We start from the raw sequence: 72,089 nt of genomic DNA, 5'->3' as shown, positions 1-72,089 counted from the left end.
TGGAGTTATCCATGATGAAGGGGTTGTATGCATTACCAGGACAGACTTCGCTACCACCGACGGGTTGCTCATTACTTCTACCCTGACATCTTTGCCAAAGTGATCAAAACTGGTTGATGCCATCTTACTCAGCGCGTCTGCAGATTTGTTTTCACTGCGCGGAATATGAATAATTCTGAAGCAGTCAAATTGCTCGATGAGCTTTTTCGCCTGCTCTAGATATAGAGGCATGGTGTTATCCTTGGCATCATAAAGGCCATTGACCTGTGCTGCTACCAAGTATGAATCAACATGGGCCTCTAGCTTTTTAACTCCGAACTTTTGCGCGATACGCAGGCCAGCCAGCAGGGCTTCATACTCAGCCTCATTGTTGGTGCTTTTGAAGTCCAACCTGATGGCGTAAGTATATTCATGATTATCTGGATCCACCAGTTTTAGGCCTGCGCCGGACCCTTCGTTGTTTGAAGCTCCGTCAGTGAACAATCTCCACACATTTTCTTCGTCATTGGCTCGCGGAGGATCTACCTCGCGCTGAGCCTCTTCAATTTTTCCTTCGGGGACCTCGGCAATGAAATCAGCCAAGACTTGTCCCTTTATTGCTGGACGGGGCTTATAGGCGATTGTGTGCTCGCCTAATTCCAGCGCCCACTTTGTCAGCCTTCCTGAGAGCGCGGGGCGCCGCAAAACTTGCTGGATGTTGTAACCAGTCAGAACTTCAATGGGATGACCATTGAAATATCTATGAAGCTTGCGCGACGCGTGTGTTAGTGATAAAACTAACTTTTCCATGATGGAGTAGCGCGTCTCAGGATCTGTCAGCACCCGACTCACATAGTATATTGGCGTTTGGATTCCCTTGCGATCCACCAATAATACTGCGCCGATGGCGCGCTCTCCTGCTGATAGGTATAATGTCAAAGTTTCACCAGGAAGTGGAGCTGTGAGCGCGGGCAGATTTATCAAACATTCTTTTATCTCCCTGAAAGCTTGCTCGGCCTCAGGAGTCCATTTGAATTGGCTTTTCTTTAAGCAATTCCTCAAGGTGTTGACAAATGGGGTAGATTTGCTTGCATGGTTCGCTAGGAACCTGTTGATTGAAACCAATCTACCATTCAGCTTCTGGACCTCTTTCATGGTGGATGGCGAGGGCATGTCAAGGATGGCCTCCACCTTCTCAGGGTTCACCTTGAAACCATCCTTGGTGACCATTACACCTAGAAATTTTCCCTCTAGTACGCCGAAAGTGCATTTGCTCGGATTGAGCTTCATGTTAACTTCCTTTAGGCGCCCAAGGGTTTCTTCTATGTCTTTGAGCATTTGCTTTTCCTCCCTGCTCTTGATCACCAAATCATCCACATAGACTTCTAGGTTTCTTCCGATTTGCTCGCTGAAAACGGCATCCATAAGTCTTTGGTATGTGGCGCCCGCATTCTTCAAACCAAAGGGCATTTTTGTGTAGCAAAAAACACCCTTGTCGGTTCTAAATGCGGTCTTGTCCTCATCTTGTGGTGCCATTTGAATCTGGTGATAGCCCTTGTAGGCATCCAGGAAACATTTGAGTTTGAATGGCGCCACGGAATCCACCTTTGCATCGATGTTTGGGAGGGGGTAACAATCTTTTGGGCATGCTTTGTTGAGGTCCTTGAAGTCAATGCACATCCTCCACGACCCGTTACTTTTCTTTACCATCACAGGATTGGCTACCCACGTCTGGTATCGTATCGGGCGGATGATGTTTGCGCGGAGTAAATCCTCAACCTGTTCATTCATGGCCCTCGCTTTCTCATCCCCCATGACTCTCTTCTTTTGAGCAATTGGCTCTACAGACTTGAAGGTGTTGAGAGAATGCTGCGCCAGGTCTCGCGGAACCCCAGTCATATCAGAGTGTTGCCACGCGAAGACCGACATATATGCTGTGAGCAATCTTTTCATTCTCAACCTCGTGTCGTCTGATATCGTAGCGCCAATTGTGATTTTTTGCTCCGGGAATTTCGGGTTGAGAATCCATTCCTCTGGCGCGTTTTCTGCCATTGGAATTTTCATTCTCCCCTCCCGCGGAGTACTTGTCACTGCGCACAAATGATCTCTGTATACAAAAGTTACACCTGTTGGTGTTGGGAACCCCAACACGCCGTGCGCTGGCGACGGTATGGCGTTGAATTGGGCAATCGTTCCCCTACCCAAGATCATATTGTGGCAAGAAGTGGTGGGCAAGACCAAGAAGTTGACAATTTCGGCTCGCTTGTGTTTCTCATCCCCCATAGTTAGCTCAAACTGTATTTGACCTAGGGGATGAATGATTTCATTTGAAACACCAGAGATTGGTGCATTCACAATTTCAAGCCTTGCTTGGTCTGCCGGATCCAGTTTTCTGAAACATTGCTCATAAATGATGTCCGATTCGCTGCCAGTGTCCACCAGGACTTTTGACACCTCGTAATGAGCAATGTGTGTAGTGATGATAAGAGGACTGCTGATAGAAGGGCCTCCCCTGATTCTTGGGAAGATTACTTGTTGCTCGCGCCAATCTCCTTGGATTTGCGCGCTTCTCTTTCTTGATGTTTGCCCTTGCCTTCCTCCCTCGGCTACACAGATTCTTTTGTACTTTTTGCTGGCTGAGGCTCCTGATTGTTCATTTTCTGGTGTTGAGTTTTTCACCAGGTGAGCCAGCTTGCCTGATTTCACGTCCTTTTCAATTGCATCCTTCAAGTGGTGGCATGCATCAGTGTTGTGCCCTGTGGACTTGTGAAATTCACAGTACTTGCCACTGTCTGATGGTCCCTTGTAGTGTAGTGGCTTGGGGCTTTTGAATTGTACATTCTCAGTGTTTAACACCTGTGAAGGCGTTTTAGTGAGGGGAGTCCATATTCTTGGCAGAGGTCTGCTTGTATCTCTGCCGCCCTCCCTCCTGTCACCCTCCCCGCGATTACGAACGTCTTTTTGGGGCTGGGGTGAGCTTGGTTGCGCCTGCTTTTCTGTGGAAGAAAAACTGGTTGATTGCAACCTGGACCATACAGAGTTCGGTTTGCCCCTTTTTTCTTTGCTGCGCGGTGACTCAGCTTGATGCACTCTTTCCCTTGCCCTATCTTGGGCAATTTGTTTTTCATTTCTCGCGAAAACTCGCGATGCTTCCATTAACTTGGCCCACGTGGTGGGCATGCCATCTCTGCTTACGAGAGCTCGGCGGAGTTGATCACTGCGCGCGCCTTGTATAAAGGCCACGCGCAGGAGTTGCTCAGTTATACCTCCGATTGCCAGAGACTCCTGATTGAAACGTGTGATGTAGTCTTCAATCGTTTCATCATTCCTGCGCACGCAGTGCATGATGTCATTAGGGTCGCGCGTGTGTCTGCGCTGCTGTACGAAGTGGGCTTGGAATTTTTCCAATAGTTCCTCGAACCCATCAATTTGCCCAGTCGGCAAGCTCTCGAACCAGACACGCGCCGCGCCCGTGAGGCAGCGAGCAAACATGTGACACCATGTTGGCATCGTCCAGCTCTCTAGGTTTCCCGTGTTGTAAAAACCTTGCAAGAAATCGTTTGGATCTGTTGTGCCGTCATATTTACCCAAACCACTTGGCATCTTGGTTTTGTGCTGGATGGGAGCCTGCGCGATGCGCGCAGTGAACTTTGAATGTTTCACCAAGATGGCTGGTCTATACGGTGTGGTTACGTCCACTTGCCCTCTAACTGGCGGGCTGTACGGCATGTGCAGATCCAGATCGGCTCTGGCTCCAGGCGCCATGTTCACAGGTGCGCGGAGCTGTGAGCCTCTTGCATGAGTATCTCGCGTCTTCCTCATGCTGTGCACTTCTTCATCACTGAACTCAGTGTGTGCAGTGTGAACAGAATGTCCTTCTTCCGGCGTGCGCGGCCTTTTTGTCCCATGAACAGTTTGCTTATCAAGCGCTTGCCTTTGTGTTAAGTCGGCTAGCTTTTTCTGTTTGACCATCTCATTATACTTGTCCATTAGACGCCGCTGCTCGTTTATGAGCCATTCTTTAGGATCATTTGTTTCATCTTCTGGACCCATTGGTCCTTTTTGCTTCGCGCCGGCAAGCTTTTGTAACGTGAGATCGTCTGGAGGAGTTTCAGTCTGGCCGTGAGGAGTTGTGATGAAGGGACGGTTACTGGTGGTGCGCGTAGAATCACGCGGCACCCTCAGAAACTGTTGTCCCTCATTAACATCCTCACGTTCAATATCCTCCAGAACTTGATCAACGTTATGAACGCCAGAAACCATGGTGATTTTTTTTTATATGTAGATCTGATAAGATCTGATTGCCGTTGTAACAGTGGATGGCGCCAATGAAGAAACGTAGATCGACTCACTGGTAGACGATCTACTTTCCTCGGGTGTGATTATACTATTTCACCGATGGTTTTCTTGGATCTGTGTTCTTCCACCTACAAAATGAACAGCACCGTCAACTTACCCCTCAGAAAGGGACAGAGGGGTCCTCTTTGGGGTAACCCTCCGGTGTGAGAATAAGTATTTGTTGGAGAAGATAATAATGTGTGAGTAAGGAAATCTGAAGAGTATTGCTTAATAGCTGAATACTCTGTAATTTGCTGTGATTGTGAGTGTTACTGACTGTAACTGTCTGTGAGTGAATGTAATTGAATCTGCTTGAATATGAATGAATGAATGTCCCTCCTTGTGGAGTTGATGCTGTATTTATAGTGCTAGGGTTTCCACTGATTGGGCTCAGCCTTGTTGGCCTCCTCCAATTGCTCTGCGCCACGTGTCCTCTGGGACACCTGGTGCTTTCTCATTGGTTGTAATCACGTGGTAGCACATGTGTCATGCTGAGTTGTCCACCTTTCATTTGGCAGCTGTCAACATCAGCATATTCTTATTCCTTAAAAAGATACCTTCTGGAAGGTTGTCTGACGTGCACAATCAAGGTTGCCCTAATTCTGATTTGGATAAGGACGAGGTTGATTATGTGCATGTGTGATATGCGCCAATCCTGAGGATGCGCGAGGTCTTCTCTTTATTCTCACGCGCAGATGTTTCATGCGCAGATGTGATATGCGCCGCGCGCTGATGCGCCACGCGCATATGTGATATGCGTGAGCATATGTGATGCCTGAGCATGTGTGGTGCCTGGGCATATGATGCCTGAGCATGTGTGGTGCCTGGGCATATGATGCCTGAGCATGTGTGGTGCCTGGGCATATGATGCCTGAGCATGTGATGCATGAACATATGTGATATGCGCCATGCGCGTAGGTTTTGGCTTTGTGCCTTCATAATGTCTTGATTTCAAGCTTCTTGTCTATATCTTGTGGGTTGACCCGCCTTGCTCGGTGTTGAGGCGGGTACATACCTCTTCATAACCTAACTTTTTTATTAATGTTGGCCAACACATCCTTTAAACTATGACAATTACCAACTAATTGATGCTATTAAATAATCCCTCACTTGTGGCCTAGTGGTAGAAGGCTTGGGTTTTTCAATGAAGACCTTAGTTAGAATCTCACTTGTGTTACTTTTAGGTGGATATTGACAATGAAGGATTTGAGCTAAGCCTTGTGCAAAAATTGTCAGTTCGAACTTAGAGCTCACCCGGGTTTTCGTCCCACTGTGTGTTACGCTAGAAAGTTATGCTCTTGTGGTGACACAACGACTGTCAAGTGGCAGTCGGCGGTATGGTTTCTCGGGGGAACGCTCAAGTCAAACTCTGAAGCCAGCGTGGACCCGGTTAAGACAACATAGTCTGGCCAGAGTGAGACATCAGGACTCTTCAAATTTAAAAAATGCAATGTCCTAAATACAAGAAAATCGTTGTTTTAAAAAATATAAATAAAAATTTTGATGCTATTAAATAAAAAAAAAAACCCTTTTCATTAATATAACTCTCTCTTATTACACAACTGGCTCAACAACGTTAACAAAAACTTATGTATATTGTTTTATCTTTTAATTTTACTTTTCTAACTATTTAACTTTAGTATAGTATGGGATGGATCTTGTGAGAAGTGATATTATAGTGAGAAGTGAATGTGTAACTCCATTAATCCCTAATTTTTTACTCCCTTACTTATGATGTTACCTACATGTATGTAGGTTTGTTGTATTTATGTCGTAATACACATTCAAACCTACCTATACACATACAAATGTACCTAGCCACATTGAAATCTACGTACCTACACACATACAAACATATATACACATATACAAACATACATACCTACACACGTAAATACGCACCTACACACGTACATACGCACCTACACATAAGAAATGAAGTGAAATTAAGAATTAATGGTGTTACACCTTCACTTCTCGCACTTCTCACTATAAAAAAACTTCTGAAATAATCCAATACTTAGTATAGTATACCTTAATTATATATTATTTATCGTCTCATCTTTCTTTTAATTAGTTCAACCATTAAATATAATATGTCCGTTTTTTAAAGTAGCGATCTTAGCAATGTATGAGAGAATTTTTTTTTTTAAATAATAGGTACTTTATAATGTATATTTAAATTGTGATGATTTAATTAAGATATGAGAGAATTTTCTTTTGCATCCTTGAGGTTTATTGGCAGAGGCACTTTGAATCTCTCAAACTTAAAATGATCCGATTGAGTCCTTGTGATGTTTTGGAAGGAGAGCTTACTTCTCTCCATCTATCAACCACGTTAATTCAATAGTCGATACCGACTTTTCACCATATATAAAGTTTCATGATCACTTTGCATCCATATAAGTTTGGTCCCAGTCAGTTTGCGTCCCTAAGCTATACACCATTTCCACCCTTTGTTGTCGCCTCCACCTCCCACCACCTCCGCCTCCCCACCAAGGTCGCCACCTCCATGTAGCCTATCTCCCTCATAGTTCACCCTATCAGCGATCACTTGTTGTCTTAATCTCTTGAAAACCTAGAAGTAGCAATCGATAACACCCAAATCATCATCTCCTATATTCCACAATCCTTGTCTCCATCGTTACCGGTAAACTCCACATTGTGTCTTTTGCTTCCCTCACATCTATACTTGCATTTCCACTCGCCAAAGCAATCTATGTTTGTAGAGCTTTAAATTCAGCAATTTGTGCTCAATCATGGTTGAAGTTTTTTGACCTAAATAAATACAGTAATAAAAATCAGATTGAACAAACGATCATCTCAATTCGTTAATTTCGAATCTAGTCCCAATTTTGAAACATGGTATCAAGTAATTGAAGAATTAAGTTTCTAATCGCAGCTCTTCTTTTGTTGTAGATTATTGTAGAAGATGAAAAACAATCCAGTAGGAGCCTCATCAAAAACGAGAGTTGGTTCATCATAGCCATCAGAAACATCATTTAAATGCAAGTGAGGAGTTTTTCTAGAAAGATTGTGAGTGTTTATTTCACATTTTTAGAAAATTGAATTGAGGTATCAAAACAAATAGAGAAAATAGAAATTGTGTAGATGGAGGTGGTGTTTTGGTAGCGGTGGAGATGGATGCGGTGGTCATGGAGATAGAGGTGGAGGTGATGAAGAAAGAGGGAAGCAAAGTGAATGTTTCAAAACAATGGGGATTTAATTAGAACATCATAGAAAAACATAATAATCATTTCAATATAATTGGATGAACGTGATGGCGGAGGGACGCAAACTATTCCGTCAGGAAACCATAGGAATTCAATTGGTTCGTTTTAAATTTGAGGGACTCAAAGTTACTCCGGCAATAAAACACGGAGACACAAAGATGAATTTCTCTTAGGATTACATAATGTTGGTTTATATAGACCACAATATTACACTTCGAGTTCCTAAACCATCATTAATGTTACCAATGGACCAATACTTTGTAACACTTGGATACTAATACAAAAAAATAAATTTAGAAGAAAAACCGAAAAATACTCTAACATTGTTAGTCTTTTGATGATGTGACATGCATACATGTCAAGATGCTTATTATGTTGCCTAAAGCACTCTTCTTTTATTAATTATGCAAAACAAAACAATTCGAATGATTGATAATCTTTTGTTTTTGGCAATGCAACTAATTTACCTGTTTGTGAATTCCACTTATATATTTTTCTTATTTTATATTAAAAGTAATATATGGACCTCCCCAATTACTAGTGTGGATGGTCACAACTATTACATTTCGTTTTTGTTTCACAAAACTTTCTTTTGACTTACCCTAACTCTCAAACCTCTAACATACTTTGTCTTTCCCAATTTCTCGACACACATTAACACTCTCAAACCATTTCTCCTCTCAAAATGTCAAAGGTTAGCACAAATTTAAATCCATAAACAACATCGTGCATACCCTTCTTGACCACTCATCCGTCCTTATCACCTTCTGACGTGACGCCTTACAAATTGATACATATATCTTAAATATTCTTCTAAGTAAAATCCACCATTATAACACCCATACACAACCTTTTATTTTTTTCGACACAAGCCACAAGCCTTCCTACACTCACCTATGAACTTTTAATTGTCAGAGGTAACTCTTACTTTCGTCAACCAACATCGGCCAAATACAACATTGTTCCCAACATTGCATTTCCTTGGCTATCCACCTTCTAACCATCGAGGGTATAAATGCTACGACCATTCTACCAACAAAATACTAATCTCCCGATATGTCGTGTGTGATGAATATGTCTTCCCATTGTATAAACTATAACATAACCCACCCTCATATCACTTCGTAACCAATGCCCCACATCCGTCCTTTTGAACTCACATCGTCCACCTCCCCTTCTGAAACATCCATGTTTTCTTTTCGATCATAAAATTACAAGTAGCGAGCCTTTCTCCCCTGTCACCTTCCACAGCCAACCCAACCATTTCTCCTTCTACCAACACAATGTCGCCATCCACTTTTATCGTTCCAGAGTATGTTGTCCACACAACACCCTCCCCACCAATACCCATGACCCCATCACACCACTCCATTACCACTCACCAACAAGCACCAATATAGTCTTATTTATTTGCCAAAAGTCACCAGTTTGGTAGATGGTGGTCGATGAGTTCGTCTTCTTTGTTTGCCAGAAAGTCGCTGACATGGTGGATGGTGATGGCGGTTAATGAGTAACTATTTTGGCATATGAACAAGATGGGCATTCTCATTAAAAACTTGTAAATGTTGGTTAAATTTTGCACATTAAATAAAAACACCTAAATACCTCCCATTTAACGAAAAAAATTGGATGAGGTTAATAAAGTGGATAGAAATAACGAATTTAAGAAACCATAGAAATAGTCAAGCAAGAAAAAAATTGAATCAAAATAAACCAAACCCATGAGTGAAGATGACATTTACTCTTGGCTTGGGTTATACATACACCATGTTGGTTATTCATACACCAGGGTAGCCTATACGAGTCGTATAGGCTCTATACGACTCGTATAGGTGTATGGTCAAGTCATTTTCAAGCAGAAGTGCCAGGTTTTATTCTTTTGTATCGTATAGCCCATATACGGCTCGTATAGGGCTATATGACTCGTATAGGGTCTATTTGACTCGTATAGTTTTTTTTTCAATTTTAAAACTACAAATATTAAAAACAACACCCGAGTTGGTTACAAAATAAAAATTACATAACAACCTACGTACAACATGAGCGTTTCGGGGTAACGACTTTTTAGATGTGGTAATGCAATCCATTTTTGTTTACACATATATGAGTTATCTAAGCTTTTGAAATATAATTGCTATAAAAATAGTTTAATTTGTTGGTGTAGATGTTTTGGCTCGTGTTAACTCAACTTTTGAAATATAGCCTTCATAATATAGCCTTCATAATATAGCCTTTTGAAAATCTGATACCTGGTCTATACGGGTCGTATACCACATATACGAGTCGTATAGACCAGAAAAGTAATTAAAAATCTCTGGTCAAAGTACATGCTGACATGCTGTATATACGAGTCGTATAGACCTTATACGGCTCGTATAAGTTAGACGAGTTACGTAGACTATACAAGCTGGAAAATCTATACGGCTCGTATAGACTACAAAAAGCTGCCACACTAACACGTTCATACGCGGGTCAATAGGTTAGTGCTATACGACTCGTATATGACCTATACGAGCCGTATAGCGTTATTCCCACACTAGGGGCTGGTGTATGCATAGCATGACCCTTTACTCTTACAAAAACATGATAATGTATTACCTATGAGAATATTTCATCCGTAAAATTTTATTGTATTTTAACCCAATTTGTCCTATTTTATCATAAGCCACTGAGCACACTACATATAATAATTAATAAATCATGGTCTATAAAACAGGTTACCTAGGCACCTCTCACCCAACGAACAACTAACTTAATTATAAGTCTATAACCTTAATCACAAGATAACAAAAACATATGTTTCGTCAAACCCAACTTGAAAAAAGGAAAACTAAAAAAGAAGCTAAAACCATTCATATTCCTTAAGAAAATAATCTGTCTAATAAAATATTTATACTTTATGTCAAAACTAGTGTTTTTCCCGTCGTGTTGTCCCGGACGGGTCGGTAAAACATGGACGGTGCTAAAACACAAGCATTGATACGGTAAGTCGGCGCGAATTCGGTCAGTTTCAGTTACATGCGTTATTGTATCTGAACTAAAACAATAAAAATTATAAAAAAAGGGGTGGACCGATTGCGTGGCGTCGGCCGGTAAAACTCGATCATTTGTAAAATCCGACCGTTATCGATCCCGGGCGTTGAGGCGGTTGAGTCTACGCGAATTCAGTCGGTTTTCGTCATGTTCATTACGGTATCGGAACTAGAAAACCAAAAATCAGCATTCGTTCGGTTTTCGTTACGGTACTGGAAGTAAAACAAAACGCGCTGAGTTTATGTGAATAAGGTCGGTTTCTGTTGTGTTGGCACGGTACCGTAACTAAAACAAAGTAATAATAAAAAAGAACAAAAACAAAATTCACATTCGGTAGGTTTTCATTACGTTCATTATGGCCGAAACTAAAACAAAAAAATACTACCAATAGGTGTCGTCGGGGCTTTACGGCACAAAGCTTGTTAATTATATTATATATATATAACTAGTTTGAGGCCCGTGTACTACACGGGTAATTGTTGAAAATTTTAAATGTTGGCCCTTTAGTGAAATACAGTCTAAAAATTGATCATATATTGTTAATACAATTACAATTAAATTAAAATTACAGAGATTGCATAACTAAGATTACACAAATCTATATATTCTAATAAATAACTACCCATTTTTGCCACTTGTCACTCTCATAGCTTTCTTCCTCTTTTTTTTTCAACATTTTAATATATTGATCCTTATATTTTGAGTCATTTCAATATATGAACTAAAGTTTATTTTTCTTGAATGTAAATCCTATTCCATTCATTCATTAACATTAATGTTGAAAGATAATAAAATAAGAAAATATCAAAATTAAAATTGCAGACCTATTAGAATAAAATTTTAAAATCACATGTAATTAAATCAAGGTAAACTATAACTTGTTTTTAAACTAGGATTTGAGCAGCAATGCATAATTTTTTATATAAGATTTGTTTCAAATTTGGATTTAAAATTTTCTCATATGTATTTGAACTCAGGAAAATGTGTATTTTCTTAATTTTCTCCAACCAATTTATATAAATATTGCAAACATGAAGAATACATTTTATATATATCTCGGTATTTAGCATTAAATCATTGAAGTTGAATATTATAATCATAATTCATATGAATAACGATTTACTATATGAACTATCTATCATTTATTTATATGACTTATTTGTGCAGTATAAAGGTTAGCAACAAGAAGATCAATATTTAGTTTTCAATATTTTCTTTCATAACTCAAGACAAAAATGCTCCAGAAACATATATTTTATGACTTGATTTATACTTTTTTTATACATTCAAATATATTAAATTTAATATGCCTTATAAGACAAATTACTTAATTAAAAGCATTCAAATTTTTAAACAAAAAAAGTTGTTTCAATCCATTTCCATTACTTTCGCTTTCCAAAAATCATTTAGGATATGAAAACCTAGAATATCGTTTTCATCAGTTATTCATTCAAATCATTTCAGTATTATATTACTTAGTAATTTTAATTTTAGATAAATACAATGATTTGAGGTTATGCTAGTGTAACATGTTGGGTAGTACATAATTAAAGTATCTATTATAGTTTATATCCAAAATAATAAAGCTATACACAATTTTTTTTTTAAAAAAAAGTTAGTGTTATTTGAACATGGCTTTAAGGTTAGTATGTCTTTGTCATTTTTCATTCATATGAAATGAAACAAATCATTTTGTTATATTTAAATTTTGGGTTTTATATGTTTTTTGATTATACAATTGTTAATTTTAATATATAAAATTAATTAAAATTTGTCATATGCAGAATATTAATAACAACAAATAATTTATCATGATGAATCAATTTCAGATTCTAATAATGATTATATCATCAAAGTCCAGGTAATCTATTTTTTGGAATAATAATTTTTTTTGGATAAACATGAGCAAATGATCTCAAATGACATCATGTATATTAATTGATCAAAATGTATGCTATTTTATGTGTATGAATATTTTTTTTGTTAGTTTTATGAATATATATTATAATTTATCTAGGGTCGCGGTATGTACTTGAATAACTTATTTCACACAGACATATATGTTACCTTATAAAGGGTTACAAGCAGACATAGACTAAAGATTTTGATTATTGATAAACAATGTATATCAACCAATACAATCACAAATGTAGTGTACAAGGAAGGTTTTACTCCATTCGTTCCATTAAAAGTGTGAATGTTTCTTTTTTTGTTTGTCCCATTACAAATGTTCACTTTCAAAATTTATTAGTCAATTTCCAAATTTACCCTTAAACACATACAATTAACATTAATAACCAATATTGATGGACCCAATTTCCAAGGACATTATTGTCATTTGGTAAGCAAGAAAAGTAATCATTCAATTTACCTTAAACTTTGTGTTTTTCAAACCATGGCACTTCTGATGAGACGGAGGGACTACTTATTTGTAACATATTTGTGTTATTTTAGTTATGTAATTTTTGTAATTTTCATATAAATAGTAATTGTATTAGCAAATATATGATCATTTTGTTGACTGTAATTCACTTAATGGTTAAAGTTACAATATTCATCAATTACCCGTGTAATACACGGGCCTCAATCTAGTATTTTACAAATAGGTAAAAACTTTCATTTACACTACATTTGTGATTGTATTAGCAAGTATACATTGTTTATCAAAAATCAAAATTTTTAGTCTATGTCTGCTTGTAACTCTAAGTAAAGTAACATATATGGCTGCTTATAACTCTTAATATAGCTATATATAGTTGTCCATGTGACAAAAAATGTTCTCCATGTACATACCAACTCTAGTTAAATGATAATATATATCTATGATACTAATAAAAAAATATTCATACACATAAAATATCATAGCTTTTAATCAACTAATATGATGTTCATCTGAGAACATCTCCTCATGTTTAAAAAAAAAAACATGATTATCCCAAAAATCATATACCTGAACTTTGATGATATAATTATCTTTATAATCTTTACAATTTGAAATTGATTGATCATGATAAATTGTTGTCAATATTCTGTTTATAACAAATTTTTAATTGACTTTATATTTTACAATTAAAAATTGTATAATCAAGCAACATAAAAACCAAAAATTTAAACATAACAAAATGATTTGTTTATTTCATATGAATGTAATTGTCAGGAAAATGAAACATATATACTAACATTAAGGGTTAGTATCATTTAAGAACTCTAAAAAAGTTAAAAACTCTTAGGAACTCTACACAACTAATCATTTTTTTAATTTTTTTATATATTAACATTATTTTAGAGTAGTTTTATTATATTTTATATAAAAAAAATTATTACATATATAAATAACAAGTTTACATATGTGTAAAATTTATGTACTAACAAATTTACATAGGTGTAAAACAAAACATAAATATGTATAAAAACTAATTTTAAAATTGTAATTGTAAATATAGATATATAAAAGGAAAATTGGATTTTAATAATCCCTATTGAATGATATTGGCCAATAATAATCCCTATTCATTTTATCGCCACTAGCGGTCCTAAATTCAAAAAAGTTGGCCCCCAATGGTCCCCCGTTAAAAAGGACTTAACGACGTTATAATTTTTTCCGAATTTCAAACTAACTTTTTAGGGCTATTAATCGGAAGGAAGATGTGAGTCACATGATATAAAACTTAGCTCCAAACAATGATCCAAACGACTTGAATTGGTTAATTGTAAGTTCAAACACCCGAATTAAAGTATTGTTTCGTCATTTTGAAGCACTGTTTTGAACTAAGTTTCACACCAATCGACTCGTATCCTCCTAACGATCAAAAGCCCTAAAACATTGGTTTGAAATTCAGGAAAAACAATAACCCCGTTAAGTCAATTTTAACGGGGGACCATTGGAAACCAACTTTTTTGAATTTGGGACCTCCAGTGGCGATAAAATGAATAGGGATTATTAAAATCCAATATTCCTATATAAAATGATAAAGCTACACTCAACTAACATTAACATACAAAAACTTTTATAAAAAACGTTAGTTTTCATGGGTTCTTTCAAGTTCTTAAATAATTTAACAGTTCTGTAATGATACTCATCCCTAACATTAAAACCATGTTCAAATAATAGTGATTATTCCGAGTTAAAAGAATATTAGAAGATTTAAAGTTGCATAAAATGAATGTAGTGATTCATATTTATAATCGTTAAAAGTAGGGCTGTCACTTTTACCTGTAGCATGAAACCCAACCCAAGAAAACCCGTACCTGAACTCAAACTAATCTGACCCGAGAAACTCGAACCTAAGAAAATACTAACCCGAACCTGAACCAAAGTAATTCGGGTCGGTTCTTGGGTCCGAATTCTAGGTTTCGGGTCAACCCGAAAACTTTTATTTTAAAATCATATGTATTTTTAGTTATTAAAGGCTAAGCCTTAGCCGTTGACGTTATTAGAATTTAAACAAGTCGATTGTTCTCATTCCACATATTATGAATTGAATGTTTATTGTTTATTATTTTGAATATAAACCATAATAAACACTTTAATTAACAATTCAAAATTCAATAATCGTCTCTTGTCAATCCATATGGAGAATACTTATTATATGTAGTAATGGATTTAGTTGGAATAAACATATAATTTTAATGTCATATATTGAAATGACTTAAAATATAAAGACTATTATGAAAATTGGTTGAAAAAAAAGAGGAGGGCATGGTATTGACAAGTGACAAAAATGGTAGGCTTTTCTAACAATCTATATAATTGTCTACCATAAAATCCTATGTGTCACTCTCAGGTTGTTCCCCATTCTCTAGAGCCACCAGATTGTTTGATTTATAAATGGAGCATTCTCATGCATTTGACCCGAATTCGTGGGTATGAGTCTCACCAAACCCGGATAGTCTTTAAATGAGTTATAACATCTCATTTATTTATAAAACTATTTCATAAGCAAACAATAATTTTCACGGGTCATGGGTCTCACCAAACCCGGATAACCCTTAAACGAATTATAACATCTCATTTATTTGTAAACTAACCCCTTAATTATCAAAAAATAATTTTCATGGGTTATGTGTCTTACCAAACTCTAATAGTCCTCAAATGGGCTATAAGATCTCATTAATTGATAAACACTTTCATTATCAAACCCTAATTTAATTTATCTGCTTTACATGTTCTTCGTTGCTGGTCTATCATCTCTATCGTCGGTTAACTTTCAATACTACCCACCATCATCAACTACATCAACGCCTCTTTTTTCATTAGACAAATATTTATGTTCATGTTTGTACATCTAAAAAAACAACAAGCTCGTGTTCGATTATGTTTGTTAGTTAAAAATCTAAAAAAACCTAAACATCTCAACTAATAAAACCTAAACATCTCAACTGATAAAACCCAAACATTAAAAAATATAATAACAAACTAATATATATGTATTAAATTAAAACAAAAATACGTTAAAAAATAAAATAAATTATCATAAATAACAAACCGATTATAACAAATTTTTAAATAAACTCCCGTAACACGGGAGGATCAAAGTAGTATTATAACAGATAGATACTTACTTTAGTGTTTCAAAAATAGTTTTGATAAAACTTTTATCATAAATACATCATTTTATAATTTTGGTGATTTTAATCATTATGTTCGTATCAGTGGATATTTTTTTAAAGAATAAGTAACATTTAGTCATTACCCTGTTCTTGTGTTTCTTTAAAGAAGTGAAAGGAAAGTAAAACTAAGGATAATTAAAAAACAGGTGTTCTTAAGTTTTTTTTAGGATGGAAATGAAAGGAGTAGGAGGAGTTAGAAGGGATTAAATTAATGTATTTTTCCAATAAGTTATCCTTCAAAAAATGAGATGATTACTAAGGATAACTATTTTTTAACATAGTTATCTTTTCCTTTCCTCTAATTTCCTTCCAACTCAAGAACATACCTAATTAAAAAAAATTTCTTTTTCTTCCCTTCTGTTTCTTATCCTCCCCTCTCATTTTCTTTTCTTTCCTTGGTTAAAAAACTCAAGAACAAGGAAAGGGTATGGGATTAATGTCATAAAAACCAGTCATATATATTTGTATTAGTTATCGACTAATCGTAGGGTAAAACCATTGTTATAAAAGTTGATGGTACTAGAGACACATGAAGAGTACCCAACTCCATGGAGGAGTATCAACCAATGAGGATCCACAAGCCAGTGCACAATCGAGCGAACGTATAATTTTGTTTGAAAGTTCAAATAAACATAGGAACTTAAAAATGAAAATAGAAATAACACCACTTGAATGTAGAATCATTGAAGTGTCCCGGCTTCATATTTAAAATGCCTCGTTTTTAATATATATATATAGGGTAAAGATACTGTACGCTAATGCCTTAACGTATGAGAGGTACGCGAGACGCTTAAAGACAGAAAACAAAGGCAAAAACCTAAAACGCTCAGAAAACGCTCACAAAAACTTAAACGCTCAGCCAAAAACCTAAAACGCTCAGAAAACACTCAAAAAACAGTCTTCGCGAAAAAAGTAAAAAATTGATCGATTAACGATCCAAAACTGTTTTTTTTTTCGGTTAACCAATGATTAATTGGATATGTATTGACGATTCCAAGATGTTGGGATGTGATTTCATGTATCGATTCGTGAAAAACGGGCTTCGCATACGTTAATGTACGTTAAGGATTAGTGTATTGGATCTTTTCAATATATATATATATATATATATGGTGCACATTTTGGTTGCTTCCACCGGGTAGTTTCTCATGATGTTCAAGCACTCGAACCCAAAACTCGTCATGCCTTTGTTGATTTTTGACTACCGGGTGTTTGGAAATTTGAACTCAGACAACTTCTTATTCTTTGATCCAAAAACCTTTCTTTACGGGTTCTTCTTCTTCATCTTTTTTATGTTTTTCACTTTCTTCATCATCTTTGGCATCACATATAGAGAGTAGCCGTTCTTTGTTAAGGGTTGGGTTAAGGAGTAGCCGTTATTTGTCTGGATCCTTACACATGTAGGTAGTCGGTAGGCACACCGCGCCACACCTGCTCATTTCTATGTCATGACGGGCCGGATCTAAGTAATATTCGAGTAGAGAATGATCTTGTCTATAGTTGTAGTTGCTAAGTACTCGAACACTGCGATAGTTGCTGAGCGGTTTTGAGTTAAGCTTGAGTTTATAATAGTAAATTTAAAATTTCAGAACTTGGTTATTCTTTTTGCCATGACGGGTTGGGTCACAAGATACCCGTAGAGAATAATTAAGTATATAAAGTGTTTTAATGTCAACGTGTTCACAAGCATGTGTTGTTGATGAATTTTATAAATTGTTTTACAGGTAACCAATAATATGAGAGAATGGTGGTGATAACCATTAGATGATTCTATGGCTTAGATGTTTTAATATTGTGAAAGTTGTAAACTATGGTTTCCATGTTAAACACTTTTTATATCAGCTATTGGGTATTTAATTCCCGACTTTTCAAATACAATATTATTAAAAGACTTCCGTTTTGCAACATATACTCTGATATATTTACAAAACATATATCAACTATTGGTCACTCACCTAGACTCTAATGTTGGGTGTGACATAGCCTAACGATAATTAAAGAGTTGGATAAGTTTTGTTTCTCCAAGGGGTGTGGGTAGGGCCAACCCAAAGCGAGACGAGGAAGGTGACTGACCAAGAGTTAATCTTCTGAGAGGCCCATAATTATAAAATGAAAACATTTATAAATCTTTTATATATAGTTTTTATTTTAAAACAAAAACCTACAAAACAACTACTTGATGCCATAGAAAAAGCGAGTCCATTAACCAAATGCAATAACTTCAATTCCCACACGTTTTTTTTTCTTTATTTCTAATAGAAAAAAACTTTCATTTTTATTTTATAATATATGAGCCATTTTATTATTATTATTATTATTATTATTATTATTATTATTATTATTAGCAATAGCAATACTAGTAGTACTAGTCACTATTGGGCTTTATAACGAACTAGCTTTTTAACCCGTGTATTACTCGAGATTTGTCATATTACCGATATTAAGGTATTTAATCATACGTAATTTATGGATTTTTTTTAATTTATAGATTAATTTTAATATTATCACACACACGTACTTCAAATGCTACATATTTAAATTTTTCATTTTTCTAAGATTGAAATAATGTTTTAAGGTGGCATAAAATAAAATATTGATGATTACATAAATATATTAAAGATGCTTTATTTGATCAATATGAATGTAAGTTAAATAGTGTGTTACAAATTGTAAGATTATAATTATAAATATTGTATTTATTCAATGGAATTTGAAGTACACACATAATTAAATATCTATTATAAACACAGGTCACAAATTATTATACGATAATAGTTCGTAAATTATTACTTAACTAATTTAATAATTCACTGTTTGATTTTAAACTTATTATAGATATTCAATGGTTTATATGTTTTTTTAAATCATGTCAAACTTTCTATATTTAATAGTAAAATTAGATGTAATCTGATGGATAGTAAAAGTTAGTGTGACATACTAATTGGACCCATTGATACTTTAATTAAAACATATAGTGTGATAGAAAAAATTAGTAAAATTAGATGAAATGGTATTAAATGACATTAAATACTTTTTTTCATATGGGTTACAACTAATGGTTATACCAATTGAACCCATGACTCATGGATAGCATGGATTGAGGAGATTTGAGATTAGAAAATATGATTAAAATTAAAGTTAGGATTGAATGTGGTTATGACACATCATCATTATTATTTTTGTTTATTAGTATAGGTAAATTGACAAAATAGCTAGATTATTTATCACATAATTAAAAACGTATTTTAAAGACTCTTTTTTAGCTTAGCCGAAAACCCAGTTTTAAGGGATTTTCAAAGATGACTCTTAGTATGAGTTCAAGTCATGTAGTTGGACATATTAACGGTAACGTTTAGGAGTAGATAAGAGATTATATAACTTGTTAAAAAAGGAAAAAAAAAGTTTATATATCCCGTAAAAATTTAAAGAGAGAAAGTGAGCTACTCAATTTGATATTCAACAAAATTATACCAACACTTCTCATTCCCCGTTAGTTAATGAAGTAATAAAGTAATAAGTTGTTTAATACAATTATAATTAACTAAATCAAATTTAGCTTATGAGGGTGGTGATTCATTGACAAAGATAGTCATTTAAAACATCTAAGGATGAGATGTGTTGTGTTCAAGTATCTCAGCCGTTAAATAAAAAAAAAAAAACTAAATCAAATTCAACCAAAGTTTTGACGATTGCCCACTCGAAATATTCATTCTTTTTGTTGGGAATATATTGAAAGCTCAAATAGCTTGAACGAGAAGTTATGACTTTCTCATATATGACTGCTAACATGCGGCCGGCTTTAGAAGTTATTATTTAAAGATTTTGATTTTGAAGTTATTATTTAAAGATTTTGATACATTTGAAAAAAAAAACACAATTCACATAACTACGCACATACTTTTTTTTTCCTTCTCTAACAACAAAGATGTATTAACTTAAAATATTGCTGGTAAGAAAAGACTAATAAATCTATCAAATAACATGATTACATGAGAAGTAGGGAGTTTTGAAGTCAAGCGGTCCAAGATACGTTAGCATTTTTATTTCTAGTTACAATATAAAAAAATAAGAAATGTATGAATCAAATATTAGCTCCGTCTTCAACTCGTTAGCTTTGAAAATTGCTTCATTTCAAGTCTTCTAAATAACCCACCAAATAGCAAAGAAAATTCATTATGTAAGTAGTCTCTTCTTTGTTTAAAGATTTTATTATATCCATTATTTGACAACGAATAATCTATACATACTATTATAGCAAGGAACAATTTTCACATGACACCATTCTAGGGTGTCCACATAGGATGACACCTCAAGTCCATGTCATCAATTTCCTTTCTTAAACATGCCAACTCAGCAATTAAACTACATTTAACCCATTAACCCGTTTAAGCTCATTTTCTCGCGGGTTTTGGATATCCCTTTAACCCATTGACCCGTTAATTCAAATACTATATTTAAGTATAATTTCATCTACTGCCACTATTCAGAAACCCTAATTGCCTCTCTAAGCCTCTTATTTCCGGTTAATCTTTCTGATGCAAGGTAAAGTTATATAAATTAATTTCCGGCAACCTTATTATTTTTTCCGGTTATTCTTTCTTCTAACCTTTTTATGTTTTATTTTCATTGTTAACTGATTTTAAAAAAATTAGTTTAGTTTGTAAATGATAAACGGTCATGAAGGTGATGTGTGGACGGACTACTTTTTCTAGTTATTTTTTCCTTTCATGTTTATAACAATGATTTTTTTATATTTGTTGCAATACTTCATTTGACTTTGTTAATCAAAATATGAGATTTCATGGTTAAAAACGATATTTGTTATTTACCGGTAAGAAATTGAACATTAATATTATACTTTATAATTTCAGGTTAATGGAAAGATTAATAGATGCTCCTTTCGTTTTTTCGGTATACCATGGTCATTCGAACAATATCGTTTTTCCGGTAACACCTTTTAAATTTTCCGTCTTGTAATTATTGTTTAAAACTTCATAATATAATTATTAATTCTCGATTTTATTATTTCAGGTTATTGTTCGACTCATCTATACTAATATCAATATTGATGAAGACTTTAGTATCTGTATTTTTATTATTTTTTCATGTATATATTTATTTTTAATTTTCAATGTTCATGTATTTAAATATTTCAATTTCATATTAATTTCATATATTTATTTTTACACCATTAACTATTCCATTAAATAGTTTGACTTTCCTAATTTGTGGACATAACCGAATTCGATGTTATACATTGACTTTCCACAATTAATACAATTAATATCCTTTATTAATATCATTTATATTTATACACAATGATTTGTGGACATAACCGATATGGAACCTTTTGCACAATGATATGGAACTTTGTCACTACCATCTATAATAAAATTCTTAAAATTAATTAACCATAATTTACATAATAATAAATTATCTAAACTTAAATGTTGATAATTTATAAATAATAATACATAATACGGAGTAACAACTTTACTAATTTACATTTATTTCCACAAATTAGGAAAGTCTCCTAATTTACTAGCAAACAAAATAAATAAATATTTCGTTTAATATACGGTCAAAAAGTCTCCTGTTTCCTATTTAACATGTTTCATTTAATTCTTGTGAGTCAATATTCATTCAAATTACATTCATTTTGGTTCTAAATGTTTCGACTTGTATTATTCTAATGACATATTATCTTGACAATCCCTTTACTAATTAATGTTACATATATTTTATTTTATTTAAACAATATATGTGACAAATATATTTTTTAACACTAAAAATATTTTAGTCCAAATCAAATATATTAATGTTTCAGATTATTTTGTAACACTAAAAATATTTTATTGGTTGAACAATATAATTCGCAATTAGTCAAAATCAAGTTGAAACTTTTATATGATTTCCTAATCAATTTGTCCATAATTATCATTATAATTCCCGATTATTCTCAATCCATACTATTTATATTAAAGTTTACATAAATAACTAAGTATTTTACACTATATATTCTTTCATTTCTTAATCTTTCTCCTCACCTTCAGACATTACAATACTCGTGTGTTTTTCTTCATCCAAGTTAATGTCAGTTTTACTTTTAATATTTTTTGTTTTGTCTATCAACTTTTACATTCAATATACATTAGTAATTAATTTTTTTTTATTATTTCTTAAGATCAATGGAGGCACAGCAGTTTACTATGTTACACGAGATTGATGTGCTTAGATCTACTCCATGTACAATTAAGGTAAAACAGTTGAAGGTTTGGAGTGTGAAGGATAACAACAAAACTAATGAGGATTTCTTGCTTGAAATGGTTTTTATGCCTGAAATGGTTTCTTGCTTGAAATGGTTTTTATGTTCATGTTTTTAAAGATAACAATTCTAATCTGAGAGATGTAAAAAAATGCAAGATTAACTATGGAGGTTTCTGATATCAGGTACATGTTTTATCATTAATTTTTATGTCCGTTTGTATTAATATTTGAACACTATAAAATGTTTATTCTAAGAGCATCTACAACAATGGGCATTTTTCAAGGTTTGGATGATGTGGCATCAAACAAACTAGATGATTAAGAACTTCATTCATTGTGAAACAAAGTTTGTGAGTTAAAGTTTGCATAAGAAAACTTAATTCAAACTTCTAGGGTGGGTCCCAATGTCAATTTCTCTCACATACTCATATACATATTATATATACACACATAATTTTAATATTTTTAATAAGGTTTGTGAAGGTTTGTTGTTGTGAAAGAAAGTTGGGTTTTTATGAAAAGTTTGAAATCTGATGTGGAGCTGATGTGGCGGTTTGTAAAGGTTTGTTGTTGTGAATGCTTTAATATAATTTTTGTTTACAACGGTGACAATGTTTACGTCACTCTTTGGGGTGATTACGTATCACAATTCTCTAAGTATGTTGTTGACCATTTTGATGAATCACATATGATTATTCTCATGCAATTTGGTAGAGTTAAATTCCATAAAGGTTTGTTTTTTATTTTTAATATGTAATATTTTTTTCCAAATCTTTCTTATTTTAATATCATTATGATTGTTTTTTGTTTAAATTTGTAGAGAAACCGTACGTGTCTAATTCCTATGGTTCTGATGTTACTCGTGTGTTCCTCTATGAGAGTATTTATGAGATTGAAGATTATAAGACCTGGTAATATTATTAATAGATGTCCGCAATGTGTCTTCAATAATTATTTTGTTTCCTTTTCTAACTCCTTATAATTTTGTTTCTCAGTTTGTTTGAATTTTTGGACTTCAATATTGATGGTGCTGTTCGTAGGCCTATTCCTGTAAAACTGATGTCTACTCTTGATGAGGAGTTTCTGTTGGCTACATCATTTTTCAACATTTGTGAAATTTGCACTATACTGCAGGTAATTTTTAATAATATCTTATTATAATTTATAACATTTAGCAGAAGGTTATGTTATCTTTTTTAATTGGTCTATTTCAGCCAAAGAGTATTATAGTACTCGGGACCATAAAGGCGGTTTGTCCTGATTCAGAATGGTACTATGTTGGTTGGAATACTTGTAGTCGTAAGGTGATCATGAATGTGGTGGAAGGCGAAGATGTTTATGAATGCAAGAATCAGAGATGTAACACTTTGGGTGTTACACCTACTCCTAGATATAGTTTATATTGTATAAGTAAATATTTTTTAATAATAAATGTTACTATGTTGTTGATTAAAAAAATTATTTCAGGTTTAAGATTCGGCTAAGAGTTCAAGATGGCAGTGGTGTTGTTTCATTGACACTTTTTGATTGGGATGCCAAACTTATTATCAACAAAACAACATCTGAATTGCTTGCTACTAAAATGAGGTTATGTTATTATGTATTCATATTCTACTGCTTCTTTTTTTATTTATATAAAATACTATTAATGTAACACATGTTTTTATTAAAAACTTGTAGGATGATGTTGGGCATAGTGGATTTCCCAGTGAGTTGAACTGTTTGTTGGAAAAGAAGTTTGCTTTTAAAGTTGAGATTGCCGATTTCAATTTTAGGAATAATGTTGAGGTATACTGTATATCAAAGCTAACAGATGATCAACAAATAATTGCTGCTATTGAGAAAAGACTAATGCCTGAGTTTATAGTGGTAAATTCATCTGCCTTTAACTTGTATAAACTACATTATAGGCTTATATTTTTTTTTGTATTATATTTGTAGCCTTCTGATTCCGGATCTCTAACATGTAAGGCCCCGTTACTGGTGCCCTACTTTGGACGTTGGATTTACTCATAAACACAGTTCTAAATATCAGAGTTAATAAAAACATTCGCGGAATATTAAAAACATTCAACCATTTCATCACATAACCATATTTCTTGTCTTAACGATCATTCCAAATTATTTAACATAAAACATTATCTTTAACATAACATAACATTTCCTTGAGATGCCAGCTTCTTCAAGTCCATGCCATGTGCTTCCTCTTATGCAAGCTGCCTCAATCTACTCACATGTGTGCATACTAAAAGTCAGCTACGCTGAGTGAGTTCTAGTTAATCATACAACATACAATCTGTTCTCATACTTGCGCACGTGCCCGAAGGGGTGTGCATTAATCATACTTACTCTTTATATATAACTATCCATCCTATTTAAAGAGCCTTCCGCCCTATAACCTCACAGATATTATAAGGGTCTGGTCTCTAACATCATAGATATTATAAAGGGTCTGGTCCCCAACATCACAGATATTATTAGGGTATGGTCCCTACCCTCACAGACATTGTTAGGGTCTGGTCCCTACCGTCCCAGATATTATTAGGGTCTGGTCCCTTTGTTTCATGCAACTGTACCATACCTGTTCTTACATACTTTCCTTGACAATACGTGCAATCTCCGAAGAACGTTCATGTACCATCAACATATCATACATAATTATGCATACATCATATCTTACATCATACATATCAATCATATCTTTAACTACCACCTAACGGTACATGCAATATCCGAAGATCGTTCACGCACCGTCAAGCAATCATCATACATAAATCATACAAGGCATACACTCACCACTTAAGGTAACTGTATTAACTATCACATCGAGTATGCACACAGCCCCGAAAACATAACAAGGAAGTGGGGCTAGAAACTCACCTCAATGCGGTTGCGTTCACCGTTTTCGGTTATTCCCTTCTTTAGCTATGCACGACTAACTGTATAACAATTGCGCATATTAATTTCTATCACTATCCATCACGTATTTTTAGTCCAATTATAACCCTCAACGAACGGTGGTTCGGGGGCAGCGCCCCTGGCAGCAGAGTCTAGGGGCGGCAGCCCCTAGCAGGATCCAAGGGGCAGAGCCCCTGGCTGGGGTTGAGCTGCCAGGTCAGCTTGGAAAATTTTTATTTCTATTAACTGTCTTATCACATTTTCCATTAACATTTTGAATCGTTAGTTAATTTGCTACTTAAAAGTTCGGGGGCTTCTTTGTAATTAAATCATTCTTTTCTAAGTCCAGGGACTGTTCTGTCATTCTTTCAAAGTTCTAATTCGTCATTCAGTCCTTAACGAATGGGAATTCATAACGAATTAACTATTATAACGAATCTGCATTTGTAACAAATCAGGCATCTTAACGAACTGGTCCTTATAGCGAATTGGACCTTAACGAACTGATCCTTATACGAACTAGACCTTAACGAATTGGACTAGTTCGTCATTATTTTCCTTAACGAATTAGATAACGAATCAAGGCTAATTCGTCAGATTCCCGTTAACGAATTAGGGTTAGGTCAGGGAATGTCAGAACATTCCCTGACATCCCTTAACCTCGTACATACTTTTCCAGCGCCGCCGCCGGAAAACCGCGGATTCACCGGAAAAACGAGTTTAGACTCGTTTTTCACCGTTTTTCACCCCGTTCGATCCAGATCTGAGCTAGGGTGATCCCTAAGCTCATCTTAGGTTCGGTTTATACCCGAATCCACCCGGATCTCGTGACTTAAACGGTTTAACGGTGTCAGCTCGTCGTTTCGTGTTTATCTAACGGGTTTAAGCTCATATAATATCATACTATCATTACCTTGGATTGGGATCGGTTTCCTTGGTGATTTCGGCTAGAGAGAGATGCTAGAGAGAGAGAGCTTAAGTGTGTGTTTTGGGAGGTGTATGGAATATGTGTGAAATGAAATTAAAAGGGTATTAATGGTTTATATAATTATGGATCATGGGCTCTTTCCTTCATAAGCCCATGATCTTTTCCTCTTTCCTTCATAACCCAAGTCCATAACCCAATTCCATTTAACCCAACACTAGCCCAACTCATACTAACTCATACCTTCGTTTATTAACCGGAACCCGAAAAATGGGATGTTACAAGTTTTCCCTCCTTAAAGAGGTTTCGGGGACCCATGATCTTTTCCTCTTTCCTTCATAACCCAAGTCCATAACCCAATTCCATTTAACCCAACACTAGCCCAACTCATACTAACTCATACCTTCGTTTATTAACCGGAACCCGAAAAACGGGATGTTACAAGTTTTCCCTCCTTAAAGAGGTTTCGTCCCCGAAACCTAACTATTACATAGACAAATCTGGATAAAACTTGTGCATCTCTTCCTCGGCTCCCAATGTAGCGTCCGATCCCTTGCGATGCTTCCATATCACTTTCACTAGAGGTATAACCTTGTGTCGGAGTTGCTTTTCCTTGCGATCAACTATCTTGATTGGTTGCTCAATGTAATTCAACTGTTCATCAACCTCAATGTCCATTAATTGCACGTGCGACGTGTCATCAGCCAGACATTTCCTCAGATGAGAAACATGGAAGGTCGAATGAATTCCTTCTAACTCTTCGGGCAAATCTAGCTTATAAGCCACTTCACCTACTCGATCTAAATCTTGAACGGTCCAATGTACCTCGGACTCAGTTTTCCTCTCTTCCTAAAACGAATAATTCCTTTCCAAGGCGAGACCTTGAGCATCACATTTTCACCAACGTTAAACTCAATCGGTCGTCGCCGCTTATCAGCATACGACTTTTGTCTGTCTTGAGCAGCTTTCATCCTTGCCTTAATCTGATCAAACTTTGAAGAAGTTTCTTGAACAACTTCCAAACTTCCCTTATGCTTTTGACCAATCTCTCCCCAACATACCGGAGTTCTACAACGTCTTCCATACAACATCTCGAATGGTGGCATACCAATATTTGAATGGTAGCTGTTGTTATAAGAGAACTCTGCCATATGTAGATGATCATCCCAACTTCCACCAAAGTCTAAAACACAAGGACGTAGCATATCCTCAAGGGTTTGGATCGTCCTTTCAGACTGTCCATCCGTTTGAGGATGATACGCCGTACTGATGTTCAATCTCGTTCCCATGGCTTCATGGAACTTCTTCCAAAACCTCGAAGTAAAACGAGTATCTCTATCAGACACGATCGAAAACGGCACTCCATGCTTAGATACAACCTCTTTAATGAACAATCTTGCTAACGTCTCTGACGAGATAGCCTCTCGTATAGGCAGAAAGAGAGCACTCTTGGTCAAACGGTCAAACACTCACTTTGAAGATCTAGTGAAGAGTTTGAGGGCTTGGAGGTCATCACCACTAATCATCATCATCAACCATCATTACCATCATTAAGAAGGAGGATTCATCTATACTTGGTTAGATTGTTCTAATTTTAATCATGTATTTGTTGTTATCAATCATCTTAATGTTCATCATTATGAGCTAAACTCCTTTTACCATCTAATATCTATGAAGAAGCTTTGTTTTACTTGATAATTAATCAAGACATGCGATGTAGTCTAGTAAAGTACATGGTTATATTACAATTATCTTTTGATGAGAAATGTTTCACCATCTTAAATCACTAAATCAAAGTTGGTGGTTGTCAATATCATTGGCAATCGTTCATGATCGATTCATGTTCTTGAAAGATAGAATACTTTGATACATTATCGAAACATGGATCCTTATATTGTACTTAGAAATGATGAGATATAAGTTATGGTGTATTTTTCTAAACCTTGGTAATCCGAAAATGGCTTTGCTTAGGATATCAAATTTGTTAAAGAAACCATATGTTAACGGAATGTGTAATTATAACCTACATAAATCAACCTAGGGGAGGTTGTGTGATGAACTACAACCACCCGAAGTTGTTAGAATTGGTATTTGAGAAATCGAAGTCAATCCTAATCTTTCTACTTTACGAAACTACTTGTCAACTCAAATCGACATCATTGAGATGGTATGACATTAGGAAAGGGTGGACTTTAAAATGCGCATACCATCTCCTTAGTGCCGAAGATGCTCACTTAAGGTTTAAGGAGCCATCTATCATATATTGCTACGGAAAGTCTATCACATGTCTACATATTAATTATCAACGCTAAAAATGGAGTGGATTCTTGATCTTAGATGGTAACCTTCGCATAATTGAACAAATCGTTTAGAATCTCTTGTCTCGGTCACCTATATACTATATATATAAGTATTTATATTTTATAAAAAGTTTAAAAATCAACCCCAAAATGATTAAAACCTCCGATTGAAGTAAAACAGCGATTTATTATTAGAAACCTGTATGTCCACGGATCGATACTTGGTTCTTACCATTACTATTCTACATATACGATAGGTACACTTGCCTATTTTGTGTGTGTTTAGTCTTTGTAGAAATCACTTTTATAAATTTTAAAACACGATCTTGTGCAAAAGCAAATCATTCCATCCTTTCATATTTTATACCACTAGCACGCACGCATCAAAGTTTTTGGCGTCGTTGCCGGGGATACACGGTACGTTTCTAAGAACGATCCAAGTTTTAATTTAATCATTGTCTATAATTGTACAATTTTTTTAACTTCTATTTTATTTTATCTTTAATTTTTACTAAATATTAAACTATATAATTTTACGGCTAGCCTAATTTTTAACCTTTATTTACCTTACTTTTGAAATAGTTTAACTAACTTAGACATTAGTTTAGTTTAAAATAGCTTAACTTATAGTTCAACCTAGACTAACTTTAACTAACTTTTACTTTTGCGAAATTTTGATTTGGCCTCATGTATGTCCTCTACTTTTGAGCGTGAGCTTGTTTCTCCAATTCTTAACCGAAACGACTCTTTCGTCGACGAACTCGTAAACGGGCTACAGAAACCGCAGAAGCAATCAAAGACGAATCAGTAGACGTCACCACATCAGGAGAAAATCAAACCGAAGAAATTATGGCGGCCCAGAACAATGATCCGAACATGAGCCAGTATGCTAAGCCAACTCTCGAAAGCTATGGCAATGGAGTGGCTCCTCCCGAAATCACCGAAAATTCCGAAATCAAATCTAGCACCATTCATATGGTAGAAAATTCAGTTCAATTTCATGTTCTCCTCGACGAAGACCCTCTTTCTCACATATCTCGATTTCTACGAGTTTGCGGAACCTTTAAAATTCAAAACTGTTCAGAAGATCAAATCAAGCTTAAACTCTTTCCTTTCTCTCTAAGGGGCCAAGCCCTAGAATGGATAGAATCTCTTTCCTCTGGTTCCATCCCCACTTGGGACCAGATGGTTGAACAGTTTCTCCTCAAATATTTTTCTCCCGATAAAACTGCCAAATATCAAGAGCCAGCATTACCGGATTCCGGACCGATGATGATGAATCGTTACACGCAGCATGGGAAAGATACAAAAGTCTTCTAAGAAGGTGCCCACATCATGGACTGAGCGTATGGTTACAAGTCCAAACTTTCTTTGACGCACAATCCAATCAAAACAAACAGGCCATCGACCAGATCGCTGGTGGAGACCTGGGATCCAAATCACCTAACGAAGCATTTGAAGTCCTGGAGAAGGCCGCAAAGAAGAGTTTCTCTTACAACCCACCAAGATCTACACCTACCCATAAGGGAATACACCACGTTGACTCCAACACTCTTGTCACAGCCCAGCTTGAAGCCCTTTCTAAAAAATTCGAACAACTTCAAGCCGAACTATCAAAAACCAGACTTACATGTGACACTTGTGGAGGAAGTCACAAGACGAGTGACTGTAAACAAGTCATTATGGCCATGGAAGAATTCGATTTCATCGCTCGACAAAACAACGCTTTCAGCAATAACTACAATCCAAGATGGATAAACTACCCGAATTTCAACTGGAAAGACGGAGGTAACACTCAACCTTTATCCGGGTTTGAGAAAAGACCAATGAATCAACCCTTCCAACATAAACCTCAATTTCAAGATCAGAGTTCTAATAGCCATCAAAACCCAAACTACTCGAAGATTGAAGAAATGTTAATCCAATTAATAACTAAAACAAATGAAGCCGAGAAGAAAGCCGACTCAAGAGCTGTTGATATCAGCGGAGTATTACTGAAGCATGAGACCGATCTCAAAAGTCAACAAGCATCACTTCAGAACCTAGAAACCCAAATCGGGCAAATTGCTCGACAACTATCCGAAAGACCACTTGGCACTCTTCCAAGCAATACAATCACCAATCCGAATGCAACAGCTAACGCCGTCACACTCAGGAGTGGTACAACCACTGTTGTTTCACCAACTTTGGAGAAAAAGTATCCTGATGAAACGCAGGAAAGGCTGACCACAACAAGCACAGTACTGCCTAAGGAGCCAGTTCGAACCTATGTTCCTCCTATTCCATACCCTGGAAGACTGAAGCAGGAACGATTGGAAGCCCAGTATGGGTAGTTTTGTCGAAGCTATCGCTCAAATGCCTAAATACGCCAAGTTTCTCAAAGAAGTACTGACCAACAAGAGGAAGCTGGAGGAGCTCTCGCATGTCACCTTGAGTGAAGAATGTTAAGCTGTTCTCTAAAGCAAGCTACCAACAAAAATGACCGATCCAGGGATCTTTACTATCCATTGTCTCATAGGAAATTTATCTGTTAGCAATGCCCTAGCTGACCTAGGAGCTAGTATTAATTTAATGCCTTATGCGGTTTTTGCAAAAACTAGGGATAAGAGAACCAAAACCCACCCGCATGAGCATTCAGTTAGCTGACCGATCCATTAAATATCCTCGGGGCATTGTTGAAAACATGCTTGTCAAAATTGACAAGTTCGTTTTCCCAGTAGATTTTGTGATTCTAGACATGAAGGAAGACAAAAGCGTACCTCTTATTTTAGGAAGACCCTTTTTAGCCACTGCAAAGGCTATCATTGATGTTTGCACCGGCAAACTCACTCTTAGGGTCAATGACGAGGCAATCACTTTTGATATAGGAAAATCTATGCAATATCCGCAACAACACGATGACACTTTATACTGTGTTGACATCATAGATTCCATCCTAAGTTGCTATATGCGAGATTCCTCCATCAATACTCCCCTAGAAACACAAGTCTTAGACAAAACACTAAACAAACCCATTTTAGAAAATGAAAATTTCAATAACAACTACCACGAAGAATCAGAAACGATATACGAAGTCATTGAAAACAATGAAAAATCAAAAACATCAATCGAAGAACCACCAGCCTTGGAATTAAAAGAACTACCAAAACATCTCGAATATGCCTTTCTTGAGAAAGATTCTCAACTCCCAATAATTATTTCATCTCACCTTTCTAAAGAAGAGAAAGAAGAACTCCTTAAGGTTCTCAAAAACCATAAGAAGGCTATCGCATGGAAGATCATGGATATCAAGGGCATCAGTCCCTCCTTTTGTACTCACAAAATCCTCATGGAAGAAGAATACAAACCCGTGGTCCAACATCAAAGACGTCTCAACCCCAACATGCAAGATGTGGTGAAGAAGGAAGTAATCAAACTGCTTGACGCCGGATTAATATACCCGATCTCAGATTCACCTTGGGTAAGTCCTCGTTCAAGTAGTACCCAAGAAGGGAGGAATGACAGTCGTAATGAACGAAAAGGACGAACTAATACCAATGAGGACCATCACAGGCTGGCGAGTTTGCATCGATTACCGGAAGCTTAATGATGTCACAAGAAAAGATCATTTTCCACTTCCTTTCATAGATCAAATGCTCGAACGATTATCTGGAAAGATGTTCTACTGTTTTCTTGATGGATTTTCAGGATACTTTCAGATTCCCATTTCTCCTGAAGACCAGGAGAAAACTACTTTTACATGTCCATACGGAACCTTCGCCTACCGAAGAATGCCATTTGGATTATGTAATGCTCCAGCCACCTTCCAACGCTGCATGGTGGCCATCTTTCATGAAATGATCGAAAACTCTATGGAAGTTTTCAGGAACGACTTCTCAGTCTTTGGAGACTCCTTCGATCATTGTCTGAAAAACCTAGACAAAATGCTAGCTAGGTGTGAAGAAGTAAATCTAGTGCTCAACTGGGAAAATTGCCACTTTATGGTAAAGGAAGGCATTGTCCTAGGTCACAAGATTTCTCAAAACGGACTAGAAGTCGATAGGGCCAAAATAGAAACCATATCCAAACTCCCACCACCGACTTCAGTCAAAGCAATTAGAAGTTTTCTAGGTCATGCCGGTTTCTACCGCCGCTTCATAAAAGACTTTTCAAAAATTTCAAGACCTATGACCAAACTTCTAGAGAAAGACGCACCATTCATCTTCTCTGAGGAATGTGTTGAGTCATTCAATACACTGAAAGACAAGCTTGTCAACGCACCAATCATGACCACACCCGACTGGACCCTTCCATTCGAAATCATGTGCGATGCAAGTGACTTTGCAGTTGCAGCCGTACTCGGACAACGCAAAGAAAGACACTTTCACCTAATCTATTACGCCAGTAAAACTCTTAACGATGCACAAGAAAATTATACCACAACTGAAAAAGAATTACTAGCCGTAGTATTTGTCTTTGAAAAATTTAGATCCTACTTAGTTCTTTCCAAAACCATAGTTTACACCGATCATGCCGCAATACGATACCTATTCAACAAGCAAGATGCCAAAACTAGACTCATCCGATGGATCCTACTACTCCAAGAATTCGACATCGAAGTTAAAGACAAGAAGGGAGCAGAAAATGTAGCCGCAGACCATCTTTCACGTTTAGAATGTCCATCTTCCAAAGAACTCCACAAGGAAATTATCAATGATAATTTCCCACATGAAGTTCTCATTCACATTCAAGAAGTAATAGAGGAAAAAGACGAAAGTCCTTGGTATGCCGACTTTACTAATTACTTAGCTTATAGGATCCTCAGAAAAGGACTTACCCACCAACAACGGAAGAAATTTTTCTCCGACCTTAAGTTTTACTTCTGGGAAGATCCATATGTGTTTAGGATAAGTGCGGATCAAGTCATTCATAGGTGCGTAGCAGGAAAGGAGGCCTTAGATATTCTCAAACACTGCCATGAAGGACCAACAGGCGGACACCACGGTACTGCCACCACGGTCAGGAACGTGTTTGACGCAGGATTTTTCTGGCCAACTATATACAAAGATACACATGCTTTGATCCAAGCATGCGATGCTTGTCAAAGAGCCGGGAACATCTCATCGAAAAATGAGATGGCTCAAAAAGGTATTCAAATTTGTGAAATCTTTGATGTATGGGGGATAGATTTCATAGGGCCATTTCCTAACTCATTCGGAAATAAATACATCCTTATAGCAGTCGACTACGTGTCTAAATGGGTGGAGGCACAAGCTCTTCCCACCAACGATGCTCGAGTAGTCGTACGATTTCTGAAAAAGTTATTCTCAAGATTCGGTACTCCAAAAGCCCTCATCAGCGACAGAGGTACTCACTTTTGTAACAACCTGATGGACAAGCTTTTAGCACGATATGGGGTTCACCACCGAATAGCAACACCATATGACCCACAGACCAGTGGGCAGGTGGAGGTCTCAAACTGAGGAATTAAGAGAATTTTGGAAAGAAGTGTGGGGATGAATCGCAAAAATTGGCAGAAAAGTTAGATGACGCATTGTGGGCCCTCAGGACGTCTTACAAAACTCCCATAGGAACGACACCCTTCAAGCTCATTTACGGGAAGGCATGTCATCTACCAGTAGAATTAAAACACAAAGCTTATTGGGTTCTCAGAGCAGTGAATTGTGATCTAACGCCCGCCGGAGCAAACGGGAAGATCAAATTCGTGAGCTCGAGGAACTGAGAGCGATGGCCTACGAAAATTCCTGGCCCTACAAAGAAAAGACTAAACGAATACACGACGCCCATTTAAAAGGAAACAAGAAATTTCAAGTCGGCGATCGTGTACTGTTATACAACGCTTGTTTACGTCTTTTCCCAGGAAAACTGAAATCCCGATGGACAGGTCCATACGTAGTTGAAACAGTTTTTGACTATGGAGCCATCGAAATTTCAAGTTCAAACGGCCAAAAGTTCAAGGTCAATGGACATCGATTAAAACCATACATCGACGGTCCACTTAAAGAAGTTTTGGAGGTACTAACCCTCCAAACTTTTTAAATTAAAAATTAAAGAAACAAGGTCTGGCCAAGACCTTCACAAAAGTAGGCCTTGTAAGTATTGTTTAACCAAAAAAAAAATCAGAAAAAAAACCACGGGGGCGTGCTCCTTAAAGCACGGTTCCATGCCTAAAAATGCGGGCCGGCATCTACGCTGCAAAAATCTCAGTCAGACTGGTTTGTAACTGAATTGTCAGAGCAAAAACACGGGGGCGTGCTTCTAAAAGCACGGTGCCGTGCTTGGTCTCTTGTTTGGTTATAAAAGGCACCTTGTGTCATTGCATTCCTTGCACAAACCAAAACCAAAACCAAAAACTGATAATTCAGCATGCCAACTGAAGTGAGTGATGCAATTCCCGTTTCCCGACATCCGAGAAACGATGCCCGCCATGTTTCCAAAACCGAGCTTCTCTTGAAACTTCAAGAACTCGTGAGAGAACTCACCGAAATGAATGTCCTCGCAGAGATGCGTCTCATGCAACTCACCGAATCAGTGGAAAACATGAAAATGGAACTCCGAGACATTAACAAACAACTCCAATTTCAAGTTCTTGGTTTCACGTATTTTCCACCACCATGACCATTCGGAGGAGGAGCACCTTTCGGAGAGCTCTAGGAAACTTAATTTTATGTTTTTATATGTTAAAAAAGTTCATTAAGCACAATGTGTTAGGACTTCGGGCTTAACCCGATTATTTTCTTTTCTTAGGAAACCTGGGCTTATCCCGTAACTGTTCTAGGATTCTTAATTAATGAAAAGAAATTTTTAGATGACCAAACTTCCAAATTATCACAATAAACGTCATTCTAAAAATTCCGGATCGTGAATCATGTTGAAAACTAAAAAAAAGAAATTACTGATAAAAAGCACGGGTCGTGCTTCCTTAAGCACGGGACCGTGGTCACCCAGAATCTTTAGCAAGATACGCGCTGACTCCGTACAATTCTCTGAATCAGGAACATTTATTCTTCTAGCAGCACGGGGCCGTGCTTCCAAGAACACGGTGCCGTGTTCAACTTTTCAGTCTCTATATAATGCATGCATAAATTCACTATTCCATTCACACCAAACAAAAACTACCTAAATGGAAGGAAAAAGGGTTGAATGGAAACCAGTGAAGAAAGGGAAACAACATGAATCTTCCTTCCTTGAGGAACAAATCATGAGGCTCCAATGCATCGTAAGAGACCAAGTTGAGAGCAACATGCAAACGAGGCTCGAGTGGTCGAGCTGATTAACAAAGTCGACCTGCTCAGGTTCGAGAACTTCCATGTTGTGGATGGCCACCACAAAGATGTGACTTCCAAACTTAACTTTCTCAACCGAGAACTAGTCACGCTTAACAAAAATCTTGACGAACTTTTAGAAGCCAAACGAGCACCACCACACATCCAGGACTTGTTCGGGGGTGGTAGCCGTTGAAGTTCCGACTTCGTTTCATGTTGTTTCCACTAGTACTATGTGTTAGGACCCGAGAATTGTTGTTGTACTTTTCGTTTCATCTATCTTTAATTATGTCTTTAATATTATGTTTAATTGAAATTTAGGATTTTTAATTACCATGTAAAATAACCAGAAAATAAATAAAAACCAGTTAAAAACGAACCAAGCTCGACAAATAAACAAAATAAACAAAACAGTACTGTCTGCACTTAGTAGCACGGTACTGTGCTTCCTACTGCACGGGACCGTGTCTTTGGTCAAACAGCAGTTATGAGTTTTACTTTTAATAAAATTACTTTCTCACACATCCAACCCTAATTTCACTGCGTTCTGAACCAAAAACCGCCGACCCTCGACCATTTTACGAATTTCTTCATCTAATCGTCGATTCTAAACCTAAGGTATGTTAATTTAACAATTGCATTACTCATGTTCGTCATTCTAGGTTTAGATTAACCTTAAAATTGTTCAAATCGACCAAATCGGGTCAAACCCCGAAAAGGGTATGGGTTATTATGATTGATTATGATGAATAGACTGTAAATTGTTTGATGGTTAGGGATTAATTGAAAGAAACAGTTCGGGTTTTGGGTATATGAATAAATACCCGACAAACCATTAAACCCAATTGATGTAACCGGTTAGAAACGAAGGTTCGAGTCTAAGTAAGTTAGAAATCGGTATTACAAACACGAGCCGTGCCCAAAAACAACACGAGTCGTGGTCAACAAAAAGTCAAACTTTAAAGAAAACTGAACCAGAAGCAACAGCACGGGGTCGTGCTTCTGAAAGCACGCCACCGTGCTTTGCTCTCTGTTTCAGCAAATTGGAAATTTTTTATGAATTTGGACTAATTTAAGTTTAAATTGCAGATGGCCGAGTATGGGGAAGAAATTCACGCATTTTTAGTCTTCACCGGACATGATGAAAGAGATAGGCAAGCCAATGCAAGACTACGCTGCTTAAACAAACGAATCCCTGAACCAAATTTCTATGCTTGCCATAACACACTACGCCTAGTCAATCAGTGGAAGCGATACAACAGGTTTGTGACGGAGCCATGGAAGAGGGTTTTTGAGCAAACAGGAGAGGCCGTGACGGAACTGACAAAGGAATTCTTAGCATCCTTTAATATAAAGAGCAATTCAGATATGTGGGATGAAGATGCAATTGAATTCAGGTGTGGAGGTGTATGGCGCGGAACGTCTTTCACCCAACTCGGGATTGATATGGGAATTTACACAAAAGAAGAAACAGAACAATTAATCTGGCCCACTCAAGGGTAGAATTTGAGAAGGAAGACAATAGCTGGTATGGAGATACACAGACACGAGCATGGGAATTGTTGGGTTTCAAGGATGAAACAAACCACATCAACACATCGAAAAGCACAGCCTTACGAGATCCACTGACGAAATATATTCACCAGCTACTAAGCAAGACGCTAACAACACGTGGCAGAAATAAAGGAGTGGTTAATTTACGAGATCTGTGGGCACTTTACTGCATAAGGAATGAAATTGATTGCAACATTACTTATCTCTTCTGTCAACTTTTCAGAACTAATGCAACAGCTGCAGATCCTAGGACTCCACTCGTCGGTGGCGCATGGATCTACAAGCTTTACAAAGCTTATGATGTAGATGTGGAAGGGACAGTAAATCCGAAACCTATTTCTCTTGACCTCAACCTCTGTTACAGGCTTCAGATAGCCCAAATCCTTAGTGTAGAACCAGAAAATTGGAGGTTCGTGAACAGCCCGGTCACATTTGGGACCCGAAAAGCCAGTCAGAAATGATTATGGAAGACGAACGGAGAAAAAGAAGAGAAGCTGAATACAAACGAACAAGGATCCGTTTGACCCGACACAGGTAACTGATGACTGGCGGCATAGGTAGTTGGCCATGGGCACGGGCATGGGTTGGTGTTACTTCAGGAACTTATTATTATTTGTGTTTGAACAATTTACTTTCCGTCGTACTTGTTTATTTTTGTTTGTGTTGGTTTGGATACTACTATGGCCATGAGTGCCAAAGTCATTTTATTAGGTACTAATCTAGCCCGATAGGGCAAGGGATGGATGATTCCATACCCAATTTTCAGTAGTTATGCTTGGTTGTTTGTGGATGTTTGCAGTTTTAAATTATACATGTACAAAAACAGAAAAACAGACGAAAAACAGGGGACGCTCTGTCGAAATTTCGTTAACCCGTAGGGAAGTAACTCTCAATTTTACCCATAATACTCAATTAGAATTTTTATATTTCCATGAATCTTATCACATTGAGGACAATGTAAGATTCAAGTGCGGGGAGGGGAATTACTTGACCAATTGTTTTGTCCAACTAATTATAAAAATTCTCTAAAACAAATATTTTTGCAGCAGACAAAGATTATTCTAAACCTAAAAAGAATTCTAAAAATTTTTTTTTTTTGCAAATAACCAATCATTTAAAAGTGAAAAAGTAAGAAAAAGTTTTGTAATATTGAGAATAAATTTATGCAAAATATGGCGTTAATACCCAATTCCTCCGTTACTGTGAGACAAACCTCATGCCATATAAATATTTTTTCGGAAGCTTTGAGTGAGTCAATATGTTTCGTGTTATTTAGAACTTGTCCCAATTATTCATTTCAAGACCGCACGAAGCATTGTATAAAGAAGAAGGTAATAGTGACACAAACCCATTACCAAAACCACAAAAAAAAAAAAACCCAATCACCTTATCCATTTCCACCGGTAAAATACAACACTGGTCTTTTACCGGCAGACCCTAAAGAACTGGAAATGCATTCTTTCGATTTCAATTTCTTTTGCTGCATACACTTCACAAAACCTAGGTTGCCTCCAGAACTTATGGAGAGAATCTTTCTCTTTAGCAATGAGGTGAGGAAAAAATGGCGCCAAAACGAACAAAGGCCACCATTCTGTGGAATTTCCAAAAACGCAATGAATAGAAGAGCAAAAAGATATGAACGATGCTTAGGTTGCGGAAACTGGTCCCACGAAGGAAGATGTAGAAAAAGTCAAACTCAGTCTCAGCATGAATATACCGAACTAATAAAGGTGGGGGCTATTAGGCTCAAAGCCGAACGATTCATTAGAGTTGGAAGTTATATTCAGAACAGGATTGAGGAAGAATTGATCCATATCCTCGATAAAATTGGTCTTGACGATCTGACCTTAAAAGAGTCATTAGGCATCTAAAAAAAGAGCTAACCAAAGAAGACATCTCAAACTCCTGAAGAACAGTAGAAGTTACCATTAACCCTTGAACCACCACAAAATACCAATCCCTACTCACACTAAACCAAAACCCCTTTTTACCTTCTGATCTATGCGACCCCTCAAAAGGTGGAGATTTGAACTTGTTACAAGCTTATTTATCACAGGTTGCATTTTGGCTAAGAGTGTTCACATACCTACATCACAGGTATAATCAGATATAAAAACGAGTGTGAGTGAACATTGTGAGAACGTGACGTTTTGCATAAACAGAAACTCATAAAAACAGAAGTTTTTAACTACCACTTAACATATCATATCATACATACATTATGCATACATCATATATATTCATACATACATCATATCTTACATCATACATATCAATCATATCTTTAACTACCACCTAACGGTACATGCAATATCCGAAGATCGTTCACGCACCGTCAAGCAATCATCATACATAAATCATACAAGGCATACACTCACCACTTAAGGTAAGTGTATTAACTATCACATCGAGTATGCACACAGCCCCGGAAACATAACAAGGAAGTGGGGCTAGAAACTCACCTCAATGCGGTTGCGTTCACCGTTTACGGTTATTCCCTTCTTTATATGTGCACGACCAACTGTATAACAATTACGCATATTAATTTCTATCACTATCCATAACGTATTTCTAGTCCAATTATAACCCTCAATGAACGGGGGTTCGGGGGCAGCGCCCCTGGCAGCGGGGTCTAGGGGCGGCAGCCCCTAGCAGGATCCAAGGGGCAGAGCCCCTGGCTAGGGTCGAGCTGCTAGGTCAGCTTGGAAAAAAATTATTTCTATTAACTGTCTTATCACATTTTCCATTAACATTTTGAATCGTTAGTTAATTTGCTACTTAAAAGTTCGGGGGCTTCTTTGTAATTAAATCATTCTTTTCTAAGTCCAGGGACTGTTCTGTCATTCTTTCAAAGTTCTAATTCGTCATTCAGTCCTTAACGAATGGGAATTCATAACGAATTAACTATTATAACGAATCTGCATTTGTAACAAATCAGGCATCTTAACGAACTGGTCCTTATAATGAATTGGACCTTAACGAACTGATCCTTATACGAACTAGACCTTAACGAATTGGACTAGTTCGTCATTATTTTCCTTAACGAATTAGATAACGAATCAAGGCTAATTCGTCAGATTCCCGTTAACGAATTAGGGTTAGGTCACGGAATGTCAGAACATTCCCTGACATCCCTTAACCTCGTACATAATTTTCCGGCGCCGCCGCCGGAAAACCGCGGAGTCGCCGGAAAAACGAGTTTAGACTCGTTTTTCACTGTTTTTTGCCCCGTTCGATCCAGATCTGAGCTAGAGTGATCCCTAAGCTCATCTTAGGTTCGGTTTATACCCGAATCCACCCGGATCTCGTGACTTAAACGGTTTAACGGTGTGGCTCGTCGTTTCGTGTTTATATCTAACGGGTTTAAGCTCATACAATATCATACTATCATTACCTTGGATCGGGATCGGTTTCCTTGGTGATTTCGGCTAGAGAGAGAGAGAGCTTAAGTGTGTGTTTTGGGAGGTGTATGGAATATGTGTGAAATGAAATTAAAAGGGTATTAATGGTTTATATAATTATGGATCATGGGCTTAAGCCCATGATCTTTTCCTCTTTTCTTCATAACCCAAGTCCATAACCCAATTCCATTTAGCCCAACACTAGCCCAACTCATACTAACTCATACCTTCGTTTATTAACCGGAACCCAAAAAACGGGATGTTACATAACATTTGGAAATTCTTTAACTGATGTTCAATCTACAAGCTCTGCTTCTTTAAAGGTTTATTTCCAATTCTATATACTTTACATGATTTTGTTTGTTGGTTTGATTTTATATTGTTTACACCTTATTTTTTGACAGATTTCTGATAATGGGGATAACAAAACTCCAGTTTCTTATCGTTTGGTTGATGATGAAGTGAATGAGATCAAGTTGTCAAGTAGTGATTCAGATGAGAAACTGAAGCGTAAGCTTGTGGATGTTTTTTATGCTGATCAACCATCCGGATTTTCTTCTACTAAATCGAAGACAAGCGATGTTCAAGATGATGCTGAGTTGATTAGCGTTGTTGGATCAAGCAAGGATGGTGTTAGGTTTCTTACTCCGAAGGTTGAGAAGTGATTTGAAGACTTGATTTTTGGGTTTTTATTTTATATGCATTTTAATAATTAATAATAAATACACCTGAGTGTGTTCGGTGTTATTTCTATTTTAAGACTTCATTTTGGTGGTGTTTTTGAAGACTCGACTGTTCGGTTTTTATTTTATTTACATACATTTCTTGTTTATCATGGTGTTTTTTAATTTCTTTATATTATCCTTAACCTTATTTTATTTCTATTGTTTATTGCAAGTCATAAATTTTAGTTTTATTGGTTTAGGAAATGTTTTTTAAAATTTAATTCTATAAATTTGGGATTACATAATTCAATATTGACTATAAAAAATGTAATTACCTTCTACGAATCTTAAAGTTTAAGATGAATAAAAATATCATAGATATGCTATCTAGCTTATATAGTAATATATTCCAATAATAAATGTGATGTTTATATTTTCAAGAAACCCATTTACTAATTAGTGACCCGGTTCAAACCGACTTTTGGTATGATTTATAACCAATTTTAAATTATTTTTACTCTATTTCAACAATCTGATCAATATCAACATCAATCTTTGTTTCTTCTTTCGTGTTTTGAAGGTAAGTTGGTTACTTCAACCCTAATTAGTTTTTGATTTTGTTCACAAACAATCTTTATTATTATATTTTTCTTCATTAGTACACATAGTCTTCATCATTTACTTCAATTTCATATATTTGTTATTTTTACCTTCAAGCTAATTACCAATGATATTTCCTAATCAGATGAATTACCCTACATTAGTTGTGTTTAATCAACCATTCGTTGAACATATGGTCAGTATCTAACTCTTAAAACTGGTTGTGATTATCATGTACTTCAAATTTTTAGGTTAATGTATGCTAATAGACTTTCTGTTGTATTTTATAGAAAATTCCCAAAGATTATTTTAAGCTTCTTTTTCCACATGAGTCAGCCCATGAGACCGTTAGCATTACACATCTAAATCACCAGTGGAGTGTTGATATTGATCTAAGCGTTGATAAGTATGTATTTGGCAATGGATGGTTCCCATTTGTAAAAGAAAACGGTTTCGGATTTGGTGATGTTTTTATTTTCTTTCCCACCCAGCTACACGAGTGGAGATTGTTATATGTTCCTGAAAATCCGGATTGGAAGCATAAGGTTTTTGATGTCTATGTGTGTTATCCAACAATGAATAAGTTGGTATGTTAAAGCGTATTATTATTCGTACTTATATATAAGTTTTAAATTTTTTATATTTATTTGTTTATTTCGTAAAATTTGTCATTTACAGTTTTTTTAACAACGTTTTATAATCTTGTATGTCAGCAATTAAGAGACGATCAGCTTGTACGTTATCTTCCATATCTGAATCGTGGAAGGTCATCTGCCAACTGGGATGTTTCTACAGTAGATGGAAGTAGATGGACTCTTGTGTTTAAAAGTTTCAAAAGCAGAATTCCTGGATACGCATTTGTTGGTGAATGGCCCAATTTAGCAAGGCATGTTAACTTACAAGTGAATGATTATCTTGTGTTATTACCGGTTGATCCCAATACTCTCAGATTATATGTCTTTGATAGTCGTGGTGTTGAACGTACACAGTTTGTTCAACTGAATTATAATGTTCTTTGGATTGGACAATGTTGATATAGTTACAGTTTCAGGTTAATTTCCCAAAATTCACATAATTTGAGTATCAAAATATAATTATTTGTTAACTTTTGTTATATGTTTGTATAATTAGATGATGATAGCTTTGGTGTTGTTGATATAGAAGGTGAGCGTGTTTGGATTCAAGATGAGCATGTCACTAACAATTTTCTTGAAGTTGTTATTAGGGATCGTTTGGTAAGTTCTTTTCCCATGTCATAAATTGGTTATGGTATACATACGTTTTTGGTATTCAATTATGTATTATTATAAACACTAAATACTTTTGTTTATATATTTTACAGCGTTTACTTGTTCAATTTGCATGTGACAATGGATTAGATAAAGAGACTAGGTTGGTGTTGATAAACCCAAATGGTGAAGATGTGATGACTAAAATCCACATTGAATACAATCATGGTAATTACAAATTTAGAGTTCATGACTGGCCAGAATTTGTTCATCTTAATTCACTCGAGTTCGGGAAGAAATGTCTACTCGAGTACAACCGTCCCACTCATTCTCTGATCCTGTCACAAGTAACTGAATAGGTTTTAAACAAGCTTTTGTGGTATCCATGTTTGGTTTCAAGAATGTTATGTTTTGGTTGTTTAAGTTCTGCTACAAGTGACACTTTAAGTTATTTCGGTTTAATATCTTTTTTTAATTATTATGTTTTTGTATAAACTTAACAGATTTTATAAAATCTATGTTTATCATATGTTCTGATTAGTCATACATGTTTATGTGGTTGATTCGTCATAAATGTTATAATATGTTATGTTTGTATTATATATATTACTTTAGATATTAGTAGTTGATGTTTAAATGTTTTATTATAAGTAACAAATAAATGTTTTATATTTGTTAATTTGTTATGATTCTTCTAGAATGTAGTTTTCCAATTTCAATAACCACCCCTCTTATATTTTTTTTATGTCAATTTGCATTATAACAAAATTGCCGCCTATTACCTAACTTAGCCTATTATTTTAAAAAGGGTTTTAAATCCCTAATCATCTTTTAGGTTTTACATCTTCTTCATCATTCTCACTGCCGTCATTCATGTATGTATCCAACCCTTAATTTCTAATTTACTACTTATAATGTATAATTTACTTTTAACTATTCTTACATAACTTGTATTTCTTAGATTAATACCTTAATAAGTAATATTTTAATTTGTTATTATTTTGTTTCATGTAGTAAGATTATTTTTGTAATGACAACTTCTTTTCTTATGCAAATCGAAGATCCAAAATTTCCTATTCAGGTATTCTTAAAATTTTGTGATAATATTTTTGTCTAAACGTTCAATATCTAATTGTTGTAAATCTTTATTTTGTTATTAGGAAATTCCAAAGAATTTATCTTGCAAAATTCTTTGATGTTTAACATCTTGCCTAAAACAGTTGAAATTGATTATTACAAAGGATCATCGAAAGTGGAGTTAAAAAAGCATGAAAACACAGTTTGTTTAGGTGATGGAGTTACTGATCTAATATGTTCTTTGAAGATTCGTCCTTATCAGAAAATTATTTTTATTTTATTTGAAGATGAAAGTAAATGGTTAGTTAGAACTCCTTTCAATAAGGCAATTTCTACTGGTCATCGGCAGGCATTTGTTTTATACGATCATAAAAGAATGAATGATAAATTGGTAAAATTCACTTTATCTTTTTTTAATTAATAGTCAGTGTTAGAAACATGTATATTAAAATGGTTTTAACATATATTATGTTTTCCTCTTTTCCTAACAGGTTGTTTCAAAAAAGAATATTGAATCCCAATTTCAAGACGCGTTTCAAATCGGAGTAGTTAAGTTCATTTTTGATCATAACCATTCATGGGAGATAAATTTTAAGTTTTATAAAAAACACTATTTATTTGGTGGCGGGTGGAAACAGTTGGTTCAAGATTTGGCGTTTAGAGATGGTGACGTTCTTTGGTTAAAGTATGTCAACACGTCTACTGTTGATTTAAGAGTGTATGACAAGAACGGTATTCCTTTACTGTTTCCACATTTAATACCAATTATTTGTCATCAATTATCAAATTTCATTACACATGGTGAACAAACCGTGGAGTCTCCATATTGTCAATCAGTAGTTGGTTATTCTCATAATCCCGTTATAGATCATGGTGATAAAAATAAGGCTGAAAACTATAACTGTTATTTAGAGTTCCATAAGAAGATTGAATATCGTATGGTAATAAATTTTATATGTTTGAAAACTATTTTGTTATATCTTTGTTATTTTAATTTTAAATTAACCATCTTAATTTTCTAATTTATTTTGTTTTTAAAATATGTAAGCGTCTACCTGCTGAAGTTGGTAGACTGGAAAATCTCCAAAGAAGGCGCATAATTAAGTTAAGGAGTTTGGAAGGCAATGAAACAATCTTTAAAGTTAAAAACGGAGGAGAAAACGAGAAGGGTCGCTTTACATTAATTGGATGGAAGGATTACGTAATCAACAATCGATTATGTGTTGGAAAGAGTTTAGTTATTCGTTATTATAAGAATGATCTTGCTTTGGTTGTTCTTAAAGTTATTTAGTTATGATGTTTTGTTTTTGTTTTTATTTTTATTAACTTCGACTTTATTAAAACTTTAATGTAAGAACCATTCTATCTTTATTTTTTTCTTTCCTATTGAAATAATGTATATATGTATTGTTATTTTTACATTCATTAATGTGTATACCGAATGATTGTCAACATAATTATAATCACAATAACCAAAATCTTGCTATAACCATAACCTATCTATTCCGAAAACTTATGTTATTCATACTATTTTAAACATGATCAAAATATATTAATATTAAATAATTGACTTACATTAAACTTAATCACGATTTTCTAAAGATATTCCTAAATTCAATTTATATCATATTCACTAATTTCTGATTCTTTCCATTTTGTTACAATAATGAAATTATGGAAAGTTTTTAATATTATAAATTCTTTCCATTCTGTTTCATAATTTTCTCCTTTATTTACCATTTTTTATGATTTGTTAACATATCTTCCGGCACTTTTTTCTCACCTTCGTATAATCATGTCTTCATCTTCTAAAAAACGTAAAACTGTTCTCTCATATTCAAAGAGTAAGAACTACGATCCAACGTGTATTTCAGCCTTTGTATCAACTCAGTCGTTTATTTTATAAAATTTAAACGTATTTTTTTTATGTTTTATGTAGGTAATCTTCCAAGAGACCCATTGTCTGATGTTTCCAACACAACCCAGTCAAATAATGTTCAAAATGTTCATTCGAATCCACCTAACATAAGTTTGTTTAACAGATACTCATATCCGGAATATGCTTCCAATCAATACGGTAAAATCTCAAAGGGTTAATCATTTTAAAGATAGAATTTTAACAATGTTTAATTTGGTTGTTTTCTAATATTAACGTTTTCATTAACTTTGGATTAATCTATTTTCATATCCCATGTTTGTTGAAATAAAGGTCAATCTCAAATCGGGCGGTTAGGTAATGTTTTAAGCAATACACCAGTTATTATATCTCAAAATTACACATCAAATAATTATTCATCACAAAACGGTTCAAGTAAGTTTTATATGTATTATATTTTTAATATATTTGTAAATTTATTTTTAATACTTTATTGGACTTATTTTAAAATTATAAACGCAGATTCTAACATTAGAACCCGTACTCCCTATGAAGTTTAAAGGAGTTGTGTTTCTACAATTCTTAAAGGGAAGGAAAACTTATCTCTGTCAACACTACCAAGCGTAAACAATAATTCCCTATATAATCAACGTTCGTTTCTCTTTTTGTCACTCATAAGTATTCTAATTCTCTAGCTACTGTTATTTGCATTTTCCATTTTTCATTATATTTACATTATAAATATATTTCTAGATGATACTTCTACGCAACTTGGTAGTTGTTATTCTTCAAATCGAAAACAAAGAAAGCAAATTTTAAATGGTAAACGTGAGAAAGTAAAACACTCCTTAAACGAAGCTTCTCAAACATTTCAGTATTCTTCAAGTAAAACCTTTACCCTTTTATTCATACATTTGTAATATTTAATCTATTTGTTGTTTTAATAGTTATATAATATTGTTTTTAACAGGTTGTCTTATTTCCTCTAACATCAGCCCTAATATAACATCAAATTTTAGAGGTTCTGTTTCTAACCACATAAATCATGGAATTACCTCATCAAAAAGGCGTGTTGGAAGATCAAAGAAAACAACCCATATTACTCCTATACCTATGCAGCAGTTAAACGATGTTGAGTTTGTTGTTGATGTTTTTAAAGGCATATCAATAGGTTATTAGTTAATACATTATATAATTTTACATTAAAAATTATAAATCTTTGTCATAAACTTATATGTGTCATTTATTGTATAGATTACATTGATCATGGTGATCAAAGTTTCCAATGTGAGTCTTGCAACGCTTGCTTGTGGGAACTTGAATCTAAGAGATCGGAAAAAAAGGCAGTGCCTATACAACGTTCTCTTTATGTTGTCGCAATGGAAATGTTAAACTTCCTGATTTAAAGCAACCTCATGAAACTTATGTAAAGTTATTTCGTGGCGAAGATCCTCTAAGCAAGTATCTTTTGAAAAATATTAGACGATTCAATTCTATGTTCTCCTTTACATTAATGGGTGGAAAAGTTGACAATTCCATTAATAGAGGAAACGTTTCTAACACGTTTAGACTTGGCGGAGAAAACTACCATTCTATAGGAAGTCTTCTTCCAATAGATGGTAACAAACCTCAGTTTGCTCAACTATACATTTATGATACGAAGAACGAAATATCAAACCGACAAAAAGTTTTTGGGTAAGGCTTACTTTTAAACATTATATGGTTTTCATTTATAAAACAATTACTGTTTTATCTAACATTTCCTTTATATTAATGTTAAAGTTTATTTGTTTGTCTTACAGTCAATCATCTTTAGATGCCGACAATTACGAAAATTATATTATTAATTATCTCAAGGAAATGCTAGACTCACAAAATCCATTGGTTCAGGCATATCGTATGGTACGTGATACTTATAAACAAAATCCTCATAATGATTTTAAGCTCCGGATTGTTGGAACAAGGAAATACGATGGTAGGAATTATAACTTACCAACGGCCTCTGAGGTGGCCGCTCTTATTGTTGGGGATATTGGTGATGCCATGGACAAGAGAGATATAATAGTTAACTCTAGGTCTGGTGGTCTTCAACGAATTAGTGAACTTCATCCTTCTTATACTCCTCTTCAATTTCCGTTGATTTATCCTTTTGGTGGGGATGGTTATAAGGTAGACATTGCTCATAGGAATGTAGATACTTCATCTACGGCTGCCCGTAAGAAGTGCACGATGCGAGAGTTCTTTGCATATAGGTTACAAGATAGGCCGAACCAATTCTCACTACCCTTAAATGGAAGACGGCTTTTTCAGCAGCTTTTGGTTGACAAATATACCATGGTTGAGAGTCAAAGGTTGCATTTTATACGTGGAAAACAGAGTGAACTTAGGTCTGACACCTATGAAATCCTTCGAAACCTTAAGACGGTAGAAAATTCAGATGTTTCAACATCTAGACAGCGTGTAATGCTTCTGTCATCTTTTAATGTTGGAAGTAGATATATGATGCAAAATTACTTGGACGCTATGTGTCTTTGTTCTGATACGGTTATCCAGATTTTTTCTTAACCATTACGTGCAATCCCGGTTGGCCAGAAGTCAAACGTTTTTTAAAGGATACCAATTTAAATTCTGAAGACAGGCCATATATACTATGTCGGATTTTTAAAATGAAGCTTGATTCAATGATTAAGTTGTTGAAGGATAAGGCTTTGTTTGAAAAAATTAAAGCATGTTCGGTTTTCTATTTAAATTTTTTTTTCATATTTTGTTAACCTTTTATTCCAGATATTTTTTTCATTTAATTTTTGCTAATTTATTTGTTTTATTCCAAATGCAGCCATTTACACGATTGAGTTTCAGAAACGTGGTCTGCCTCATGCCCATATTTGCCTATTCATTGCTCCAGAGAATAAAATTCACAATCCGTCCCATATAGATAATTTTATTTCAAGTGAAATTCCTGACAAGGTCACTGAACCTGACCTATTCCAGCTTGTGTCAGATCATATGCTTCATAGTCCTTGTGGTGAGGCTAATCCGAGCTATAGCTGCATGATTGATAGAGAATGTTCCAAAAATTTCCCAAAACGATTTCAAAATGAGACAAGTATAGATTCCAACGGTTTTCCGCTTTATAAAAGAAGAGACAATGGACGTTACATCGTTAAGAAAGGTATAAATATAGATAATAGAAGTGTTGTGCCTTACAACAAAATTCTTTTACGAAAGTATCAAGTCCATATAAATGTCGAGTGGTGCAATCAAGAAGGATCAATCAAGTTTTTGTTTAAATATATAAATAAGGGTCCAGATCGAGCTACAATTTCCCTTGTCCAAAATAACACCGCCGACAATGAAGAATCTCAAGTAGATGAGATTAAAGCTTTTTACGATTGTAGATATCTTTCTGCATGTGAGGCTGCTTGGAGAATTTTTAATTTTGATGTTCATTACAGGGTCCCGGCTGTTACGAGACTTCCTTTTCATTTACCTGGTCAATAACAAGTAATTTATGGCCCTGAGGAAGATATTGAAGATGTTCTTACCAAGACTTCCAATTCAGTTTCAATGTTTACTGGTTGGATGGAAGCAAATAGAAACTACGAGCATGCAAGGAGGCTATCATATGTTGAGTTTTCAACACAGTTTGTATGGAAAAAAACATCACCACCAAAATGGGTAGAAAGGCAAGTGGGTTTGCTATTGGTAGAATTCATGCCGTTCCTGCATCTTTTGACGAGGCCTACTACTTACGAATACTTTTAAACAAGGTTAAAGGACCCCAATGTTTCGAAGATATTCACACGGTAGATGGTGTTGTTTGTGATTCTTTTATAGATGCATGTTATAGAAGAGGGCTTCTAGATGATGATAAGGAGTACATAGAAGCAATAGAGGAAGCAAGCCATACCGCAAACGGATATTATCTAAGGAATTTGTTTGCAACAATGCTTATAACATTCTCCTTATCAAGACCTGATTACGTTTGGGATAATACATGGCAATTCTTAGTCGACGGGATTCTTTATTATCAACAAAAGAAACACAAAAATCCAGGTTAGTTTTGTTATATATGTGATATTTTTTTTGTAGTTTAGTTTAAAGTAAATTACTTAATTATTTTTCAGATTTGTGTCTTAGTGACGACCAACTTAAGAACTTGGCATTACTTGAGATTGAAGAGTTTTTTGTATCAAACAATTCATCTCTACGTAGGTTTTCGCACATGCCATTTTCAGATCAGGAATCTATATCTGCCTCAATGAATCCTCTTATGATGGAAGAACATGTAACCTTCTACATATTATGATAGAAAATAAGTGGAAACAATATTCAAAAATAAGAACTTTGATAAAGGGGAACATATGTCCTACTCTACATGATAATTAAAAGGTTATTATTTTTGAATTTAATGTTACAAGATTCAAAATTAGAATTTTCAACTTAGTTTTGCTATTTAAGGTTATTATTTTTGAATTTAATGTTACAAGATTCAAAAATTAGAATTTTCAACTTAGTTTTGCTATTTAAAAAGGTTATGTTTGTTATTTGTTTGTCTTCTATATCAATGTAAACACTATTTTTAACGAAATAAATTTGTTTTAAAAGTGTAACATAATTATGAAGCTAAATATATTGGTTGTCTTGGAAAAAGTAGCTTTTAAAGGGAACACATGTGATGTCAAAGTTAAATTAATCAGTTCAACACTTGCTTTACGATTCAAAGTACACCTCTTTAATTTGATCTTTTAAAATGTTGTCCCTTACAGCTAATTACAAGTTATGATTATAATTTTCTAAGTTTTTAAAACTTGTCTGGTATATATTACATGTGTTCGTAATGTATTAAAGTCGACATGATCAATCAGATCAAAGCCGAAAGTCTAGCAAGTTTGATAGTTAATTGTTTCAGTTTCGACCATTCAATAGTCTAGCCAACTGATGTTTGATTGAAACCGAAGTGGTCATGTATACCGCATGGAACATTTAATCTTTATTATTTGTCTTTTTTTTCTTTTTTCATTTGCTTTTAGGTATTTGTATTATATTAATGAACCATATTTATTATATTTAAGTTTTAATACGAACTTACGATTTAAAAAGAAGATGTTCTAGTTGTGGTAGACCTAACAAACCCAGTCTATTTGGTTGTTGCCTACTTGTCTTTAAAAGTCTACCAGTCTGATTTATAATGTTCGTAAAGAACTACTTAACCGAACGAAATATATATACCCAATGATTATCAAGCATCGGGTTCCCGGAGATTCGTCCTAGAGATCCTTGATATGAATTGAATCTCTTTTTAATAGAAAGTTATTACAAGAACACAAATTTCACCATGCCGCTCCATTGGTGGGTTTCCTCCTTAATGGTGTTTCTAGGTGAGTCAAGTCTGAAGTGTCAATATCAGCATAAACGGTTAACACCATATTTCAGAAAGGCTCATTCGGGCATTAAAGACGACTCCAAACAATGTTAATATATATATATATATATATATATATATATTACAAATATGAGTTTAGATTAATACAAATAAAATTAGCGTGCTAATTGTGAGAATCAAATAAAGTAATTATGTAATTACATCATAGAGTATGTAGAGTATTTATGTAAATACTCTATGATGTAATTACATAATTGTTCTACTTGTATATATAATTTATTTGTAGAGTAATTACATAATTACTTTATTTGTATATATAATTACTTACTTGACTCTCACAATTAACACGATAATTTCATTTGTACGTTAACTTTCCCTACAAATATATTAATCTTGAGATTACGATTATTTGCATTGTCTTATTAGTTAAAAAGTTGTTATTTCCAATGTAATGTAGTGGTACTGGTAGAAATCATGAGTTTCTCAATGGAGACAAAAGTTCAATCCCCACTTACAACACTTTGGAGGGACATAAGTGGCTCAATGAAGGAAAACCGAGATCTTTTTGACTTCCAGTTCTATCCTGAGGACGTCCCGGTTTTACCACCAGTGGTTTTTCCTCGGAACTAGAGATAACTTGGAGGTGCTTAAGGACTCCGTACGGCTAAATTAGGCCAGCTATACGGAATACCTAGGCGTTCTATGTTTGTTGGCTGTTAAAACTTAAAAAGAATTGATTAAAAAGTTACTTTATACACCAAATCAAATATCATATTATTCAATACATATATATATACAATACAATTACAAACATTATATATTCTAGTGTGTAAAATAGGTGGACTTTTAAGTTCTTACACATACACACACATACACCCACACCGCTACTATAAATACAACAACTACTTAGTTGAAAGTTCACGTTATTAAGTCTCATACTTTTCCTCTTGCTCTCCTCCCACCACGACTATCCTCCTTCACGGAATTAATGGGGATCATTACAGACAACGGCGTCCTTTACAAGCCCGTTGACGACGTTGATCTCGGCCCTCACTCCGATCAAATCTACCTCCATGCTGACGTCAAAGGTACTCTCTTTCATCATTTCACCGTCAAATCTATTTTCAGTATATACATATGATTAATTTATGAATCACATATACAGCGCCTCGAATGGCTGGATTGATCACGAAGGTGTTCGTGTGGTTTCTGGAAATGAAGCTGATCGACAACGTTTTGGTGTACTTTCTGAAGAAGAATAATCGAATTCAGAAGGTATGTTCATCAATTTTATATTATTTTATAACGTAAGTCCTACGTCAGATGAGAAGAATAAAAAGTGGAAACCTTCTTTACTAAGACGTGTTTTGCCTAAGCAAGAAATTTGTAGGATGAATATAAAATCGTGAGTTTCTGGATTGGCAATCCACAAGACAAAACGAATAATATTTTAGCACGGTTTACTTAGGCCGGATGGGTATGGTGTTAAATTAATGTTGATTATATATCACATGGAACCTTTAAATAGTTATTAATATATGAAGGTAGCTCTTGCAATTATGTAGAGTTTGCTCGATTAATTACTAAGCAAAGTTTGATTACGAAATTCCTAAATTTAATTGAGTTGTAATTTACTTTCATTAATCGTCTTCTTAATGTGGACATTGATTAATACCTCGTGCCTAGTTTAATCAAATTTTTTTCTAAAACAAGTAATATTTTTGCGATCTATTGGGTTTGAACCAAACTCCCGTGTTTTAACATACCAACCACCTCATCAAAGTGGAAATGTACTAATTTAATCAATTTTAAACACCTTTTTTAGTTGAATGCATATATATACATTTTATTACGTACTTATTAATTTATTGCTCTAGTATTATGTAATGTAACTAAAATTTAATGAGCAATTATGGTTTATGGTTTATGTACTCCTAATATTTTTTTTATATATATTCATGTAAAATATAGTGCATAAAGCTAAATTGATATTTATTATATAAATAATTGAAACGTGTTAACTACGTGAATGATATGTTGTTGCGAGTTGGTTCAATTACTAATTTACTACATTCAAACAAGATAAGTCATTACAGATGGATGAAATTATTAAGTGCATAAATTGTCAATATTATTACTATTACAACCACAAAAATATATAAATATTTAAAATACGTGTATTTAAATATAATTTTTTTATACAAAATAGTTAGCTTACTTCGCTATTGATATATCCGTTCTATCTAATGCACCGTCGGTGGATAATGATATATATATAGATTGGACGATTAGTGGTGGAGTATGAATGATAATAATTTGATATAGATAGATTATTCGTGTATCATCTTGTGTGAATTGAACTTTGGGGAGATATCAACCGTGTGTATGTACCAATTTGTTAGACGTGATTATCAACTCGAACCTTCATCTTGTGGGCACTCACTCCACCGTAATGAGAATTAAATGAAACAAATCTAAATTGGTTAAAAACCATTGATGATTTATATTTTTATAATTTTGTGCTTTTTACATGCAAATATGCAAGCTATGTAATAATAAAAAAATTAAACTTATTTATTTATAAATTTTTATCTTGTATAGATAAACCAATAGTAAAACGAATTGCTTTCATTCTTAAAAAAAGGTTTTAGTTAAGAGGTGTGAGAATCAATAGTTATTACATGTATATATAACATCTCTGGAAGCCACCTCTTTATTCCTTTGGATAGAGGTACGGTGTGCCTACATCCCACCCTCCCCAGACCCTACCTATAGCTTTGCTGTCGGTGGGATTTTACTGGGTATGATTGATTGATTGATTGATTGATTTTTGTTTTTATGTTATTTAACATTAAAGCAAGTGAAGAGATGGTTCACTTATTAACCACGGGATTAATCCTAACTCAATAATTGTTTACAAATAGTCTAAACTTTATACGCATTTTCATCTTATAATCCCGTACGTATTTTTTACGTCATGGAAAAGCTAACATCTTTACTTTTCAGGTAGTATATATATGATTGTCTATAAAAGTACCTAGGTTAAGATTAATACTGGTCTGGTGGAAGTTGTGATTTTCAAAATTTAATAACCCGAAAACGAATAGTTTGTTTTTTACAATAATTTATATCTAAAAGTAATTACTTATATAAATCCACCGCAACATAACTTTTTATTAGCTAAAATTGGGCATACACTCTTTACTTGCTATTTGCTAAGCCATTTTTATTTTTATTTCAGAATGTCTAACATATATATTGCCTAGAATATTATAAATGTAAATGAATAAGGTATCACGCTTTGTTATCTAGAAATATTAAATGGGACTTGAATTAGGAGTGCTATGTACAAAGTTTCATAGTAAAAAGTTGCATGAGATGTATTTTATTTTGTATTCTATCTTAATTTTTGCACAATAATTTTTTATCAGCTCAAAATTGAACTTCAAATTGAAGCTTATTGAGACCAACTACATAGATTAGGCTAGGAGCTGGTCTACTACATAGATTAGGGTTGGGATTTGGGAGCTTAAATGAGTCTTTTATTTATGTAAATAATAAGTATAATATTTTTTTTACATATTTAGTTATAATAAAGATATAACTGAATTATATATATAAAGTAATCACAAATATATATATATATATATATATTTAAAAATCGAGAACTTTGAGAATCATTTTGGACTACTAAAAAAATCTCTAAAAAATGTTTAAAAAAATCATAAACAAAAAATTACAAAAATTTTTAAAAAGTAAAAAAACCAAAAATCTTATACTTCATTCAGGTTTCATAAAAAAAACTTCGTATTATACACATGTGTATAATTTCATTTAATCTCTAGTTACGTAATGTACACATATGTACATTATCATATATCTTAAATTGTACATATGTGTATAAAAAATATGTATAAAATTTTAAAAATAAGTATTATACATATGTGTATAACTTTGTTAAACCGATATTTTTTTCAATTTTTTTTATTTTTTTATAAAACCGGGATAAAAAATAAAAATTTTTGGTTTTTTACTTTTTTTTATTTTCGAGTTTTTTTTTTGTTTTATAAGTTTTTTTTATTTTTTTTAAAAGAGTGTTTTTGTGGTTTAAAATGGTTCTCAAAGTTCTCAATTTCAAAATAGTTCTCACATGATCCTAATCATATAAATATATATATATAGGGGTACCCGTGCAGTGTGACGGGAACACATGCTCTAGCAATCACCTAACAATTTATGGGTTTCGTTGTTTGGCTGTTCAAAACGATCATCAGTTTGATTTCACAGTTGATATATTTTTTTTTAACTTTCAGTCGGTCGATTTCTTACTTTTTCTTTAGCTTGCTTATTTGTGTCAATAGCACATGATGACCAAATTGTCGAGTTCCTGTCAAAGTCCTTTTCATTCTACTAGTATGGTAGTAAAGTCACCAAGTTAGTTCCAACTTTACTTTTTCTTAATTATTATTTATGTAGTTACACTTAGTAGATTGGTCAAGTTATTTTACAAAGGTTAATAAAAATAAAAAGTGTGAGAAACTATAAATAATTGACATGTGTCAAGTGAGGACCAGAGGAAAAGGGGTATAAAGGTAATTGTACACATTTTATCTCTTCACATGCAAGGCACATGTTAATACCCCTATCATTTTATAACGATTATACTTTTTCGTTTGATATTTTAAAAAAAAAATAATCATAATAACAAGCGTTTTTTATCTTTAATACGAGTATGATTTTTGTTATATAAATTTAAAACAAAAATCACGTCATTGTGTCTTTTCGCACGCCATTGTGTCTTTTTCGCTTATTATTGTGTCTTTTTCCGTCACTGTGTCTTTTCGCACACCATTGTGTATTTTTCGCTTATTATTGTGTTTTTTTTCGTCATTGTGTCTTTTCACACACCATTGTGTCTTTTCGCTTATAATTGTGTCTTTTTTCGTCATTGTGTCTTTTCGCACACCATTGTGTCTTTTCGTTTATCATTATGTCTTTTTCGTCATTGTGTCTTTTCACACACCATTGTGTCTTTTCGCTTATCATTGTGTCTTTTTTCGTAATTGTGTCTTTTCGCTTATAATTTTGTCTTTTTTCGTCATTGTGTCTTTTCACACACCATTGTGTCTTTTCGCTTATCATTGTGTCTTTTTCGTCATTGTGTCTTTTTTTCTTCATTATGTATTTTCGCACACCATTGTGTCTTTTCGCTTATCACTGTGTCTTTTTTCGTCATCTCTTTTTCTTCATTGTGTCTTTTCGCACACCATTATGTCTTTTCGTTTATCATTGTGTCTTTTTTCATCATTGTGTCTTTTCGCACACAATTGTGTCTTTTTTCGCCATTAATACATGTTACACAATAACTTGAAACGTAAAACACAATGGTGAATACGTATAAAACAATGACCTAAAACGTAAGACACTATGGCGAATACGTATAACACAATGGCTTAAAACGTAACGCACAATGGTGAATATATATAACACAATGACTTGAAATATAAAACACAATGGAAACAACATATTACACAATGACACAATGAACAACAAAAAAACACAATTAAAAAACCCATTAATTTTTTTTAATTTTTATATAACAATATGATACTCATATTAAAGATAAAAAAACGCTTATTATTATGGTGAATTTTTTTTAAAAAAAATAATGTCGTATGAAAAAGTTATGGACATTTTAAAATGATGGAGGAATTGGCATGTGCCTTACATGTGGATAGAGAAAATCAACAAATGTGAGTTATTACCTTAATGTCCTTTTCATCCATTTTATTTATTAAATTAATCTCAACAAATCAAATCTAATATCAATTGATTGGGTTTTACTTGCTTACCATCTATTAGATATATAACTATTTCTAATATACATAGAGAATTATATATATATATATATATAATAATGCACTTACGAAAGCGATCAATGGCTCGGGACACTTTATGATTAATCAAAGACCATAATTGAACCAAAGATTCCAATAACAAAGTTCTTATTAATTAAAATTCAATATTAAAACTAATTAAACAATAAACCCTAACACCCTATTTATACTAAATGAAAAAAATAATAATAAACAGAAAATAATAAAAGATAAACTAACAAAATAAAAGATTATAATTAAATATAAATGCTCCCGCGTCATATAACTATTTGTTTTGTATATATATATATGTATAATCATAATTTGTATGTATAGCATAACATATTATTTAGCTATTTGTATCATAGTATTGTATATAATATTATTTATTATGTAATATATTTTATTATATCAAATTAAAATGATCACATTTATTTAAGGGAAAAGGATTAAAATGACCCTTTTGACTAGAATAGCCGTCAATTTTATAAATAACCAGGTCATTCCAAGAATGGTCGGACCGACTGTTTAAAATATGCCACCCGACTGGTTATGGAACCAACAAGATCTTAACACGTGTCCTTAAAACAACAAGATCTGTCATCCATCCGACTGATCAATTCCATCAGCAGTAGGTCGGCTTTATTGTGTAAAACAAAGGGCCGACCAAATTGATTAGTTGGTCGATGGAATAGATTAGTTTGTCGACAAAATAGATCAGTCGGATGACATATCTTTTTGTTTTGAGGACACATGTCAAGATCTAGATGGTTTCACCCGTCGGATGAAAAATTTAAACGATCGATCCGACTGTTCTTGGAATGACCATTTTCGGCATTTGTAGAACTGGAGGGCTAGTCAAGGAAGTCAAATGAGTTATGCTGGTCATTTTCCCTTTATTTAAATAATTAGCTCACAAGCTTAGTCAACTCGATAAACTCGGGCTCGTTAATCACATGAGCTCTTATTTAGGCTCTAGCTCATTTAAGCTCCACTTGACATGAGCTTTAAGTGTGCCGGTCTCAAGTAGCTAACGAGCAACTCGACCAATTACCTCCTATAACAGACTTCATATATAATAGGAATTAGTATCAATTTATTATAGCTTGTAAATATTATCTCTAAATGATTATATGTTTTATGCAGCTAGTTTCATATGGAGTGATGGAAGATGAACCTCTTTATGTTCCTTTGCATCCTTATGAAGAAGGTTGGTTTCATGACTATTTCCTTAGAAGAAAATTTTATGCAACTTAAAAAGCCTCACATTTACAATTTATAATTAAAATTTGGTCACTGCAGACACTGAAGTAGAAGAAGTTAAAAGCCTATGTCCTGACATGTCACCAGCAGAACAAGTTCAACATGCCATTGATTGTTTACAGTCACCAGACGCGAAACTTCAAGATTCACACTTCAGTTTTCGCAGATGGAAAATAATGGATTACTCTAGAGCTTATTCATCAGGACAGATAACTCCTCTTGTGGTATGCTCAAAGATGCCCAAACCTGTTTTTATCAGCACTAGTTAATAACCAGTTTTGACTTTAACTCGTTACTCGACTTGCTCATTATGCCACTTCTCTTTACAGTTGAATATTTTAGAGTAGGGTGCTTCTTAAGTAGTTAATTTTATTATATTTTTTCAGGTTGCAGAACGATTAATATCAGCGGTTGTGCAATCTTCTGATCCAGGAACGAATATGTCATTTTTCATTAGTTATGACGCTCGCGATATTTTAAGGCAAGCTACTGAGTCGACTCTACGATACCAGAGAGGTAACTGTCAACATCTTTTTATTGAAACTTACAAGTTACAAATCAATTTAATTTATCAGGCTTTCGGTTCATGATGCTTTCTTAGTTGAAACATGAGTGTGAATCACCTACTTTAAACATTTTTAGCTTTGAATTGATTTTTTGATTTATATATTGATGTGTGCAGGTGAACCGATTTCAGTTCTAGATGGAGTTCCCATTGCTGTCAAGGATGAAATAGATTGCTCGCCGTATCCAACTACTGGTAATTTCATGTTTTGGTATACCGCTTTAGCTTTGATTCAGAATGGAAGCAAGCTTTGAGATAAAAGTTTCTAACTTTACTGAATAGTCCTCAAACTTATAGTTTTTTATCAAGTTTGGAAAAAATTTTAAATTCAAAATTGATCATAAGTTAGCATGTGAAGATCAGTATTCTTAAGTGACTATTATTATAGGAGGTTCAACTTGGTTGCATAAAGTAAGACCTTGCAAAGGAGATGCCTGTTGCGTTAAACGCCTGAGATCATGTGGTGCCATACTTGTGGGAAAGACAAATATGCACGAGCTCGGTGCAGGAACCAGTGGGATTAATCCTCATTATGGGTAAAGAAAATCATTCTGGAAACAAGTCCTAAACACCGGATTTTTTAAATCATATAAAATAATACTCTTAATTTTTTATTGCCTTTTTTTATTGATTCAGGGCATCACGAAATCCATATAATCCTAAACGGATATCCGGTGGTTCGTCAAGTGGATCAGCTGCTGTTGTATGTGCAGGATTGTGCCCGGCTGCTCTTGGTGTTGACGGGGGAGGTAAATAAAACTCATACTGTAGTAACCACAAGTTATACCCTATGTTAGTTAGCAGAGGTGTCAAAATGGACGGGTTACGTGACTAGTTGGAAAGGGCAGTCGGGTTGACCCAAAACAATTTTTGCTGATATATTTTACTTATAAATGTGCATTGTGTCAAATATAATTACAAATGTTTATTTTAATAATTTTAAGTTTTGAACAAAATGATTTTGGAGCTTTTTTCAATCATAAAAAAGCTGTGGCAACGTTTACCCGTCACAGCCGTTTGACCTGTTTATGTGTAATTTTTTTTATTCTTTTTTATTTTACCGCCTGCATTAATTGTATAGGATCTGTGAGAATGCCTGCTGCCCTATGTGGGGTTGTTGGTTTAAAGCCATCCTATGGGCGAATACCGCACTCTGGGTGAGTAAAAATAATCTAGCTAAACATTACATACAAGATCTTAATCTGTTATACCAAACTGTTTTTTTTACATCCTTTTTCCAGTGTTCTTCCCTTGAACTGGACAGTTGGCATGGTTGGAGTACTAGCAGGCACAGTTGATGATTCTCTAATTGTGTTAGTGTTCTGGATTTACTCGCACCTCATTTTATCGTTTTTCAAATAATCTTGTACACGGTTGAGGATTTTCTATGTGTTTTCATAATGTCCTACTTTGTTATTTTCAGTTATGCAGCTATCAGTGGCCAACCTGAACAACACCAATCAACTGTGGTACCTTGTTTAATAACATAAAACATTAACCTCTACCCGTTTTAGACGTCGTGTACTAATAAACTTATTCTTATTCTTTGTAATCTATATTTACAGCCTAGACTAAAGTTGCCAATATTGAAGCATTCTAATATGCCTAGTATCAAACTAGCTAAATATGATGAGGTTCTTATTCAGATGTTTAAAAGCTGACCTTTTGTACATTTAACGTTTCGATATATATAGAATATTCATGACGCTTATTTTAACCTTTTGGTTTTCTATCCATGATCCATCAGTGGTTCAATGATTGCTCTGATGACATTAGATCTTGTTGTTTGAAAGCTATAGCTAGTCTTCAAAAGTTGTACGGATGGGAGGTATTTAAACTTAGTCCAATTTAATTCATTTCAGCAAATTTGCTATAATGAGATGTAATAACATATTTATACTTTTTGGTACATGAATAAAGACTGTGGAGGTGACCATACCAGATATAGAAGTAATGCGTCTGGCGCATTATGTTACAATCGGTTCAGAATGTACAGCTTCGATTGCTCATCATTTAGAAAATAAGTATGTAATTCTTAAAAGATTGTACTAAGTTTGATTTTTTAATAAAAGTTACAAAATCCCATGATGATGAATTTCTTTTTATAAAATTGAAACGAATCAGAGGTAGGTCGGAATCAGGGTGGGATGTAAGAGTTGCGCTTTCTATATATGGTTCTTTTGACAGTCGGGATTACTTGAATGCACAGAGGATCAGGTATTACTTCTTACCAATTCCACCAGATTAAATTATCCCAAAATCCAATTTCGGGTATACATATTCATCTATATGTCATCTGTAGAAACCGTCAAATGAGGTTCCATGAAAAGATTTTCAGCATGGCTGATGTCATCGTTTCACCTACGGTCGGGTATGATCTTGTACCTTAACTACATATACACTTGGGGCAATACTGCCTTTAGCTAACTTATTTTTATTTGATCCGATTGAAATAAACATCACGCGGATCACCTCATTCATAAGTTAATGGGTTGAAACTGCTGTGCTTTTTATATTGACCTGCTTGAGATAAAACACTGCCGGCGTCAGCTCATTCATACAAACGGGATTAAAACTGCAACTTATTATTGTTTGACCCGCTTGAGATAAAATGACAATTCCATCAATATTTTTGGTAGTGTAACAGCCTATGAAATAAAGGATGATGCTCAGGAGACTGGTGAACTAGACTATGTAAATGGAGGTGTGTCTTTACCACTTTATGCTTGTTTTTTATTCCACGTGGCTTTTTTCTTTAATCTATTTTCCTCTCAGCCGCACTCGTGCGATATTCAATAGCTGGAAATTTTCTTGGACTGCCTGCTGTAACTGTTCCGGTATGCTCAATTTCTATTTTTAACCGGTTCTTGTAGTCGTATAACTAAGATATGTGTAGGCCCTAATCTTCACATTATTTGAACGAAGCGTATTAACAGTTAACTATTTTTGGTAGATTGGATATGACAAACTCGGGTTACCCATTGGTATTCAGTTTATCGGGAAACCATGGTCTGAAGCTAAGTTGATCCAGATAGCATACGCGATGGAGGTGGGTCCACAAATTACTCTAGTTAGCCATACTCACTTTGAGCTATTTTTTTCCTAGCTTACATATATAGTTTGTTTTAGGCATTGTGCGAGGCTGACTACAAGAAGCCACAAGTTTTCTATGATCTACTAGGCGAGTGCTAATGGAGTTAGAAATGATGAAGATACAATGACTTCGTATGGTGACTCAACAAAAAGTAACCTCTTTTATGTTTATTTGGACCGGACGCATAAAAGTATGTAATAGGCTAATATATACATATAGTTTTTTGTTTTGTTTTGTATATATAGCATGTTGTCCTTTGTTGTGCTTATTTGGAATAAATTAATGTCTTTTAAGTGATTATGCATTATGTTAACAAATCTGATTTGTGACTGCAACTCCTTTTTGGTGAGGTTGAACCTCAATGTTGAATGCAAAATTTGATTATAGAAGGATGACTTTACATTTATCTAATCAACTTGACTTGTTAAGATAAGTTAAAAACCTATTCACCTTCATATAGTTTCTTACTAATAGATCGGATATATAAATGCCCAGATCGGATATACAATCAGATTTGAACAAAAAAAAATTAATAGTAGTGAGAAATGTTTTAAGTCTATAAAAGGATTGTAAACACAAGATGTTAACTGACCAATGAGGGATTGTCACGTCATAGTTATGGAGATTTATAGGTACGTGGCACCAATTGCGCCCCAAGCGTTCACATCACATACAACATTTCATTCTTTATTTGTAGACTCGGGTTCATGAAACCGATTGAGAAATTAACCTGATATTTAATAGGGTTGCTTTGGTGATAGCTAGATTTGGGTTCATCCATGGCAAATGGTGCCCCTTAACACTTTTAAAGTATTAACAACTAAAGGCAAGATATAATATGAATGAAATTTTAAAAGGCTGTTTTGTAATATATATATATATATAAAAGGGATTATCTCATAGAATATTCTAGTAACCAACTTTTAGAAGTGTCTCAATTAGGTTACTGATGTAATTGTTTGTTCTATTTAGGTCACTAAGTTTTGTTTTATGTTTCAATAATAGGTTTTTTACCTAGATAGGAGGTAATTTAAGTTTCCTTTTTTCAAATTAATAAAAAAATAACATAAATAAAAACAACTCATCGATTTATTTTTTTGCTATTAATTTTTTTTGGCGAAATTTGAAATTTTGTTTGCAGGTATTTAAAATTCGTTTAAAATATTTTATATTAATTTTTTTTCTTTTCTACTTTTACATTAGCCAATTTCATAACATTAATAGAAAACTTAAATAAAATAATATATAGAATGGATGAGTTGTTTTTATTTATGTTATTTTTTTAAATTTGACAAAAAAAAAATTAAAAATGCCAAAAAAAAATATAAAAAATCTTGTAAAAAACTACTAATTTTTTTTATAAAATCTAAGAAAAATACTTAAATGACACTCATAAAACCTAAGAAAAATCTTGTAAAATATCTTCTAAGTTCACCTGACAAAGTAAATACAATAAGGGATCATTAATTAATTAAAAAAGTATTACATACCAATAGATATATAGTTATAAAAACACATAAAGATGACTAAATATTATAAAGACAACCACTTAATTTAAATACTGTTATAGCAAAATTGTTGTGTTTTAAAATCTCAATATGAAATATTTAGGTCATGGTGCAACTTGACGACAAAAAAATCTAATTTATATATGAAGAAAAGTTAAAATAGCACACCTCTCTATTTATGTTTTGGATTGGTAATGAAACGAGGTCGACATCCTCAACAGTTGTTGCTAAGTTAAGACCTGGTTCTTCGATAGCCATAAGTGTTAAACCAACCTATTCAACCACTAAAAAACACAAAGTCATCTTTCACACAAAAATACCACAAGTGAAACACCTAAACAAAAGAAAAAAAAACTTGATTCTTACTTTTTCGAGACCTGCTGCAACAATATTTAAGGCATTGACTTTTGGTGACAATTTTGAAATTCTTTAATGCCTACACACTAAAACACAGAACCAAAAACCCTTTTGGCCGGCCGCAAACCAAAACCAAACAGGAACGCCAATTTAAATAATCCTTTGCTACCCTGATCGGTAACCAACACTTGTTTCAGTGGTAGGAGTTGGACACCGTTTAAGGATCGATGATAGGGTTTGATGGTGGGAGATGTAACTGCAACATGAATCGATGAGTTGTTTTTATTTATGTTATTTTTTTATTAATTTGAAAAAAGGAAACTTAAATCACCTCCTATCTAGGTAAAAAACCTATTGTTGGGCTCAGGGACCGTGGGTTTGTTATGGGTCAGGCTGCGTTGAAGGCTGAATCGGGCTAAGTTGTTAAACACGAGAAAGCTTGTTTAGATAATCAACATGTCTTTCTACCATTTGCCTTTGATACATTTGGTTTTCTGGCTCCAGAGGTTGTGAAATTTTTGAGTAGGGTTCAGCGCGTCGTACACGGAACCTCTTCAGCTTCTAGGTCCCAAAGCTTCGTTTTTAGCAAGATTGGCTTTGCTGTTCAAAAGGGGGTTGCGGCGCAGCTTGTTGCCCGTTTGCCTGCCACTTTATTGTAATCGTTTTATAGTAAATTATATAAAACTTAAAAAAAAAAAAACCTATTATTGAAACATAAAACAAAACTTAGTAACCTAAATATAACAAACAATTATATTAGTGACATAATTGAAATACTTCTAAAAATTAGTTATTATTCTATAAGATAATCCATATAAAAGAATACAAGTATACAACTATTCTTTTATTATCAGGAAGGAAACTTTCAAAAAAATTAAATTAAACAAAAAATAGAAAAATAGAAAAGACGACTTGTGACTTTTGATGGCATGACAAAGTCAACTTCAACTACTATAAGACATCTAATAATCAACCAACCAACCAACCAATCTGCCATTTGCTTCATTATCAAATTATTACAAAACCATTGTCAAACTTCCATATTCATATTCATATATCATTCATCATTGTTCATCTTACTGAAATGTCAGGTTATGATGTATTTATAAGTTTTAGAGGTGAAGATACTCGTTATAACTTCACCAATCATCTCCTCATAGCACTGAAGGAGGCAACCATCGACCCGTTTTACGACGATGAAGGACTTCGGATAGGTGATTTTTTGAAACCTGTATTAGAGAATGCAATTAGATCATCTAAATCTTCTGTTATCGTGCTGTCCAAGAATTACGCGTCTTCAACATGGTGTCTTGATGAACTTGCACTCATCATGGAGCAACAAGATCATATTGTTTACCCGATCTTCTATCATGTCAACCCTTCCGATGTCAGGAAGCAACAAAACAGCTTCGGAGAGGCCATGGCTGAGCATCAACATAGGATGGAGGCGGAGCCGAATGCAGAGAAGCAAAGTCAACTGGCTCAGAAGATTGAGAAATGGAAGATTGCCTTAACGGATGTTGCTAATATGAAAGGAGTCGAAGCGAATGGCAGGTAATCATATTTTATGAAACATGTACATGCTCAGTCGAAGATAAAGTGTTTTAGTTAATTTTTGAATATATATGATTTGGAAGTGGTCATTATTTATTCAATGAATTTTGTTTGAAAATAGGACACAAAAAAGGGGTTAAATGGCTTAAGGAAAAAGGGTTAACGATTTTGGTTTGTAGAGTTGTACAAGTGTTGTCATCTGGTGACATGGAAGTTTCGTCGGTGTTCCATCATTTGAAATGACGGAACTAGTTTGAAAATTTTATGAAACTACCATTTGAAATGACATATTTTGAATCATACTTGATAGCCAAGTACATCTATGATTTGATGTAATAGCTTTTTTCATGGGAGATGCCCATTTAAATGGCAAATCTTAAAATATTCAAACTAGTTCCGCAATGAAATGGCGGAACACCAACGAAACTTTCATGCCACCATAGCAGAGCTGCTAACACAAAGTATCCGACATTTGAATTGACGAATCATTAAACACAAAAAAAAAAATCCCTCTCCTAGAAACCAATTCCCCTTCATTTTTCTATCCATTTTGAAAACAATAAAATCTTTATTCAATTGTGGAAAAATGTTATGATGAATATATTGCACGTTCTTTTATATAGTTAGCTCTTCATTTTTGTTTATGTGATATTACCTGGGTGGTATCTTCTTGTTCTAATGCGATCTGTTCCACAGTGAGCCCGAACTTATTGAAGTAATTGTTAAAGATATAAGTAGCAGACTGGAGCTACACAAAAGGAGTGAAATTCCAAAATTAATTGGGATGGAGGATTCTGTTAGGATCATCACTTCATTCTTGAAAGATGGATCCGATCAGCAAAGCACTGAATTTTTCACAATATGGGGAATGGCTGGGATTGGGAAGACGTATTTGGCAGACTATATCTTCAAGTCATACTATCGAAAGTTTGATAGAAGCTGCTTTCTTCGAAATATCGAAAGGAAGTGTACATCACCAGATGGGTTGCTTGATCTGCAGAGGCAGCTCCTTGAAGATACTAAAGCGAGAAGTTGGGAGGCCATAAAAGATGTTAGCGTGGGCACCTCGAGGATTGAGAAGTCAATTTCCGAGAAAAGAACTCTTATTGTTCTTGATGGTATAGATATGGTTGAGCAACTGGATGTGTTACTTGGGACAAAAGGCCTTTATACAGGAAGCAAAGTCATTATTACATCTAAGAGCGAATTGTTAACAGAAAAATGTAGGTTGTTTGAAACACAAGTTCCACCAAAGCATACGAAGCACTTGCTTAAGGGCTTAAATGATAAGGAATCTCTTCAGCTTTTATGTTGGCATGCCTTTGGAAACAATGAACCCAATGAAAGTGACAAAACGAAGGCAAAAAAGGTCGTAGAATACTGTCAACGGCACCCATTGGCTCTTAAAGTTTTGGGCAGTTCTTTACGTAATGATGTTGATACATGGGATGACATCTTGGAATCACTAGGGAAAGAAATTAAACCAAATATTGAAAAGGTCCTAAGAATAAGTTTTGATGCATTATCTGATCAAGATAAGAAGTTGTTCAAATATATCGCTTGTTTATTCGTTGGTGAAGATAGAAAGTCCACCGAAGACATACTAAAATCTTGTGGTGTATGCAAACCATCTGGAGTTAAGACTCTCATCAATAGGTGCCTTCTCACTATTGAATATCCTGATAATTTGATGATGCATCAACTTCTTCAAGACATGGGGCGGGATATAGTCCGCCAAAAATCACCTGAAAAGCCGTGGGAGCGTCGTATATTATGGCGTCATGAGGAGTGTTTGGATGTTTTGCAACATTATAAACAGGTAAATACATATTATTTGTACTTTGATTAATTTGTATATATACACATAACTTCTAATCATTTATTATTTCAAATATTCTTAGAGAACAACAATTATTCAAGGACTTGCCCTTGATATGAGAATATCTCGTGTAACAAAAGGTTGCTTTGAGACACATGCTTTAAGTGAGATGCATACATTAAGACTGCTCCAACTTAACTATGTACTACAATTCAGTGGATCCTACAAGAATTTTCCCCAAGGTTTAAGATGGCTGTGCATGCACGGATTCCCTTTAAGTTATATACCTTTAGACATACAAATGGATAATATGGTAGCTCTTGACATGTCTAATAGCAAACTACAACAACTTTGGAAGAAGCCCAAGGTATTCCACTTATTTTGTCCGATGCTTTAATTAAAAAGTGATCAACAAGATGTTTTATTTTCTTTGAACTTGATTAGTTAAACATAACTGTAAATAAATGTGTTCAAAACTATTGTTTATAGTTTATATTTATATAAGAATTTCTGCTGTTATAGAAACACGTTTTCTTTAAACAAATTTATAGTTTATAAAAAGAAATACAGAAATTTTGATGTGATATAGAGTCTATATGGTTTGTGATCTTGCAAGTATTGAAATACGATGATCGTTAATATATTCATGGTTCTCTTCATGTGATCGAATCATTAGGGGTATACAATTTTAATGTTATATAAAACAAAAACTCGTATATTAAATATTACAGTTATTTTGAATGTGTTTATTAACACTTGTGTTTAAATAATCATGTTTAAAAAAAATAACTATATCTTGTTGATCACCTTTTAAGACTTACATAAATGTAGGTTTAGTATCTTTGCAACACCAACATGGATCTTAATTTTATTTATTTTTAAATGTAACAGCAGTTAAGCTCACTGAAGTTTCTCAATCTTAGTAATTGTCACGAGCTTGTTAGCGTGGGCCACTTCTCCGGTCTCCCTCAACTTGAAAAGTTGATCCTTGTAGGATGTACAAGTCTAGTTGAGGTATGTGAATCAATTGGTGTTTCGTGTCAAAAACTTGAAGTCCTTGATCTCAGAAAATGCGATAAGTTGACGAGACTTCCAAGAAGTATCCAAGGATTAGAGAACCTTACTCAACTTCTACTTGATGGTTTTTTAAGTCTTGGTGAATCATTTGAAGTTGAAAAGGTTGACGATGTTAAGTCGAAGTCTCATGGGACTTCCTTCTCTACCATGGTACCAAGCAGTTCCAAGTCCCTTATAAGTCATTTACCAAAATCATCAACAAGTTCCAAGTCCCTTGTGAGTCACTTACCAAAATCATCAACAAGTTCCAAGTCCCTTGTGAGTCATTTACCAAAATCATCAACAAGTTCCAAGTCCCTTGTGAGTCATTTACCGAAGTCATCAACAAGTTCGAAGTCCATTGTGAGTCATTTACCAAAATCATCAAGAAGTTCCAGGTCCCTTGGGACTTTACCAAAACCACCAAGAAGTTCCAAGTCCCTTGTGAGTCACTTACCAAAATCACCAGGAAGTTCCGAGTCCCTTGTGGGTCACTTACCAAAATCATCAACAAGTTCCAAGTTCCTCGTGAGTCATTTACCAAAATCATCATCAAGTTCCAAGTCCCCTGTGAGTCATGTACCAAAATCACCAATACGTTTCGAGTCCTTTGTGAGTTATTTACCAACATCACTAGTAACGTTGTCTCTTATAAATTGTAACTTGTCTAATGAATTCTTTCCAATGGAGTTTAGTCACCTTTCAATGTTGAAGGAGTTGAATTTGGATGGAAATCCAATTGATTCCATGCCTGATTGTGTGAGAAGTCTTAAAAAGTTGGAGAGACTGACTTTTACATGGTGTGATAAGCTGAAAACAATCTTGCATGCTCCAATCCAATTAACGTATTTGGGTATAGAACGTTGCAACTCATTGGAGCAAATAACATTTGATCCAGATAAACCAGCTCTACCTGAATTCGTGTATTTTGATTCTATTAATGTGACTGAGATTCAGTACAAGTTCAAAATGCAAGCTCTATCAGAGATTGATAAGGAGGTACTACGTAGTTTAGGCTGGATTTTTAATACAGAATATTTGGAATATTGTCTGTTTTCGATTGCCGATTGTCATGGATATTACTATTACACCGAAAAAAGAATTCCAATGCAGGTAGAGTCTCTTAATATATATAATTAATTTTTCCTCTTTTAGTATGCATTATGTGATTCAAGCTAATAAAACTTTCATGTGACAGATGCTTTTTGAACATGGGGTATTCAGTACATATCTTCAAGGGCAAGAGGTTCCAAAGTGGTTCACTCAAAGAAGCAACGGGTCATTGTTTACTTTGATATCGTCTCCTAAAAACGGTAAGATTCGGGGGCTAAATGTGTGCATTGTGAGGACGGTTTCAAGCATGAAAGAAGTTGGCCCTTCAAGAATTGAAATAAGAAATGTGACAAAGAACTCCTCATGGACATACGAGCCTAGGATGTATCTTCTCGTAGATGATAATGAGTTTAAACATGGTGATGAGGTAGTTATAGTATGGTTAAGCCATTGGATGTTTGGAAATAATGAGTTTGAAGATGGTGATCAAGTTAGCATTCACTTTAGTGTGAAATATGATCTAGTTGATGGACTTTTTTATATGTGCTATGGTGGCGACGGACCAGATTATGCAAATGTCAGGGAGTATGGTATCGGCCTTGTGTATGATAATGATGATAACGATGTCGATGGTGGAAAAGAGAAAGAAGATCCCATGGGTTATTACAAGTCTTGGAAACACATCTTCGGTAAGGATCTCTCTGCTTTTGAAGCATCCTCAAGTCACGGACACTACCTTCTAACACCCTCGCCAAATGATGAAGAATAGAGTTAAATGCACAATATCTAGTTTTAGTTACCAATAATACTCCCATTGGTATGGCTCAACCTTAAAATCTACATGGGTGGCGGTCCAACTTAATTATGATCGATTTTTTTTGTTTGTCACCACACCAAGTGACCCATTATGTTTTCTTTTAATGTATTGAATTATAGCTTAGCAAATTGTTGAAGGATGCAAGTTGTTTTCATATTGTTGTTAACTTATTATTTCAGACTTTTATAGTTTGAATCTTTAGGAGACCTTGCTTATGTATTTGCTAGTATTGGGAACATGTATTTTGTGTTTTATCTATTTTTGAAATATAAATCCTGTTTGTTTAGAACATTTGAATTGGTATTGATCATTCTGGAGGCCAACAAGTAGTTAAAAACATGAGTTTGGATTGAACATACAAAATGGTTGTTTATGCATTAAACTTATGGATCTATCATCTGCATTGAACTTTGCTAGAATATTGAATTGCATTAAACATTCTGCAGAGACAATGAGTTTACCTTGAATCTGCATTGTAGATTTGTTGCTAAATGTATTGCTCATTACTTATTTACTTGAATATGTTTTAAACAAAATTTGAAAAGAAAAAGGAGCCAAACCCGCCAAGTCTCACTAGTGTTGAATATAAGCTTAGCTTTCAGCTCGAATGGGAGATCACGAGCCAAGCAAACTCAACTCGTATATTTATGAGTCTGTGTTGATGTTGGATCTACTCAGCCCACTCGTTAAAATCCTTATATGCTACCACATTGATGGTGTTGCTTTGATATTCTTTGTCAATCTGGTGCACTCACGTGTCATGCATTTGTGTTGCATGCAAATATATTCTTTCATATTGAGTTCCTCTGAATTTCTAGTGAACCCTATGGCCCAACAAAACCATGTTTGAATCTTAGCCGCGATAAGTGAGCTCGAAAAATGCAAACCATAAAAAGGGCACTAATTAGCTATGTAGCACGGGAACGGGTACGGGACCAGGAAACTGGGACGTTATGGGTACGGGAAACGGCAAAAATCAAAAATCCAAGATACGGATACGGGAAGGATACGGCAAAAAAAATATAAAAAAATACAAATATATTAAACAAAGTCCAAAATAGATTTATATTGATATAAAGTTCAAACTCTAAAAAAAAAAAAGAAAGAAAAAACTATCTCAAACATAGGTTTATATTATTGATGAAGAAGATTGATATTTACTAATAACAGGAGGGGAATAGGTCTAAGGTCGTAACTCGTAAGATTGATATTTACTAATAAAAGGTTTCATACTTTCATGTTGCTGCCAACAGCCCGTCAATTAAAAAGGCCCATCAATTGTTTTATATTATGATAATCTATGTTTAGAATATAATAAAATAATATTAAACCCAAATATTGCTGAAACATCTCTGAAACACCTAATCAAGCGTCTCTGGTTGGACGAAGCGGCCGCCGAAACGTTTATGGCCTCTCGGTATGGGGACTCGTCCTTCCATCACGTTTTGGTGCTTCAGAGCTAATTAGTCTTTTTTTACAGTGACGAATCCT

General features: G+C 34.5%; 2 protein-coding genes and 1 pseudogene across 3 annotated transcripts; all 3 read left to right on the top strand.

Moving 5' to 3' along the window:
- Positions 1-47,763: 47,763 nt before the first annotated feature.
- Positions 47,764-49,751, top strand: LOC143536612 (uncharacterized). Its single transcript, XM_077030559.1, has 3 exons — positions 47,764-47,945; positions 48,053-48,741; positions 49,087-49,751. The coding sequence occupies exons 1-3, from the start codon at positions 47,764-47,766 to the stop codon at positions 49,749-49,751; spliced, it is 1,536 nt and encodes a 511-aa protein (XP_076886674.1).
- Positions 49,752-52,524: 2,773 nt separating this feature from the next.
- Positions 52,525-62,696, top strand: LOC143536593 (fatty acid amide hydrolase-like). The gene is made up of 20 exons (XM_077030543.1): positions 52,525-52,724; positions 52,802-52,911; positions 58,659-58,722; positions 58,815-58,999; positions 59,162-59,291; positions 59,458-59,535; positions 59,729-59,876; positions 59,977-60,089; positions 60,422-60,497; positions 60,582-60,653; positions 60,764-60,809; positions 60,906-60,974; positions 61,088-61,168; positions 61,261-61,364; positions 61,465-61,557; positions 61,643-61,711; positions 61,980-62,044; positions 62,116-62,177; positions 62,294-62,389; positions 62,470-62,696. The coding sequence occupies exons 1-20, from the start codon at positions 52,625-52,627 to the stop codon at positions 62,530-62,532; spliced, it is 1,824 nt and encodes a 607-aa protein (XP_076886658.1). The 5' UTR covers positions 52,525-52,624; the 3' UTR covers positions 62,533-62,696.
- A 2,687-nt stretch (positions 62,697-65,383) lies between these two features.
- Positions 65,384-70,045, top strand: LOC143536611 (disease resistance protein RUN1-like; annotated as a pseudogene). The gene is made up of 6 exons (XR_013135912.1): positions 65,384-65,853; positions 66,550-67,672; positions 67,755-68,039; positions 68,564-68,899; positions 69,293-69,841; positions 69,927-70,045. The product of XR_013135912.1 is annotated as a disease resistance protein RUN1-like (transcript).
- The last annotated feature ends 2,044 nt before the right edge of the window (positions 70,046-72,089 follow it).

The sequence above is a fragment of the Bidens hawaiensis genome, unplaced genomic scaffold, assembly GCF_021521415.1.
Source record: "Bidens hawaiensis isolate Kalapana, Puna unplaced genomic scaffold, B.hawaiensis_p1.1 tig00010854_1, whole genome shotgun sequence".
NCBI lineage: Eukaryota > Viridiplantae > Streptophyta > Magnoliopsida > Asterales > Asteraceae > Bidens > Bidens hawaiensis.
The sequence above is the reverse complement of the archived record's forward strand: the minus strand, read 5'-3'. Positions and strand labels throughout refer to the sequence as shown.

Coding starts and splice junctions, on each gene's coding strand:
- LOC143536612 (XM_077030559.1), top strand. CDS start 47,764: ATGGGTGGAAAAGTTGACAATTCCATTAATAGAGGAAACGTTTCTAAC. Junction 47,946..48,052: donor AACCGACAAAAAGTTTTTGG/GTAAGGCTTACT, acceptor TTTGTCTTACAG/TCAATCATCTTTAGATGCCG. Junction 48,742..49,086: donor GTCATCTTTTAATGTTGGAA/GTAGATATATGA, acceptor TTCCAAATGCAG/CCATTTACACGATTGAGTTT.
- LOC143536593 (XM_077030543.1), top strand. CDS start 52,625: ATGGGGATCATTACAGACAACGGCGTCCTTTACAAGCCCGTTGACGAC. Junction 60,975..61,087: donor AACTAGCTAAATATGATGAG/GTTCTTATTCAG, acceptor ATGATCCATCAG/TGGTTCAATGATTGCTCTGA. Junction 61,365..61,464: donor GCTCATCATTTAGAAAATAA/GTATGTAATTCT, acceptor GAAACGAATCAG/AGGTAGGTCGGAATCAGGGT.